Raw genomic sequence first — 72,089 nt, 5'->3', positions numbered from 1 at the left:
TGCAATGATCTTCTATCTTTAACTCATGTACAGTGCTGCCCAGATAACTGAACTATCTTTTTCATGTTGCTTTCAGTCAGCTTTACTAAATCTAGAATCTTAATAGGTTTTTTTATGTTCTTCTCTTTGAACATGATCTTGAACTCAGTTATATATGGTTGCTATTAGATAAATGCTCACACATCATTAGGCAGTTAATTGTATTTGATTCTTTAAGTCATTACTAAATCTAATTTGGTGTGCACTTTTTAGTTTCAAGGATAGTTTTGCAAAAAAGTTATTTTGGACATACCGAAGAAATTCATTATCTTTCTGAAATGCTTTTCCCAATAAAAATGAAAGTTAAAATCTGCCATTAAATGTGGTATCTTTCCTACAATTTTGTCTATGTTCTACATTTGTACAATCTTTCACTTCATAGCTATTACAGGGGCCCTTTACAAAACTCTTGCTATAGGTATTTTCTAAACGACCTCTTCAGAGATATTATTATGTACCACTGGAACAGATGGGAATTCAACTCAGGCCTCTAGGCTCATAGGTAAGGACACTACCACTGCATCACAAAGTCCTGCTTTATATCTAAATGGTTACCCCCTGAATCCAGGGTAAGGGATATCACAGAGTGCCAGCAAAACATTCTTCCTAGTACAGTATAGCCCTGGTCATGGTCCACACTGGAGTCAATAATTTAAATAAATGGGGGATATGATCCAGAAATTGGAATTCAGGGAGATAAGCAGAAAGTTATCAAATAGGATTTCAAATGTAGCCATCTCCAGATTACTCCAAGTACTACATATATGTGAATTCAGAAATAGAAGGATAAATCAGATAAACACATAGCTGGAAAGAAGGTTCAGAAAGAAGGGAGTGTGAGGAATGATGGCACATATACAAGCCAGATGGGTTGCACCTGAAAAGTTCTTCATAGCATGTTTTGTTAGTGTTGTTCTGACAACTTTAAATTTACTTGTGTGGGAACTAAGAGGGAACAGTAGAGGGATATACGTGGGTCCTCAAAATACTTGGAGATACAGTTGGTACTAGCATACAGAATAACAAGGTAATAGATGAAGTTAGAGTAAAGAAGAAATAAATGAAATCTAAATCAGTATCTGTGTGTGAAAGTGTGGACTATGGTAAGTAGATTGGGAGTTACACACGCAGATTGTCACGTGTAAATGTGATGTTGTGGTGATAACAGTAACCTAATTCATGGAAGGGTCAGACTGGGTGTTCAATATTCCTGGATACAAGGTGTTGAGAAAAGAAAGAATAGGAGGAAAGGGGGAGGGTTAGCAGTATGGGTTAAGGAGGGCATTGCAGTGCTGGAGAAACAGGACATCACAGAGGATTCAACGGAAGAATTAATTTGGCTGGAGCTAAAGAACAAAAGGGTACAATTGTATTACATGGTGTAATCTATGGACATGCAACTAGAAGAAAGTCAAGGAACCAATCTGCATGAAAATTACAGAGAAATACTAACATTATAGGCCAGTTATAATGGGGGGCTTTAATTATCCCTGTATACACAGGAATACTTATTTTCAAAAGGAAGCGAGGGGCATGTGCTCCTAGACTATGTGCAAAAGCATTTCTGAGTATAGTATCAGTCTGACCAACACAAGGAGGGATGCATTGTTGAACCTTTTTACTGGAAATGAAGAAGGCTAAGTGGACCAAGTGTCAGAGGGGGGACGTTAGGGGGCAGTGATCACTTTATCATCAGGTTTAGGATACTGGTGAGGAATGACAAGCATCAATCCAGAGTAAAAAAAGTCAGAGAGGTAACTTCAATGTGGCAAGGAGCTTTGGCAGGATTAACTGGAATGAGAAGTAGATGAAGAAAAATGTAATTAATAGCAGACTAGTTATAAATAGGAGATGGGTTTGGGTCCAATCAAGATGTAGCATCTCAACTGAGAATAGTTTGACAAGTCCAGAACTATTGAATGACAAAGGAGATAGACTTAAAGAAAACGTGTGGTTTTGACAGTGGTCACATAGAAAATAAAATTGAGACCCAAGAGAATATGGAAGGTTTAGAGGGCAGGTGAGAAAACAGTTAAGTGAAGCAAAGGGGGAGTTATGACAAAGACTGGTAGACAACTTAAAGGGATAGTTCTCAATCTTGAGTTTTTCCTTTGTTCATTTGCAGGATGTAGGCATCACTGGCAAGGCCAATATTTATATCCATCCCTGAGTGCCCAGAGGGCTGTTCAGAATCAACCAAATTGCTGTGGCTCTGAAGTCCCATGTCGGTCAGACTGGGTATAGGCAGCAGATTTCCTTCTCTAAATGACATTATTGAACCAGGTCGGTATTTATAACAATCAACAATGATTTCATGGATGATACTAAGCCAACTCTTTTCGGCATATTTTATTGAACTCAAATTTCAGCTTCTGTCATAGTTGAATTCAAACTTGTATCCCCAGAACACCAGCCTGGGTTCAGGATTATAGTCGACTGACATTACCACTACACTAGTGGCTACCCAGTCCATAGGCATATAAATAATAAAGAATAGCAAAAGGAGGAGTAGGCCAACAAGAGACCAAAAAGGGATTTACAAGTGAAGGCAAGTATTAAAGAAATACTCTGCATTTGTCTTTACCGAAGTGGTAGATGTTATCCAGTCCGTTCTGATAGAGAAGGTGGAGAAAGTTCTGTCACTGGAAGTGTTTAAAATTACTAAGGAAGAAGTGTTGGGTAGAGTCTTGGTACTAAAGTTGACAAGGCACTGAGACAGGATGAGATGCATCCATGGATTTGGAAGTAAGGAACAGTAGTGTTACAAGTCACTGGGGCATCACACTGAAAATCAAGCCCTGCAATGCCTGAGGTCATCACAAAGGTTAAAGATTTTATAAAGTATACAAAGTTCCCCAATTTTTCCAAACAGAAAGAGTAAACTAAACTGGGTAAAATAGGCAATGGAAAGAAGGTCAATGTTGGAAAGACAGTTCAGTAGTCATTGTTCCCAGGTTCTGTTGTTGATATGATCCCTATGACTCTTCTGCTGGCCAGCACATTGCTTCAGACATTTTTCCCTGGATGTTTCCACTGGTTGGGAAAGACACAAGGCACCTTTTTAAAATGTCTGACTTATCAGTTAAAAATCTCAGCATACAACTGTTGAAATAGATTTTCTTCAAGTTTTTAATGAATTTGACTTCAGAGAATAGAGAGATCCCCTCCCAAGCTGGTCCCTTTTAAATCTTTCCCCTCTCACCCTAAACCTATGCCCTCTAGTTCTGGATTCCCCCACGCAGAGAATAGACCTTGTCTATTTACCCTATCCATGCCTATCATGATGTTATAAATGTCTCTAAGGTCATCCCTCAGTCTCCGATGCTCCAGGGAGCAATAGCTCAAACCTTCCGATCCTGGCAATATCCTTGTAACTCTTTTCTGAACACTTTTCAGTCTAGAGTCTTTAAAAAATACAAAATAAAAGGCCCTGGTGGTGATTGCTCGGCACTGGCCATCATTTTTCAGTCTCCCTTTGACTTGGGGGAGGTGACAAAGGACTAGAACATTGTAAACATTACGACCTTATTCATTTAATGAGCAAGGCTAATGGAATGTTGGCCTTTATTTCAGAGAATAAGAGCAGGGAATCCTTACTACATCTGCTGGTGAGACACATCAAGTATACTATGATCAGTTTTGGTTCCCTTATTTAAGGAAAGATATCATTTCATTGGAGGTAATTCAGAGAAGGTTCACTAGGATGATCCCCAATATGGATAGATTGTCATATCAGCAAAGGCTAAACAGACTGAGACTATACTCACTGAGGTTCAGAAGAATAATAGGTGATTTTACTGAAATATATTGGATTTTTTTATAGATTAGATTAGACTAAATTCCCTACAGTGTGGAAACAAGCCCTTCGGCCCAACAAGTCCACACCGACCCTCTGAAGAGTAACCCACCCAGACCAATTCCCCTCTGACTAATGCACCTAACACTATTTCACATGACAAATTCACCTGACCTGCACATCTTTGGACTGTGGGAAGAAACCGGAGCACCCGGAAAAAACCTACACAGACACGGGGAGAATGTTCAAACTCCACAAAGACAGTTGCCCGAGGCTGGCTTAATGGGTTTGACAGGGTAAATGCTAAAAGGATATCAGGAGAAGAGGCAATGTCTTAGAATAAAGGGGCATCAATTTTTGACTGAAATGAGGAAGAATTTCTTTTCTCAGAAGGTCATCAGTCTTAGGAAATCCTTGCCACAGAGGGCTGCAGCAGCAGAGTCCTTGTACATATTTAAGGCTGACAGAGACAGCTTCTTGATCAGTATGGGAATCAGGGGGTACAGGGATGTGAGGAATGTCAGATCAGTTATGAGGAACTGAATAGTCTACTCCTGTTCCTAATTGTTGTGGCTTTAAAGACATTCACAAATTGGTAGAGTGGGTATTTAGATAGCAAATGGTGTTCAATGCAGAAGAGTGAGGTGGTGCATTTTGGTAGGAAGAACATTGAAAGACAATACAAACTCGGAAGGTAAAATTCCAAACAGGGTCCAGGAACAGAGTGACCTGGGTGTTTTTATGCAAATATCATTGAAGGGGCAGGAAATGTTGGAAGAACAGTTTATAAAGCTCAGCTTATCCTCAGCTTTATTAATAGGGGTATAGAGTACAAAAGCATGATGGTGTCGTTGAATTTGTATAAAACACTTGTTATACCTTAGCTGGAGTATTGTTGTAAAGTTTCAGGTGCCACTTTATAAGAAGGAAATGAATTTTCTGGGAAGAGCTCAGAACCGATTTACAAAAATCATTCTTGGAATGAGAAATTGAGGATATAGAGTTGAGGTTAGGTTGAAGAAGTTTGGATTGTTCCCCTTGGAGAGAAAAAGGATAAAAAGAGATTTGATAGAGATTTTAAAACTCATGAGTGAGCTTGATAGAGAGGGAGAAACTTTTGCTATTTGTAAAAAAATCAAAAATAGAAAGGAAAAGTAATTTGCCAAAGAGCGATGCTTTGCAACATATAAACATTTTCATTCAGTGAGTAGTTAGGATTTGGAATGTACTTTCTAGAAGTGTGGTGGAGGTAGGTTCAATTGAGGTAGAGGGTATTGGATGATTACTTTGATAGAAATAATGTGCAATGATATGAGGAATAAGTGGGAAATTGGCAGGAGGAAATGATACTCATTTGAAGACATAGCACAGACATGATGCGCTGAATGGCTTCCTGCATGTTTTTGATTCTAGGATGTTCTATTGCTTACCTCTACCTATCAAGTCTCCACTGCTTGTTAATCATTCATTGTATCCTACCTTAACTTGGAAGTAATTTCAAGTCAGAGGGAAATGGGACTGGTGGGTTACTCTACGGAGTGTCGGTGTGGACTTGTTGGACCAAAGGCCTGTTTCCACATCGAAGGGAATCTAATCAAATCTAATCTAATCTAATCATAACACTAACACCACTCCTCTCCATCTATTGTGTCTATATTCTCCCTGCTGATTTTATAGCTTGGAATAATTAATCCTTTGCACTATTCATCTTACCATCATGTCTTAGTAATGGCTGCCAGGTCACATAATACCAGTTGAATGTAAACTGGAATTCATTCAATTCATTATTATCCATGCAATTCCATACTCAAGTCTTATTTAGAAGACACATTCATTCAGCTCTAATGCTTTATTCATGTGTTTATTATTTTTCTCTCCTGATTTAATTACTCTACATCATTTAGATTTCCATTCACCGACAGAGTTAAAACACAATATCTGACTTTATTGTACTCCTTTCTCTCTTGTTTTCTTCCAAATCATTATTTATACTACAATTTCCCCCTGAGCCCTGCCAAAAAACACCTGCCTGTGCACTTTGTATATGATCTCTGATAAGATTCTGGTCATTGCATGGCTCAGATGGATCTCATCCTAATGAAACTGTTCATTCCTGCTCCAGAACTGGTGCCATGAAATGTGATCCCTCTTTTCAATGCCACAGGTTCACCTCCATAATCTATGGATCCAACCATCACTTTGCACATAACTTGGGCAATGGACCAGTTTGCAATTCTATTCATTAACTTAATTCCTCGTATTCTCCTATTGCCTACATTCTCCTGTATGGTTGGCGTCAACATGGAGTACAATGTCTCAATCATTTTCTCCCTTTTCAAAAGTTTTTCAACTGATTCAAGATATCCCTAATTTTAGAGTCCAGTAGGCAATGTATTATGTGGAAATTTCAAATTTGCTCACAGAGTATATAATCTGCCCTTTTATTGCTGAGTCCTTACAATTACCACAGTGTATTTCTCCTTCTCCTCTTCCTTTCATCACCTTTTATTGTACTGCCTCCTGTGTCAAACATTCCCTGTCATCATCCTGGCTGTCCTTCTAACAGTCGGCATTCTTCTCCTCATAGCTGGCAAGTGTATTGTTCCACTTGAATGTGATCAGCTTGTCATCATTCTCCAGTTACCCCAGCGTCTCCCTTATTCTGTTCTTCCTGAGACATCAATGAAAGATGTACTTTTATAGATCAGTATCTCCTCCATAAATTCACACACATTGTATTCCACATATCCTTCCCTTTCATATCTTAGATTGAAATACTTATTTTTCTTATTTTTCTATTTTTTGGCTTGCCATAAATTTTTTTTTCAAACTATCTGCCATAGTAACTTGTGCTGTCCACCAAAACACTGGATGACACATGCTTACTACCTCAATTTTACCTGACTAACTACAAATAAGTAGGACTCCTTTCTCTCATACCTGAAACCCAGTTTCCTGCATTCTGTTTACCATGTACACCTGTACTTTAGTAATGTTCCACTCAGTTTGTCAGCAAATGCTGTTTACCTTTATAAAGCTTTTTTAACCAGCACTCACATTATGCGCTTAGTCCCTGCTCACAGTTATTCGTTTCACTTCAATCAGTTGTAACCAATTGACAGTTACTTTCAGCACAGAGGAAAGCCATTCTATTCATCATACCTATGTTGGCTATTTAAATAAAAAAGCCATTGTACTAAGTTCCCTGTTGTTATATTTTTGTCTCTAAACTTTAAGTAATTCATCCTCAAGATTCTGTTAAATTTCCTATTAAAACAATTCATGGAATCAATGGCCACAAAAATTTTTAGGTAGAGCAGTCCAGATTCGAACAAATTTCTGAACGAGTTTTGAATGAAATCTCATCTTTTTTCTAAATGTTTTGACAATTATATTAAATTGTCAAAATGACTTTTAGTTATTAATCTACCTCACAGAAAATAACATTTTTCTCTATCTACTCTATCAAAACCATTCAACAGCTTGAAATGCACTACTAAGCCTAGCATTTAATCTTTAATATTCCATGAAGAACATACCTAACTTTTGCAAACTTTCCTCATAAATGAATTCCTTTATGACTATCCTGGTAAACCTCTTCAACGCACTTTGTAAAGTTTTACTTCTTTCTTGAAATGCATTCTCCAAACTGTCCACAATACTCTAAGTGAAAATTAGTTGTCAATTTAGAAAACTCCTGTATGATTTTTTATTTCGCTCTTACATTCTATTCCACTTTTAATAAACACAAATAATGCATTTTTTCCTAACCACCTTATCAACTTGCCATTCTCCATAATGAATTATGAACAAAGGTGTCAAAGTGTTTCTACTCACTTACACTTTTCAAAGTTGCGCTATTTATAATGTGTCAAAGTTGTCAAAGAACATCACTTCCAGACTTCTCAACATTGAATTTCATTGAGCATTGTTCCATGCATTTCACTATTCTGTCTGTGTCATTCGGAAGCCTACAACTACCCTCAGCACCAATAACTACGTCTCAAAGTTTGGTATCATTTGCAAATTGCATGTGTAGCATTCTGCACCTGGGCTGACGTTGTTTAGAAAACGCTGAAAAAAGCAATAAGCATAAAACTGAACTTTGAGGGAGACCATTGCAAAACACCTGCTCATCAAGAAAAAAACATTCACCACCAACCTTTGCTTCGTGTTGGGTAGCTAATTATGTATTGAAACAGACATTTAAAAATCCATGGGCTTCCTTTTTTCAATTAATATCCCAGGTAGTATTTTCTCAGATGCCTGATAAAAACGCATTTCTACATAATACTCTGTATCCTACCAATTTCTGTGAATGCAAACTATCAAAGATTTCAGTTAAAGTGAGCAGACTGATTTTATTTTCTCTCATTAATACTGGCACTCTTTAGGTAACCCAAGTCTTTTCAGATGAAATTTAATTTTGTCCCTGACAATGATTTCCAATAATTTCCCACCAGCAATGTTAGACTGACTGACTTGTAGCTTCCTGGTTTAATCCTCTCCTTCTTTTCAATAGTGGTATAACATTACCAACCCTCCAGTCCTTTAGCACTTAGCTTGCATTGAATGTTTTTGGAAAATTCTGAGAAGTTTCTCTGCTATTTCTAACTTTTTTTTCCTCAACAACTCAGGGTGCATTTCCTCTGGATCAGGTGTTGAGCAACTTTGGTAACTTTACATTTTTCATTTTGTCGATCTGTTGTTATCCAATGCTTTACTTTCTATTTTCCTTTCACTGCAATTATACATAAAGTTATAGACTCATAGAGACAGACCCTTCAGTCTAACTTGTCCATGCCGACCAGATATCCTAACCTAATCTAGTCCCATTTGCCGGCATTTGGCCCAGATCTCTCTAAACACTTCATATTCATATACCCATGCAGATGTCTTTTGAATGTTGTAATTGTACCAGCCTCAAGCACTTCCTCTGGCAGCTCATTCCATACACGCACCACCCTCTGTGTGAAAAAGTTGCCCCTTAGGTCTCTTTTAAATCTTTCCCCTGTCACCCTAAACTTATGCCATCTAGTTCTGGACTCCCACACTCCAGGGAAAAGACCTTGGCTATTTACAATATCCATGCCCGTCATGATTTTATAAACCTCTATAAGGTCACCCCTCAACCTCTGACGCTCCAGGGAAAACAACCCTATCCTATTCAACCGCCCTCTGAGATAGCCAAGCAAGCCACTCTGTTGTATCAATCACTACAAAGTCTCTTGAAAATATATCACCATTCCTTCACTGTCTCTGGATCAAGATCCTGGAATTCCCTCCCTAATGGCATTGTGGGTCTATCTACAGTACATGGACTGCAGCAGTTCAAAAATACAGCTCACCACCCCCTTCTCAAGGGCAACTAGAGAAAGGTAAAAATGCTGATTAGCCAGTGATGCCACAACTCACAAGAAAATATAAAAAAAAGGTATTTGGTAATTTATTTAAATGGTAAAAATTCTGAATAGAATCATTACATTTTCCATTTCAATAACTTGTTTGTGGAAACTTTTAGCTTAATGATTGTTCATGATAACATACCCTATTTGCCCCAATAACTTTGTAAAATAACATGCCACCCCAACTCCAGTTTGGATCTCTCTCTTGTTCCAGCATTTCATCATTGTCTTCACAGAATGGGAACGTCATAGCAACTTCCTGGTAAGACCATTTATGTAAAATTATAGTCAAGCACCAATAACATCATTTCAACGAAGCACTTATAAAGAGGAGCTCTGTTAAGCATATACGTGCAACTTTCTGCACCACCTCTCAGTAGACAGGCTAAAACTTTAAACTCCAAATGTCTGGTAGATTTTCAGTGGGTCAGTAAGCTGAAGGATTTCAAATACCCAAATGACCATGTTCATCTGTGATGTGGAGTTGCCGGTGTTGGACTGAGGTGGATAAATTCAAAATCACATGACACCGGGCTATAGACCAACAAGTTTATTTGAAACCACAAGTTTTCGGAGCCCCACTCTTCCTTCAGGCAGCTACTGAGACAGAATACATTGGACACAGAATTTATAAGTAAAAGACCAAAGGGTCATACAACTGATGCGAATATACTGAACAAACCTAGGTGGCTATTAAGTCTTTAATTAGTTAGAATGATGATGCAGGTTTCATTGATTAGTATGCAAATCCCAGAATTTCTTTCAAGTCATTGCTCTGCGATAACTTAAGGTTTTATCAGTATAAAAGTAGTGACTTCTCAGGTCAGACAATGCATTTTAGGTGTGAGGTCTTGTTTAGAGTCTGTCTGTTGGAATTTGGAAGCTGCCACACTGACTGATTGTATGGAGACTGTGTGTTTTTTGAACAAAATAAAATGCATCTGTAAATGCAAATTCACCCCATAGATTTGTGTGTGTGTGTGTGTGTATGTGTGAAAGACAGAAATAGAGAGTGAGTGAGTCAGGGGGGGAGATAGACTGTGCGTGCATGCGTGTGAGTGTGTGTTTGTGCATGTATGTGTGCTTGAGAGAGAGTTTGCGCAGTGTGAGTGAGTATATGCCTGAGAGAGAGAGAGAGAGAGAGAGAGAGAGAAAGAGAGTGTGTGTGTGTGTGTGTGTGTGTAAGATGGTCTGTGTGATTTTGTATTAGAGAGTATGTGTGTGAGTGTGCATAGTCTGGAGGGGTCACCTGTAGTTTGACACAAACCCAAGGTGCTGGTTGAGGCCATCCTCATGGGTACCGAACTTGGCTATCAGCGTCTGCTCAGTGACTCTGCGTTATTGCATATCCCACAGTTCACCTAAGAGGACGTTTACCCTTTGACCACTGAAGTGTTCCCCCACTGAGAAGGAACATCCCTGTTTGGTGATTCATCCATTGTCGTAGCGTCTGCATGGTCTCGCCAATATACCAAGCATTGAGGCATCCTTGCTTGCAGCATGTAAGATAGACATGTTGGCAAGTCACATGAGTATCTACTGTACATGTGGTGGGTGATGTTCCCACATGTAATTGTAATATCCGTCTCAATGATCTGACATGTCTGACAAAGGTTGCCATGACAAGATTGTGTGGTGTTGTGGTCGATGTAGTCCTGAAGGCTAGGAGGTTTGCTGTGAACAATGGTCTGTTTAAGGTTTGGCGGTTGTTTGAAGGTGAGAAGTGGGGCGTAGGGACTACCTTGGTGAGATGCTCATTGTCATCAATAATATGTTACAAGCTGCAATGAACATGGCGTAGTATCTCTGCTCCCGGGAAGTACTGGACAACAAAGAGTACCCTATTGGTCATATCCCATGTCTGTCTCTTGGGGAGGTAATTACGATTTCTCGCTGTGGCACATCGGAACTGGTGATCAATGAGTCGAGCATCATATCCTGTTCTTACGAGCGCATCATTCAGAGCCTTCAGGTGTCTCGTCGCATTCCTTCCCATCTGAAGATCCAGTGTATGTGTATGGCTTGTCCATAGGGGATGGCTTTCTTAATATGTTTAGGATGGAAGTGAGAAAGTGCAGCACGGGCTTGTGGTAGAGTGAGGTACTGAGGTGTCCGTCATTGATGGAGGTGTGCGTGTCCATGAGTGAGACTGATCCTACAGAGTAGCACAAGGTAAGTTCGATGTTTGGATGAAACTTGTTGATATCACAATTTCACAAGTTTCAGTGATTCCTCGTCATGAGTCTAAAGGAAAAGAAATGTCGTAAATGTATCTATTATAAGCATTGGTTGGTGGTCCTGTTCAGCAAAGAAGTCTTGTTCAAACTTGTGCATGAAAATGTTGTCATAATGGGGTGCAAATTTGCTCCTCATGTTTGTTCAGTTGTGTCTGGTTCATCTGGATAGCTACATCTAAAATTATCTCTATTATTTTCTATTAATTAAGGCCATTATTAGGAGAGAAGGAAAATAGTAAATTGATAGTCATCAGTTAATTCCAAATGCTGGCTGTCTGGTGGCATAATGCATGTTCCATTTAACAAGTTCCACACATGATAAAATAATGTGGCTTTTAAGTATATCCATATTTATGGCTAAATCCATAATTAACATGAACATAAATCAACAGGATAAATTCATTGATTTGCTTTATGTTTACATGATGTATTCCAGGTTGCAGTTTGACAATGGAGTTATGAGACCAAGTATTTCATCACAATTCTGTGGGAGAGGCTAGACAGGCCACTGGGCATTTTCAAGCCTATCGTTGTGTATTCATATTGATATAGCAGCTTGCTTACAGAAATAAGTGCCAATGTGATTCATTGAGTCACAGAATCATGGACATTATTTCAAAGCTTCATTTAAGTTTGAAACTGCAACTTTAGAATAGTTCAAGAGTTCTCCAGTTAAACATTCAACTCAAAGATTAGGAACAAGAGTAAGTCCTTCACATAATAACACAAGAAATAGCAGCAGGAATAGACTGTACGGTCTGACAAGCTTTTCCTGTTAAGTAATACAATCATGGCTCATCTTGAACTTCACACTCCGGGCCAGTCCTTCCTACAGTGTTAGATCCTATAAGTCATAGAATCACTAGAGTGGAAACAGTCCATTTGACTCACCTAGTCCACACCAGCACTCCAAAGATTATCCCTCCCAGATCCACCAAATACCCTATCCTGTAACCTTGCATTTCCCATGGCCAAACCACTTAGCCTGCACACCGAGGGCAATTTAGAATGGCCTGTTCACTTAACCTGCACATCGTTGGACTGTGGGAGGAAACCAGAGCACCTGAAGGAAACCCACACAGACACAGGAGGAACGTGCAAACCCCCCACAGACCCCACCTGAGAATGGAATCGAACCCGGGTCCCTGGTGCTGTGAGGTTGCAGTGTTAACCACTAAACCACCATGCTACCCATATACCTTGATTCCCCGGAACTCAAAATCCACCTGTTTCAACCTTACATATATTCAATGGTGAAGTATTCACCACTCACAAGGGTAGATAATTTCAAAAGTTCCAAATTTTTTGTGTGAAGACATTTTTCTTCATCTCAGTCCCTAAATGTTACACTATCCTGAAACTGTAGCTCTTTATTATAGATTGCTTAACCTTTCAATCCTTTTCCTCCAATGAGATTATCGCTAATCTATATTTTTGCTTCATGCATTTAAGATCTAATGCTCCCACATTTGACTGGGAGAGTTCTACATTTTCACTACTTGTTCCATGAACCAGTATCTCCAAACTTATCTGTTGAATGGTCTGGTTCTGGTTAAAATTTTGAACCCTTCATCTTGACTTCTCCAGCAGCAGAAGAATGTTTTTTTTTCTCAACATATCCTTTTAATTCTTGTCAGAATCCTAAAGGTTTTGCTTTTTAATAATTTAACCCTTGGTGCCTTTATAACATTGTGAATCTAATTTTCTACAACCATCTGCTTTTCAGCTACAGCCATAACCAACAATGAGCAGACAACAGCTTCCAAAATACATGACACATTTGTTCTCAAAACATCTGGAATACTGACTCACAAAGACAACCAATCAGGAAAATGTTGCTGAATTGTGGAATTTGTGAAAAGCTGCCCCTCCAATCTCAAACTACTTCTGTCAAACATTTGCTGTGAATAGTCTTGTAGTGAGCCTATCAGCAGCAAATGTCAGAGAGAACTAGCATGTGATTGGAGCAGCAGCAATAAGATTAGTGAGCAAAGTGACCAAGATTTGAGAAAGTGGAGTCTTTGGGGCCAGAGGTGCTGAGGGCAGAAGCAACAGGAAGGCAAGATGGGAAGCAAACAAAAACAGAAATTGCTTGAGAAACCCAGCAGGTCTGGCAGCATCTGTAGAGAGAAAGCAGAATTAATGTTTGAGTGAAGTGACCCTTCGCCATAACTGTTTTGTTTTAATTTATTTTAGGATGGAGAGGCTAGAGCCCAGGTGGCAAGATTGCCATTCTAGGATTGAACTAAACTGTGAGCCGAGGGTAAGTGCGGTTGCAAAAGGAGATTAGCTGCAAAGGGAAGGGTGCAGTGCATGGAGGGAGAGGCTTTTGGAGAGGAGACAAGGGGCTGCAGAGGGCTGGGAGCAGTAATAAACCAATCAACAAAAGAATAGTTGATGCTACTGTAACAAACACTACCAATTGGATAATTTGTTACTGAACAGTTTTATTTTATAAAGATTTGCATTTATATGAATCATATCTCCAAGCAGCTCACATTCTGTGAATTGCTTCAGGTGCATTGACCTTGCTCTGGCTTCACCAGTCCATGAAAAGTATGTTTATGATGATGATGCCTTTTTGTTTATATATATATGTGTCAGTTATTTAAAGAAAAACTGTTGATAACTTCTGTTATCTTGTGCTAATTCTGCTTCTGCGTGAATCCAAATACCCCATATTTCAACACAAATACAGAAGGTAATGTTACTACGTGTGAGGCATTAGGGAGTTTTAAAAAGGACCTCTGAAAACCAAAAGGTACCTTCCAAAGGTTAAGATAATCCTCAAAACAAAATCATGATAGGAAACTTGAAAGAAAAAAGTCTTTGATCCCTGATGAATAACTACAAAAATAATTTCAAAGTAAGTTGATGTAATGTTGCATTTTTCTGCTTAGAACTGGAATACAAAGGGGTTGGAATTACATTAGAACAATAAAGAGCTTTAGTTGGACCACAGCACTGGAAATTCAGTTCTGGAAACAGTATCTCCAGGAACACTGGCTTTGGAATTGCTCAGATTCACCAGAAATATTTCAGGACTAATATGGTTTGATCAAGAGATCTCGGTGCCCAGGTACACAGATCCTTGAAAGTTGCCACCCAGGTTGACAGGGTTGTTAAAAAGACATACAGTGTTTTAGCTTTTATTAATAGAGGGATCGAGTTCTGGAACCATGAGGTTATGCTACAGCTGTACAAAACTCTGGTGCAGCCGCACTAGAAGTATTGTGTACAGTCCTGGTCACCGCATTATAAGAAGGATGTGGGACCTTTGGGAAAGGTGCAGAGGAGATTTACTAGGATGTTGCCTGGTATGGAGGGAAGGTCTTACGAGGAAAGGCTGAGGGACTTCAGGCTGTTTTCGTGAGAGAGAAGAAGGTTGAGAGGTGACTTAATAGAGACATATAAGATAATCAGAGGGTTAGATAGGGTGCTGCAAATGTGTTGCTGGTCAAAGCACAGCAGGCCAGGCAGCATCTCAGGAATAGAGAATTCGACGTTTCGAGCATAAGCCCTTCATCAGGAATAGGATTCCTGATGAAGGGCTTATGCTCGAAACATCGAATTCTCTATTCCTGAGATGCTGCCTGGCCTGCTGTGCTTTGACCAGCAACACATTTGCAACTGGTTAGATAGGGTGGACAGGGAGAGCCATTTTCCAAGTATGGTGACGAGGGACATAGCTTTAAATTGAGGGGTGATAGATATAGGACAGATGTCAGAGGTAGTTTCTTTACTCAGAGAGTAGTAAGGGTATGGAATGCTTTGCCTGCAACGGTAGTAGATTTGCCAACTTTAAGTACATTTAAGTCGTCATTGAACAAACATATGGATGTACATGGAATAGTGTAGGTTAGATGGGCTTCAGATTGGTATGACAGGTCGGCGCAACATCGAAGGCCGAAGGGCCTGTACTGTGCTGTAATGTTCTATGTTCTGTGTTGAAGCTATATCAATTGAAAACTTCAAAACAAAAACTGATAGCTATATATTAATCGTTACTTAGCCAAGGCAGATATTCTCACAAGGTGAGAGCCAGATCAGCTATACATTAATGGCAGTGCATGCTTCAGGGGCTGAATGGCTCTTCAAAGGTTCCTTCCTGTATTATCAAATAAATCACAATCAAATTTGTAAACAAAATCGACTGGAAAAAAGATTACTTTGATTGTAAAGATCCAATAATGTCGCAGTGTTTCCTTCGTATGAATACAGAGTATGATTATGTATTAGTTTTGCACAGATGGTTTGTAACTTGAATAATTTTTATTGACTTTTTTTTTACAATAATCTTTCTTCCTGCAATACTTTCTAACTCTGCCATTATCTCTGACCCTTTCTGTATGCTTCTGAAAACTCCTACATTGTTGTATCAGTATCAATGGAAGCTCACATGCAGTGCAGGTATGTTGTAGAACTGTTCTGTTACGTACTTCCCCTGTGCATTTCATCCATAATAAGGACACAAATTGGGAGGCAGGGAAGAGAAACTCTTTCCTGCTTTTCAGTTTCCACAGTAAAATGGCAAGTTAATTGGTGGACGGTCTGCCAACGATCGTCAGCAGCAACAGAAAGCCAAACCCATCCACGACTTTCAATGCAATTATCGTCATCAAATCCTTGCATCAACATTCTGGGGAATAGCACTGACTAGAAATTTAGTTAGACTGGCCATATAAATACAACAACTACAAAGTCAGGTCAAAGGCTGGGTTTTGTGTAGAGATTGACTGCCCCAATCATAGAACATTAAACAAAGAACATTGCAGCACAGTACAGGCCCTTCGGCCATTGATGTTGAACAGATCTGTGGAACCAATCTGAAGCCTATTGATCCTTCCCCGTTCAATTTTCATCCATATGTTTATCCAATGACCCATTTAAGTTCCCTTAAAGTTGGTGAGTCTACTACTGTTGCAGCAGCGCTTTCCATGCCCCTACTACTCAGAATAAAGAAACTACTTCTGACATCTGTCCTATGTCTATCACCCCTCAATTTAAAGCTATGTCCCCTCGTGCTAGCCATCACCATCCAAAGAAAAAGGATCTCACTGTGCACCCTATCTAACCCTCTGATTATCTTATATTTCTCAATTAAGTCACATCTCTACCTTTTACTCTCTAACGAAAATAGCCTCAACTCCCTCAGCCTTTCCTCATAAGACCTTCCTTCCATATCTGACAACACCCTAATAAACTTCCTCTGAATCCTTTCCAAAGCTTCCACATTCTTCCTATAATTCAGTGACCAGAACTGCATGTAATCCTCCAAGTGTGGCTGCACCAGAGTTTTGTACAGCTGCAGCATGACCTCGTGGCTCCAAAACTCAATCCTTCCACCAATAAAAGCACAGTGTATGCCTTCTTAACAACTCTGTCAACCTGGGTGGCAACTTTCAGGAATCTATGCACATGGACACTGAGATCTCTCTGCTCTTCTACACTACCAAGAATCTTAGTATTAGCTTAGTACTCTGTATCTTTGTTACTGTTTCCAAAGTGAATCACCTCACACTTTTTCACATTAAACTTCATTTGCCACCTCTCAGCCCAGCACTGCAGCTTATCTTTATTGTTCCATAACCTACACCATCCTTCAGCACTATCCACAACTCCACCAGCCTTAGTGTCATCCACAAATTTACTAACCCACCCTTCTACACCCTCATCCAGGTCATTTATAAAAATGACAAACAGCAGAGGCCCAAAAACAAATCCTTGTGGTACACCATAGAAACTGAGCTCCAGAGTGAACATTTCCCATCAGCCACCCCCCTCTGTCTTCCTTCAGCTAGCCAATTTCCGATCCAAGCCACTAAATCACTCTCAATCCCATAGCTCCGTATTTTGTGCAATAGTCTACCGTGGGGAACCTTATCAAACACCTTACTGAAATCCATATACACCACATCAACCACTTTACCCTCATCCACCTGTTTGGTCAAAATCTCAGTGAACTCAATAAGATTTGTGAGGCACGATCTACCCTTCACAAAACCGTGTTGACTATCCCTAATCAATATATTCCTCTCCAGATGATTATAAATCCTTTCTTTTAGAACCTTTTTCAACACTTTATCCTTTCTAACAACCATGAGACACAATTCAGGAATGCGATGGGTTAATCTCCACTTGTCTGGATGATGCAACTCAAACACATACAAACTTTGACAATGCCAAGGACAAAGCAACTTGTTTGATTGGCACCTACTCCATCTTATTAAATGTTCACTTTCTGGAGCAATACCACAGCACGATTATAGTGTGTACCCATTTTTAAATCATGGGCCATGGTGCAGCTTCTGTTTCTGGGCCCTATAATCTCAGCCCCTTTCAAACTACAGCATTCTGTTGAATGCCTTCGGAATGCATTTTGGGTTCTGTTGAATAGAATAAGAGGGGTCTGTTCAGTACAGTGACCCTGTGTCTATTCTTTTAAAAGAATCCAGTCCGTCGTACCACTGAACCACCCACCCCACCCCATTATTACCTTTTCATTTCATATGATGATTTTTTATCCAAGTAGTTATTGAATTTCCTTTAGAACACAAATTTGTATTGATAGACCCGTAATATCATGAACGGAGAATATTCCAAATCCTATCAGTCTTTATCTAATGATTTTTCTTCATATTGCCCTTGGTCCTATAGCTGATTGACTAAAATTAAGTTAAAAACTGCTGAAAATGTGTTGCTGGTTAAAGCACAGCAGGTCAGGCAGCATCCAAGGAACAGGAAATTCGACGTTTCGGGCCAGAGCTCTTCATCAGGAATGAGGAGAGTGTGCCAGGCAGGCTAAGATAAAAGGTAGGGAGGAGGGACTTGGGGGAGGGGCAATGGAGATGTGATAGGTGGAAGGAGGTCAAGGTGAGGGTGATAGGCCGGAGTGGGGTGGGAGCGGAGAGGTCAGGAAGAGGATTGCAGGTTAGGAGGGCGGTGCTGAGTTGAGGGAACCGACTGAGACAAGGTGGGGGGAGGGGAAATGAGGAAGCTGGAGAAATCTGAGTTCATTCCTTGTGGTTGGAGGGTTCCCAGGCGGAAGATGAGGCGCTCTTCCTCCAACCGTCGTGTTGTTATGTTCTGCCGATGGAGGAGTCCAAGGACCTGCATGCCCTCGGTGGAGTGGGAGGGAGAGTTAAAGTGTTGAGCCACGGGGTGGTTGGGTTGGTTGGTCCGGGCGTCCCAGAGGTGTTCCCTGAAGCGTTCCGCAAGTAGGCAGCCCGTCTCCCCGCTCGGTGGAGTGGGAGGGAGAGTTAAAGTGTTGAGCCATGGGGTGGTTGGGTTGGTTGGTCCAGACGTCCCAGAGGTGTTCCCTGAAGCGTTCCGCAAGTAGGCGGCCTGTCTCCCCAATATAGAGGAGGCCACATCGGGTGCAGCGGATGCAATAGATGATGTGTGTGGAGGTGCAGGTGAATTTGTGGTGGATATGGAAGGATCCCTTGGGGCCTTGGAGAGAAGTAAGGGAGGAGGTGTGGGCGCAAGTTTTACATTTCCTGCGGTTGCAGGGGAAGGTGCCGGGAGTGGAGGTTGGGTTGGTGGGGGTGTGGACCTGACGAGGGAGTCACGAAGGGAGTGGTCTTTGCGGAACGCTGATAGGGGAGGGGAGGGAAATATATCCCTGGTGGTGGGGTCCGTTTGGAGGTGGCGGAAATGACGGCGGATGATCCGCTGTATACGGAGGTTGGTGGGGTGGTAGGTGAGAACCAGTGGGGATCTGTCCTGGTGGCGGTTGGAGGGGCGGGGCTCAAGGGCGGAGGAGCGGGAAGTGGAGGAGATGCGGTGGAGGGCATCGTCGATCACGTCTGGGGGAAATCTGCGGTCCTTGAAGAAGGAGGCCATCTGGGCTGTGCGGTGTTGGAACTGGTCCTCTTGGGAGCAGATGCAGCGGAGACGAAGGAATTGGGAATATGGGATGGTGATTTTACAGGGGGCAGGGTGGGAGGAGGTGTAGTCCAGGTAGCTGTGGGAGTCAGTCGGTTTATAGTAGATGTCTGTGTTGAGTCGGTCACCCGAGATAGAAATGGAAAGGTCTAGGAAGAGGAGGGAGGAGTCTGAGACAGTCCAGGTGAATTTGAGGTCGGGATGGAAGGTGTTGGTAAAGCTGATGAATTGTTCAACCTCCTCGTGGGAGCACGAGGCAGCGCCGATACAGTCATCGATGTAGCGGAGGAAAATGTGGGGGGTGGTGCCAGTGTAGTTGCGGAAGATGGACTGTGCCACATATCCTACGAAGAGACAGGCATAGCTGGGGCCCATGCGGGTGCCCATGGCAACTCCTTTAGTTTGGAGGAAGTGGGAGGATTGGAAAGAGAAGTTATTTAGGGTGAGGACCAGTTCAGTCAGTCGAAGGAGGGTGTCAGTGAAAGGGTACTGGTTGGTGCGGCAGGAAAGGAAGAAGCGGAGGGCTTTGAGTCCTTCGTGATGGGGGATGGAGGTGTACAGGGACTGGATGTCCATCGTGAAGATAAGGCGTTGGGGATCGGGGAAGCGAAAATCATGGAGGAGGTGGAGGGCGTGGGTGGTGTCCCGAACGTAGGTGGGGAGTTCTTGGACTAAAGGGGACAGAACCGTGTCGAGGTACGCGGAGATGAGTTCGGTGGGGCAGGAGCAGGCTGAGACAATGGGTCGGCCGGGGCAGTCAGGTTTGTGGATTTTGGACTGGAGGTAGAAACGGGCGGTGCGGGGTTGTGGGACTATGAGGTTGGAGGCGGTGGATGGGAGATTCCCTGAGGTGATGAGGTTATGGATGGTCTGGGAGATGATGGTTTGGTGGTGGGAGGTGGGGTCATGGTCAAGGGGGCAATAAGAGGAGGCGTCCGCGAGCTGGCGTTTGGCCTCAGCGGTATAAAGGTCGGTGCGCGAAACTACTACCGCACCTCCCTTGTCTGCCGGTTTGATGGTGAGGTTGGGGTTGGAGTGGAGGGAGTGGAGGGCTGCACGTTCTGAGGGTGAGAGGTTGGAGTGGGTGAGAGGGGTGGACAGGTTGAGGCGGTTAATGTCGCGGCGGCAGTTGGCTATAAATAGATCGAGGGCGGGTAAGAGGCCAGCACGGGGTGTCCAGGTGGATGGGGTGTGTTGGAACCGGGAGAAGGGGTCGTCAGAGGGTGGGCGGGAGCCTTGGTTGTAAAAGTAGGCATGGAGGCGAAGGCGGCGGAAGAATTGTTCAATATCTGGCCGCGTGTTGAACTCATTAATCCGAGGGCGTAGGGGAATGAAGGTGAGGCCTCTGCGGAGGACTGATCTTTCATCCTCAGAGAGGGGGGAGGTCTGGAGGGATGGTGAAGATCCCGCAAGGCTGGGAGCTAGGACCTGGTGTGGGACTGGAGCTGGGGGTGGGGGCGGGGACAGAGATCGACATAGGGGCGGGGTTAGACGTGGTGACGAAGCCCGGTGTGGGGGCGTGGCTAAGTGTGGGGGCGGGGTCAAGCGTGGTGACGGAAGTAAGCGTGGGGGCGGGGTTACGCGTGGTGGCCAAAGTCAGCATGAGGGCGGGGTTACGTGTGGTGACGAAAGACGGCGTGGGGGCGGAGACACCTGAGGCTTTGTGGTCGTGCAGGTTAGTGATGTCAGTGGGGGCGGAAGTGGCTGCGGCGACGGCAACCGAAGGGGCAGAAATGGTTGTGGCGACGAAAGAACCGTTGTCATTCCTGGTAGCCGCGGGGGTCGCGAGTCCGTCGGCGATCTTCCTGGCGATTGTGGAAGCGGTTGTCTGTGCGGCGATCGCCAGGGCGGTTGTTTGGGCGGTATTCGCGGAGGCTGCGAGGTCGGTGGGGGCGAAAGTGACGTCACGGTCGGCAGTGGCCGTTGGTGCCTCGGGCGCTGTAGCGGCCGCGTGTGTAATGGCGTCCGACATATTGTGGAGGCCGATAGAAGATTCTGGAAACGTTGAGGAACCACGAATGTGGGGGTAAGTACATGAAAGTTTTCGGTACTTACTGTCTTTAATTTCTGATATGGCTAGGAAGAACTGTTTGTTTAGCGTATGGATTCTTCTGTAGATGAAGAACAGTAGAGGTCCTTTGCAGGTCTGTGAGAGTGTTGTCCTGAGCTGGGGTAGGGCTGATTGCAGAGAGTGTAGGTAGCGGCGCATGGCTGCAAGGGTGGAGCGGAGGATCTGGAGGGAGGTCTGTTGCTGGAGGCTTCGGATTTGTTGCAGGTACAGGTTGTCCTGGTTGGGTCCAAATTTTGTTGGTTGGAATGTAGTCCGGAGTCCGTGCGGGATCAGTCAAATTAAGTTAAGTCAGGGCTATCTGAATAGTGATAATTGAGCCATTGGAAACAGTTTCTGTTCAGTCTATCTAACTCTTCTCGACGTGGTATTCCCTCAGGTTTCCTGGCTTTATTGAGAACAAGTAAAGTTGAGACTGAGATGAGATCAGCTGTGATTGTGTCAAATAGTGGACCAGGCTCAAGAGACCAACTCTTGTTTCTAGTTCTCGTGTTAACTGCAGCTTTTCTGTGATCCTTCATCTCTGAATCTGCTCGAGCTAATCTCTTCTGAACTCCCGACAGAGCACTCACACGCATCTTTTGGCCAAAATTGGAAACTACAGTCACGCCGAGGCTAAGCCTTTTTATATACATTCAGAAAAACCTCATTGCGTTTGTATCTCAGTCCTCTCTCTATAAAGCCTGTCAAAACCTTAGGTTTCAGTATGATATAGTTTACACTCAAGGTCAGACAGTAATTCACAACTTGATCATGTACATTACGCAATCTGCTCTGCTTCTTTCAGGGGTCAGTTGATCCATTGGTTCCCAGGGATTTTGAACACTGCAAGGCACGCATTCACTATTAGGGGCATGAGCCAACAACTTGAGAGAGGGAAATAGGCTGATTGAGCACAGGCTCTGTGTATGCCATCCATTAGATGCAGCCAAGGGGATGCATTACAAGATGGCAGTGGAGTTGGAGCTGGACTCCCTCCAGTCCTTCTGTTTCTTTCTCTTTTTTCCCCTGTTTTTTTTCTCTTCTTTCACCTCTTTGGTCTCTCAGCAGCTCTCAGCTTGGTCCTCTTGGCAGTATGTCGGCTGGTCTCTTGGTGGCTTATGGCAGTCTCTCGGCTCGGCATGCTAGGGGCTCCTGCCTAGGCATGTTCCCGAAGCACCTGGGAAATCTGAGAGGGGTGGTTTCAACAGCAGTGACAGTATCTGCGGCAGTGGCATTGAGAACAGACATCTGGTTTAAACTATAAAAGACTTTAATGTATATTATAACCTATTCCTTTATTTTTCTACCATTCTATGAAATAATGCTTAACTTTTTAACACTTGTTTCTCTTACTACCTTGTACCTAGGTACCTAAAATGGTACCATGTATAGCAACACTATACACTTTTCACCGTACTCCTATACCTCTGTACTTGACTACATGTGACAATAAAAGCTAAAAATGAAAAAGTCTGAGGCTGTTTCAACTCCATCATTCAAATTCACAACTGTTTAGCACTGTAGGAAAACCAGCCAACAGGTTGCATGCATCTGCAAGTTCTCCTCTCATTCACACACTGTTCTAACATAGAACTGTGGTAGAATCTTCTCAGAGTCTGCACCTTATGGTATGCTCCATGAGCATTGGCCACAAGCACCTCACATCCATTGACATCCAACCTCAAAGAACCCTCATATCCCATCTCTGAGCCACTATCAAGATTCTTCTGCACTTCAAAACTGTACTGGCTACTATCATTGTAATACTGTAGCAAGAACACTGTGCATTCAGGGAGTGCACTGGATCAAGCTGCATCTCTGGGCTCTTCATTCATTGTCATACCACTCACTCTCCCTTAGTCTACCTGGATTCTCACAGCATCCCTGCCTTACATTGCCTTGTTCTGCTTTACCTTTTTGCAATATGTCCCATCAGCAAGAGACACAAGACTCATATTCCTTTTATACAAGAGTTCTGAACAAGAATCACTGGGCACGAATCATGAACTCTACTTTCTCTCTACAGATGCTGACCGACCTGCTGAGTTATTCCAGCAATCTGTCTTTGTTTCTGTTTTTTCAGTATCTGCAGTTGTTTTTTTTTCACAATACTTTAATAGTGCCTTGCCATTTAGTGCAAACATAAAGGAAGGAAGTTTGTCATGATTTTCAGCAGACCTCAGTGCAAGCAAGAGAGATAGCCTTCATTCAAAGGATCCTAGCACTGTAAGTCAAAACCAACTTCAACACCTTGTCCAGGGGCTTGGAAAGAGACAGTCAGCTGTATGGGGCAAACAGAGTCAGATGATTTCCACATGAGAGGAGAAGAACTGAATTTTGAGAAGTCCATCACCCAACTTAATTCTTTCTGCTCTTTGGGGTTGCTTTCATAATGAAATGTGTAAGTGTAAGAGAGACAGAGACAGAGATAGAGACAGAGGCAGTAATTTCTAGTGACAAAAGTTGGTGGTACAGCTATAAATTTCATAGGAGCTGGGGAGGTGTCCTAAGCAACAGAGTATGATACAGGACAGACGGCATGTTGGGTGAATGCTGTCAGGGATTGGAGTGGGTGACAGTGAGCAAGAGAAGATATTGGAGGCAAAATTGAGAGTGATACAGCATGGGTCTTAGAGGGAGGTGAACATAGTCATGGAGAGAGAGTAAATGTAAGGTATTGGAGAGAAGATGGTGGTACTTACCCTGGCGGAGGGGAGAAGGTCATTGACATTCAGCCCACAGTGCTGGGCTTTTCTCCAGAAGGTTGTGACTATTTTTACTTAGGTGGCAAACTCTGGTTGGATAGGCCTGGTCTTCGGAGGGTTGGTGTGGACTTTTTGGGCCGAAGGGCCTGTTTCCACACTGTAGGGAATCTAAATCTAAATCATAAATCCCTTGATTCCCCCTACCAAGCAGGAGCCTATCTATCTCTGTCTTAAATACATTCAAGGACTGAGTCTCCGCAGCTCTCTGCAGCAATGACTTCCATGATTATCCACACTCTGGATAAAGAAATTCCTACTTATCTCAGTTCTACAGGGTCATCTCTTCACAATGAGGCTATGCTCTCAAGTCCTAATCTCTTCTACTAATGGAAACATCTTCACCACATCGACTCTATCCAAGTCTCTCAGAATTCTGTAAGTTTCAATCCTCACTCATCCTTCCAAAGTTGTTTGAGTACAGAAACAGAGTCCTCAATCCCTCCTCATTTGATAAGCCCTGAATCCCAGGATTATTCCTGTTAGTCTCCTCTGGATCCCTTCTAAAGTCAGTACAGTCTTCCTTAAATACACAGCCCCATACTGCTCACAATATTCTAAAATGCAGTCTGACCAGAGCCTTATATGGTCTTGACACTTCACCTCTTCTCTTTTATTCTAGCCCTCATGATATCAAAGCTAACACTGCCAGCTGAACTTGTATGTTGATCTTAAGAGAGTCCTGAATTAGGACTGAAGCCTTTCTCCATTTAGAAACTAGTCTATACCCCTATGCTTCCTACCCAAGTGCATAATCTAACACTTTTCATGTTTTATTCCATATGGCACATCTTTTCCCACTTCCTTAGCCTTTTTAAGTCCTTCTGCAACCTCTCCACTTCCTCCACACAACCTGTCCCTCCAACTATCTTTGTGTCATTTGAAAACTTAGCAATAATCCTCTCAGTTCCTTTTTTCCAGATTGTTAATGCATCATGTGAATAGTTGTGATTCCAACACAGAACCCTTTGGGATACAACTAGTCACCAGCTGCCACTCCAAAAAGTATCTCCTTTATCCCCACTCTCAGTTTTCTGTTAGTCAGCAAAAACTCTACACATGCCAGTACCTTGCCACTAACATCAAGAGCTCTTATTTCATTTAGCAGCCTCCTGTGCAGCACCTTGTCAAAAGCCTTTTGGAAATTCAAATAGATTATGTCTGATGGCTCTCCTTTGTCTAACTATTCATTACTTCCTTAATGAATTCTAATAGGTTCTTTAAGCTTGACCTCCTCTTTCTAAAGCCATGCTGATTCAGCCCTATTTTACCTTGTACTTCCAAGTACTCCGCAATCTCATCCTTACCACTGTATACTCTAAAATCATATCAAAGTCGAAAGTCAGGCCAATGCGCTTGTAGTTTCCTAGCGTCTGCCTCCCTCCCTTCTTTAACAGGCGTGTTACATTGGCCATTTTTCAGTCCTCTTGGATCTTCCCTGCCTCCAGTGATTCCTAAAGATCATCTCCATGCCTCCACAATCTCTTCAGCTGTCTTCTTCAGAACACTGGGATCTAGTCCAGGTAATTTATTCACTTCTTCCTTAGGGACAATCACTACGCTCACCTCTTCCCTCTGACTCTCTTGAAGTTCTGTTATGCTACCAGTGCCTTTTACTCTGAAAATAGATACAAAGACCCTATTCAATTCCTCTGCTATTTCTTTGCTCCCTATTAATAATTCACTAGCCTTATTTTCCAGTCCAATGTCCACTCTTGCCTCTCTCCTACCTTTCAGATATCTACAAAACCTCTAGCAATCTTCTTTTATATTACTAGCTAGTTTACTCTCATTTTTCAACATCTCTCCACTTATTGATTTTTAGTTTTCTGCATGTTTAAAGTTGGCCCAATCCTTTGGCTTTTCACTAGTCTTTGTCACATTGAAAGTTTTTTTCTTTTACTTTTACTTCCCTTGTCGGCCATGTTTGCCCGATTCTCCCTTTAGTGTGTTTCTTCTTCCTTGGGATGAATTTTTGCTGTGCCTCCTGAATTACCCCCAGAAAATCTTCCCATTGCTGCTCCACCATATTCCCTGCTAGGCTCCCCTTCCAACCAACTCTGGTTAACTCCTCCCTCATGTCTGTGCAGTTATCTTTACTCAATTGTAATGCTATTACATCTGAAAATGCTATTACATCAGCTTCTCCCTCTGAAAATATCGGGTGAATTCTGTCATGTTATGGTCACTGCCCATGAGGGGTTCCTTCACCTTCAAACCCCTAAACAAGCCTGCCCCATTACACGTCACCAAGTCCAGAATTGCATGTTTCCTGGTGGGCTCTCACACAAGCTGCTCTAATAAAACCATCTTGCTGACTTTAACAACTTCCTTCTCTTGAGATTTGCTATGAACCTGATTTTCCTAGTCCACCTGCATATAGAAGTCCACCCATGATTATTGCAATATTGCCTTTTTTTAGTTGCCTTTTCTATCTCCTGATTTATTTTCTGCCCAAATTGTTACTGTTAGGAGGACTGGATATAACTCCCAGCAGGGTCCTTTTCCCTTTGCAGTTCCTCAATTCTATTCACACAGATTTTATGCTTTCCAACTTTATATCACATCTTGCTATCAATTTAACCTTCATTTCTTACGAATAAGGTAACCCTGCCCCCTTGCCCATCTCTTCCCTATCTTGTTTCGTATACTGTGTGCATTTAAGTATAACACCCTCAGCCTGCATTGACTTCCCTCCTTCTTACAGTTCTCCCTTATCTGTTGTGCTTGAAGTTAGGTTTCTGAGCCTTTCCACACTTGTCATCATATTTTTTTTGGAAACTTTAATAAACTCTACTTAACTCTCTCCCCACTTTAATTTTTTTCCATAATTTTCCATGCAACTGCACCTCCCCACCGCGCCCCACCCCCCACCTCCCATTTTGACCCAGCAACAATGAAGGAACAATGATATCTTTCTAATAAGGATGGTCAATGGATTGGAAGGGAACTTGAAGGCAGTGGTGTTCCATGTACCTGTGGTACTTGTGCTTCAACATGGAAGAAATTGTAAGTTTGGAAGGTGCTGTCTGAGAATCTTTGGTGAATTTCTGCACTGCATCTTATAGATAGTACATAGTACTGCTCCTGAACATTGATGATGGAGGCAGTGGATGTTTGTGGACGTGTTTACACCAACCAAGCAGGCTGCTTTGTTCTGGATGGTGAGAAGCTTATTGAGTGTTATTGGATGCACTCATCCAATCAAGTGGGGAGTATTCCATCATACTTCTGACCTGTGTCTTGGGGAATCAGGAGGCGTGTGCTTCACCACAGTATTCCAAGCCTCCCACCTGCTCTTGTAGCCACTGTATTTATATGCCAAGTGCACTTGAGTTTCTGGTCAATAATAACCCTCAGTCTGTTGATAGTGGGGGACTCATTAATATTCATACCATTGAATGTCAAGTGGTGGTGGTTACATTGTTTCTTGATGGTGATGGTCATGGCCTGGCATTTGTGTGGTGTGAATGTTATTTGCCACTTGTCAGCCCAAGCCTGGATATTGTCCAGATCTAGTTGCATTTCAACATGAACTGCTTCAGTATCTGAGGAGTCATGAACAATGCTGTACATTGTGCAATCATCGGCAAACATCCCCACATCTAACTTTATGACAGATGGAAGGTCATTGATGAAGCAGCTGAATATGGTTTGGCGTAGGACCCTCCACTGTGGAACTCCTCAGTGATGTCCTGGAGCTGAGATGACTGATGTACGACAACCACAAATATCTTCCCATGTGCTGGGTATGACTCCAACCACTAGAGAGTTTGCCCTCTGATACCCACTGATTCCAGTTTTATTGGGGATCCTTGATACCACACTCAGTTGAATGCAGCCTTGATGTCAAGGGCTATCACTCTCACCTCACTCTGGAATTCAGCTCTTTTGTCCATGTCTGAACTAAGGCTGTACTGAGGTCAGGAGCTGAGTTGCCATGGTGGAAACTAAACTGGTGACACTGAGCTGGTTATTGCTGAGCAGGTGCTGCTGCTGATGCCTTCGATCACTTTATTGATGATCAAGAATAGACTGATCAGGTGGTAATTGACTGGGTTGTATCTGCCCTGCACTTTATGCACAGGACATCCCTGTGCAATTTTGCACATTGTCAGGTAGATGTAACTGTATTGGAAGAGCTTGGAAATGTCAAGTGATGCATTTTCTTAGGGCATATCAGACAGGACTTATACACTTTCTGGTAGGATTCTGGGGTGTATTGCAAACAAAGAGACCTTGGGGTACAGGTTCTTGAAGATGGAGTCACAGGTAGACAGTGTAGTGAAGAAAGTGTTAAATACATTTGCCTTTATTGGTCAATGCACTGAGTATAAAAGCTGGGGTGTTATAACTATACACAATATTGGTTAGGCCACATTTGAAATACTGCGTTCATTTCTTGTGATAGGAAAGATTTTGTTAAACTTGAAAGGGTGCGGAAAAGATTACATTGCCAGCGTTCAAGGTTTTGAGCGTTGGGAGGAGCTGAATAGGCTGGGGCTGTTTCTCATCAGCATCGGTGGTGAGGGGTGACCTTATAGAGGTTTATAAAATCATGAGGGGTGTGGATTGGGAGAATAGAAAAGGTCTTTTTCCAAGGATAGAGGAGTCCAAAATTAGAGGACATAGGTTTAAAGTGAGAGGGGAAAGATATAAATGAGACCTAAGGGGCAACTTTTTCATGCAGGTGTTGGTGTGTCTATGGAATAAGCTGCCAGGGAAGTGATGGAGGCTAGCATAATTACAACATTTAAAAGTCATCTGAATGGGTACATGAATAAGAACAGTTTAGAGAGACATGGGACACATGCTAGCAAATGGGCCTAGATTAATTCAGCATATCTGGTCAGCATGAGTTGAACTTAAGGGTCTGTTTCCATCCTGTAGAATGCTATGAATCTATGGCTGAGGAAATGGAAAGTTCTGGAGCACCAGCCTTCAGTACTATTGCCGGGATGTTGTCAGGACCCTTAGCCATGGCAGTATCTAGTGTCTTGAGCTGTTTCATGATATCAAGTTGAATTGGTTGAAGACAGTATCTGTAATGCTGGGCACCACTGGAGGAGGCCGAGATGGGTCATCCACTTGGTACTACTGTCTAAAGATTGCTGTAAAAGCTTCAACTTATCTTTTGCACTGATGTTCTGGGTTCTTCCATCTTTGAGGATGGGGATATTTGTGGAGCCTCCTCCTCCAGTGAGTTGCTTAATTGTCCACCACCATTCACGATTGGATGTGGCAAAACTGCAGAGCTTAGATCTGGTCCGTTGCTTGAGTGATCATTTAGCACTGTCTTTCACTTGCTGCTTATGCTGTTCAGTATGCAAGTAGGCCCGTTTGGTAGCTTTACCAGGTTGGCATTTCTGGAGCTGCTCCTGGCCTCTCCATTGAAGCAGGCTTGATAGTAATGGGTAAGTGGAGGATATGCCGGGCCATGAGGTTACAGACAGTACTGGAGTACAGTTCTGCTGCTATTGGTGGCCCACAGTGCCTCATGGATGCCTAGTTTTGAGTTGTTAGATCAGTTCGAAGTCTGTCCCATTAAGCACAGTGATGGTGCCACACAACACAATGGAGGTCATTCTGAATGCGAAGGTGGAACTTCGTCCACACAAGAACTGTGTGGTAGTCTCTCTAACCGATACTGTCATGGACAGACACATCTGTAGCCAACAGATTGGTAAGGATGAGGTCAAATATATTTCTCCTTCTTGTTAGTTCCATCACCACCTTCTGCAGACCCAGTCTAGCAGCTATGTCCTTTAGGACCCGATCAACTTGACATTGTAGTACTGACATTGAAATCTCCCACCCTGAGTACATTTTGTGTCCTTACCATCCTCAATACTTCCTCTAAGTATTGTTTAACATGGAGAAGTTCTGATTCATCAGCTGAAGGAGGATGGTAAATGGTAATCAGCAGGAGGTTTCTTTGCCCATGTTTGATGTGAAGCCATGAGACTTTGTGAGGTCCAGAGATAATGTTGAGGACTCCCAGGGCAACTGCCTCCTGACTGTATATCACTGTGCCACCACCCCTGCTGTGTCTGTCCTGTCAATGAGATAAGACATAACCAGAGGTGCTAATGGTGATGGTAGTTGTGCAATTCGCCTGGTCTCAGGTCCCATGATAATTCAATTGGAGACTGTCCGATTGGAACAGCTCCCTACTTCCCCAGTGCCACCACGTGACTAGCAGCGATTTATGAAAGAGACTTACCACCACCTTCTCAATAGTAATTCAGGATAGACAACGAATGTTAGCAATGCTAATGATGTCTGCATCCTGTGAATAAACAAAATAAATAAACATGTGGAAAACTCATAAAACCCAGACTGTACATTCTGGACAACCAATGCAATTCAAAGAGCTGACGAAGTGCAAAGATTACATGAAGCCCTTTGATGAATATTTCAAGATATCAGGGATTTAATTAAGTCAAATCATAAAGTGCGAAAGATAGCAGTTATGATGAATATTAGAAAGTCAAGGTACATGTCTATGAAAGAAACTGTCAGGAAAAGCTACCCCATGGTGGTAGCATTTTAAACAATGCAAATTTATTCTTTGAGTGACGCATAGTCTCCTGTTGTGTGTATATGTTTGATATTCAGCATTCAGTTTCAGCCTGAAAACATATTGTTTGAAAACCATATACTCTCAATTACCATGTCATTTTGAAGATATGCCCCTGGATCTCTGACTGTTTTACAATCTGACCCGGTGCAGTTCTATACAGCAGTAAATGGCAAAACATTACATGGCAGTAGCTCCAAAGTTATGATGACGTGGCAATATCAGATGCAGCCAGCTTTGTGGATAAATTAAGTACAGAAGGACCATTGGTGTTACCTTTACACAGATTGTCTATTCCTGGTACAATACATTCATGTAGTGCTAAAGTGCCCTCGAAAACCAGCTCACACTAAATTTGAAATTGCAATATGGTCAAAACACATAAATTCCACCACAGACTCCTGCTTGCACACAGGATAGCAACTTGAAATTTGTAAAAGTTTCCCATTTTGACACCTAATTTTCTGGAGTCCCTGAAATATATCAGGAAATAGGAAAAAAATTCTAAATGTTAAGGTAACTCCTGTTACCTTAATGTTAAGGTAACTCCTGAATATTAACTGGCAACTATAATTGGCTCCCATGCTCAGATTTCAAGTTCAGTCATTTATGAAGTTGCCATTTTCAAGTCTATGTCAGCATTTAATTCATAAATTCTATATGTCATGTTTATTCCACATTGAACTTCACATTGTAAAGAAAAGATGGTGCTTTAAATTACATTTGCTTTACTAATTAAAATAAATATTTTATATTTCCTCTATCATACTTGGTTTCTTGGTCAACATTGCACTGAGCATATATCAACATTCTGTATAAGCTGTTAGGAGATAAATGAGATTACCTGCATGACCTGCTCTTGAATATTTCTTTCCCTTCCTCTGTCAAAGTGAATAGATTCTCTTAATTTGCCAGCAGCTGAGAAATCTGATTGTGAATTCTTGACATAACATCAAAGTAGAAAATGTGTTGCTGAAAAAGTGCAGCAGGTCAGGCAGCATCATCATAACATCAAAGTACTATATATAACTGGATGAATTAAAGTTCAAAATTTAATACACTCAGGAAGCATACCAAATTTTCCTAAACTTGAAAAATTGAGGTATACATAGAGTCATAGAGTCATAGAAATGTACAGCATGGAAACAGACCCTTCGGTCCAACCCGTCCATGTCGACCAGATATCCCAACCCAATCTAGTCCCACCTGCCAGCACCTGGCCCATATCCCTCCAAACCTTTCTTATTCATATAACCATCCAAATGCCTCTTAAATGTTGAGATTGTACCAGCCTCCACCTCTTCCTCTGGCATGTCCTTCCATACACTTACCACCCTCTGTGTGAAAACGTTGCCCCTTAGGTCTCTTTTATGTCTTTCCCCTCACACCCTAAACCTATGCTCTCGAGTTCTGACTCCCCAACTCCAGGGAAAAGACTTTGTCAATTTATCCTATTCATGCCCCTCATGATTTTGTAAATCTTCACAAGGTCACCCCTCAGCCTCCAACATTCCAGGGAAAACAGCCCCAGCCTGTTCAGCCTCTCCCTATAGCACAAATCCTCCAACCCTGGCAACATCCTTGTCAATCTTTTCTGAGCCTTTTCAAGTTTCACAACATCTTTCCATTAGGAATGAGACCAGAATTGCACACAATATTCCAATAGTGGCCTAACCAATGTCCTGTACAACACTCCCGACTCCTGTACTCAATACTCTGACCAATAAAGGAAAGCATACCAAAAGCCTTCTTCACTATCCTATCTACCTGCGACTCCACCTTCAAAGAGCTATGAACCTGCACTCCAAGGCCTCTTTGTTCAGCAACACTCCCTAGGATCTTACCATTAAGTGTATAAGTCCTGCTAAGATTTGTTTTCCCAAAATGCAGCACCTCGCATTTATCTGAATTAAAATCCATCTGCCACTTCTTGGCCCATTGGCCCATCTGGTCAAGATTCTGTTGTAATCTGAGGTAACCCTATTCGCTGTCCACTACACCTCCAATTTTGGTGTCATCTGCAAACTTACTAACTGTACCTCTTATGCTCACATCCAAATCATTTATGTAAATGACAAAAAGTAGAGGACCCAGCACCGATCCTTGCGGTACTCCACTGGTCACAGGCCTCCAGTCTAAAAAACAATCCTCCACCACCACCCCCTGTCTTCTATCTTTGAACTATCCAAATGGCTAGTTCTCCCTGTATTCCATGAGATCAGTGTCCCTTGGGGAACCTTGTTGAACACCTTACATGGTTGTCATTTATGTACTATAAACATTATAACATAAGCTCTTTAACTTAGTTTAAGAGCATATTTCTCAAATTCCAGTATGCATAAAGAAAAATTAACTAGTTTGCAGTGCTTTAGAACTTATTCATGCTAGCAAGCGCATCAATTATTAAACATTGGGAGTGTAGAGAATTTTATTGGAACACTTAAGATACAAATAGTAATTCATTTCAGCTCATTATTATTATGTAGTGCATTCATTAAACAATTTTCATTCCACTTTCCAATTTCTAAAATCATTGAGAAAGTAGGATTAAAATGGGCAAGAATATCACTACTTGCTAAACAGGAGCTTTCTCTATCATGATAAGAATAGCCACCATAAAACTGCAAATGTCTTTTAAGTTGGAGAGATCAAACGTTTGAAACTTGTCTATCTAAATATTGATATAATGCAACATTTTTAAACAATGATTTGCTTGTTTAAATCACAGGAAGACTCTGTGATTTATCAAGTTGAGTGAGTGGGCAAATGCATGGCAGATGGATAAATGTGAGGTCCTCTACTTTGGTAGCAAAAACAGGGAGGTATATGAATGGTTGTAAATTCAGAGAAGTGAATGTGCACAGGGATTTGGGTGTCTTCATACACCAATTGCTGAAGATGGAGCAGATGTTAAAGAAGGCAATTGGTATGTTGGCCTTCACAGTGAGGGGATCAAGTATGGGAGCAGGAATGCCTTGCTGCAAATATCCAGAGTCTTGATGAGAGCCCAATCAGAATATTGTGTGCTACTTTGGTCTCATTATTTGAGGAAGAATATTCCTATTATTCTTGAGAGAGCACAGCAAAGATCTACCAGAATATCTCCTGGGATAGCAGCACTGAAGTATTAAGAGAGGTTGAATCAGCTTGGATTAGTTTTGCTCGAGTTCAGAAGAATATGGGTAATCACATAGAAACCCAAAAAATTAAGCCAGAAGTAGACACGATAGATTCAGGAAGGATGATCCTGATGGGCAGGGGAGTCCAGAACCAGAGGTTACAGTTTAAGGATTTGTGGTAGACCATTTAGAACTGAGATGAGGAGAAATTTCTTCACCCAAAAAGAGGTTAGCCTGTGGAATTTGCTAAGACAGAAAGCAGTCAAGACCTAAACATTATATGAATCCTATAAGGAGCTGGATATAGCAACTGGGGCTAAAGAGATGAATGGATAAAGCACAAAAAACAGGGAGCAGCTACTGAGTAGCAATGACTATGAGACTACCTGGATGTTCTCAGCTTCTGTGTCTTTTTCTATTGCCTTTTAGCACACTTCCCCCTCAGCCAGAGATACCAAGTTCATACAGCTTTTGTCTTGCCTTCACATTTAGAGCATGTGTAAAGCCAGGAAGCTTCTCATGGTTGTCAGCTGGCCTCAGTTAAGTCAAAAGGGATCCTAGCAAAGCAAGTCAAGGGCAACTTCCAATACCAGACTTTGATATACTCAGGGTGGTCAGATTTGAGCAGCATACCATCCATCTTGATTCTTTTACACAATTATGGGCTGTTTTCCTCATGACATGGAAGACAGATGGATACTGTGGGAAATGAAAGTAGGTGGCACAGCTATTGTTGGCGGTTCAGGTGTCCTGAACGAGTGAGTACACAGCACTGAGGCCACGGAGGGATGGTGCTTTCAGGCATTGGAGTGGGTGAGAGCAAGTGAAGATTTTGCAAGCAGTAGTGAGAGTAGTAGAGCATGAGTTTTGATGGGAACTGGGTAGAGTAACAGAGAAAAAGAGGGTGAAGGGTATTGGGGAGAAAATGGTGGCACAAATCAGTTGGAATAGATAACAAAAGCCATCTTCCCACAGTGCAGGGCATTTCATCAGAAAGCTGAGACTGTCTCTTATTTGCCATGTTAGGAACTCTGCAGTGTAGCTGCAGTTATACTCCCACTTACTTTATGCCATCAGCAAACTTGGAAAAACTACGTTTGACTCCCTCAATCAAATCATTGATATGTATGTTCAAACTCTACAACCATGGCAACCAAAACATTGTAATCAAGAGTCAGCTTTAGAACAAGCTGAGTCACTAGTGCAAAAGCTGATCCTCTGCAACTTCTTAAATGGAGTTATTTTAGTTACAAAGTTTATAATAAAAAGAAATTGTTACATTCCAAGAAGATACAGTGGACTGAAGTCTTTAACAGCAGGAAGTTTATTCAGGAGGTGTCACTTGGCAGGCAGCAAGGTTTGACTAAATTGTTACCCTCCACAATAACCGATAATATCATCATGGTATTATATGATTAGATTCTTAAAGTGGCAGTCTACCATACTTATGAAGTACACAACAGAAATGATAGATCAATAGACTTAGTTGTTCTACTTTCCTTTTTGGGCCTTCAAAGATAGGCCATTATGTTTTCATCAGGTTACTGGCAATACCAATTATGCTATAAGAACCGAGACAAAGCTGCATTGAATTCCTTGGGAATATACATAGGTATATCCTGGAATTGTCCTCAGGCAGCAGATGAACAGTGAATATTGAATGATTCTTTTTACCACTTAAACTCTTCATGCGTTCCATATATCACAACCTGAATGTGAACAGAAGAACAACAGATTCCCAAAGTGAACATGAAGAAATGTTATGTTGATGAATATCAAAATGTTTAGAGAGTCTATTATTTGGCCTGAACCACGACTACTGATGATTATAATAAATTCCTGTTTCTAATTGGAAATGTAGCAGGAAGAGTTTTTATTCACTGCAGTACAGTGAATAGTCCTACACAGCAAACTGTAGTTGCAGGCAGCATATCCCCAACTAGGTAATCTATTACACTGTAACTTCTTCAATCGTTCAGAAATACCACTTATCTGGAAATATTTTTAGTGGACACAAGAATCAATTGAATTCAGTACTTTGAGACTAAAAACATGAAAGATGCAGTATTTGAATCAGTCAAACAATTTTTATTACCACTTTGTAATGTTTTACCAATGTTTTATGGTTCAGTTAAATATTTATATCTACAGTGTATTCTAATTCACACACTGGTGGTTAGGCATTTTAACAACATTCAATGATTCGGAAAATTCAGACAGCCCAAGCATTCTGGACTGGAAATGTTACAATGCATTTTTTGTTGCAGAAAATACATGAAGCTAAATTCTGATATAAATTCAAACCTCTTAGTTTGCCAAATTGATGTTATTTGCCATTTGACCATCACTGAGTAGGAAGGGAAATCAATCTTCAGCAGTTTCAAACTCAGGGGAACAAGTAGAAACTAGCTTAGGCCTGAAGCTGTCTCAAAATTGATACTTGGTGTCATCTGCCCTTATGCTGCCCTTACTTGTCAAAATTCCAAAGACATTGCAACTGATGAGAAAAAGTAATGTCGAGCCATGAGTAGCCTTTAGGGAAGTTGCAATAAGGTGTTTGCATTGTGCAAAAGGGAAAGGGAAAGGAAATGGAATAGATGATGTGAGTGATACAACTGGCATTCTGGTGTCCAGGAGAACATTGTTGAACTGGCCACACACAACATCCATTCACAGACATTGTCATTGGACATGTTCCAGCCTCTAAGAATTCCCATGACACACTTCTGATCCATTAATGGTATGTTTCTGGACTTAACATTCCACCTCAGGCAGCAATAAGCAACTATTATTATAATGTAGCTGTAAGGACACCATGTGCTCAGAAAGAGCATCTTTCCCCCACTCACTCTCATTCATCCCAAACCATGATAGTACTAACCATGCAGGCCCTCTGCACTGCCTACTCACTCACCCACTCACTCACTCACCAACTCACTCATTCACTCATTCAGGACAGCTCATGGATTAGATCAGGCTGTCTCAGTCAAGAAAGACATCATGGTGGTGGGATAGGTAGGCAGGTTAATGAGGCAGGTTTTGTAAGATTCAGTGAGGAAATCTGCTCTGCACTGTGATAAAAAGCACTAAAAAAAACTCAAAATAATTGGCACTTAGCCCAAAAAAACCTGTAAGGTTCAGGCAGAGTGTTTATTTTGGGAGCTCATGACTGCGTGGGCAATCTGATGAGTTTAGGCCTTAACAACTTTTAATTCAGTCTTAAAGTGTAAAAGGTTTGTGGAAACATTGAGCTGAATCTTACATTTCTGTTGGCTATGGGCCAACTTTATTGAGTTTTGTGGAAGGGTTTTCACCATGAAGCCGAGTGAGCTTCCTTGGTGTTTCTTATCAAACTCACTTCATTACTTACACTGTCCCTATGGCAACCCTCTTGCCTGATTCTGGATCCTTCTTACCATTCACCATTAAAGGAATAACTCACATTTCTGAGAGATCCCAGAATATTTCAGCATTCAGACAAACACTGCACAGAGCTCACTGCATGGTTCCTAGCATTTGCCACAGATAAGGCAGACAAGGTAAACTGGTGCCCATTTTGTGCACAGATCTCTGGAGGTCCTGCCGGATCATGTATTTTAGATTTAGGAGCTCCTATTTCCCTAGCTTCAGCAGAAGACCTCACGACACCATCCACACCAGTTGGACTAAGGTTACCCCATGGTCTTAACTGTCTGGAGAAATGTACAGCAATGTAGGGAAAAGATTGATAACCTCCATTCTGTCTGGATAAGATTCACCATCTTCTCTCCAATACTTCATGCTCACACTATCTCTGTTATCTTACTAACCTCTCAAAAATACATATGCTATACCACTCTCACTATTGCCTGCAACATCTTTCCCCCACTCACTCTCATTCATCCCAAACCATGACAGTACTAACCATGCATGCCCTCTGCACTGCCTACTCACTCACCCACTCACTCACTCACCAACTCACTCATTCACTCATTCAGGACAGCTCCCACCTGCACCAAAAGCAACATCTCTGCCACCTACTTTCATCTCACTTAATACCTGCCTCTCTCTCATTCCAGTGGAAAACATCCCAAAATAGGGCAGAACAAGCTGAGATGAGTAGTGGGCTGCCAGACGTTTGGCTCCTCATCCTTTATGTGGTGAGAGTTCTGACTCTGACTGAGTGGCTGAGACCTTGACTTACTGAAGGCTACCTCCTTTCACCTGACTAAGGACAGCTGGCAACTGTGACAAGCTTCAAGCCTTTGTCCCTGCATTAAACAGCGTGACAATACAGCAGTATTTTGAGCCTCATGTCTCTGGCTGTTGGGAAAGATGCAAAAGGCAAGGCAATGAAAGGCAGGGAGGATATGAGCATCCATGAGCTGGGTATGCACGCTTGAGTGCAGTGTTCTTCCTGCACCATTACAATGCAGTTTTGCCCTAAAGTGCAGCATTGAAGTGCATAAGTATACAGTAAGTCAATTAGAAATGTGTTACGAAGCTTCTTAGAGAATGGATGCTGATGTTCATAGATATGTAGTGTGTGTGTCTGTAGACTGTGCCCTGAGATATTGGTGACTTATGATCAATATAGTAATTCTTTAGAGCAAGCTGTGAGATGAAAACATCAGATTCTTGCTCTGATTTTCACATTGAGAATTCTCAGTACATAGCTTGCTTGTCGTGGGTGCTGGGATGGAAAGCTGCACATTGATAAGGCAAGATCAGCTCATAAGATCTTTCACTAGTAATAAACCCCTTAATAGGTGACTCACCTCTGCCTAGCAAGAATCCATTGCCTGAACTTTGGTAAAGATGCAGAAGTTGATCACAATGTCAGGATAGGCATTGTTGAACTTTTTGCATGATTCTGTTATATTGTCCACCACAGTCCAGGATGTGCAACCTCATATAAGATGCTGCCTATTTGGTAAATTACAATGTCTAGGTGATGTTACAAGCTGGAGAAGCAGCAGATACAATTTTAAGGTTGTGATTATTGTGGTTACTTTAAGAATAAATCTCACTTATGAGGACAGCTATCTCTGGTCCTCAATGTCCCAGCCACCATCATCAACATTGTTTCATTTTTAGTTCTTTCCGGGAACGTGGGCTTTACTGGCTGGGCCACTGAGCTGCCCTTGAGAAGATGGTAGAGAGCTGCCAGCTTGAATCACTCCAGTCTATTTTTTTGTAGATCACTGCAATGATTTTAGGGAAGAGGTTGCAGGATTTTGGCTTGGTGACATGAAGGAACAGTGATATATTTCCAAGTCAGGATGATGAGTACAGGTGCCCATGTCCTTTTAGATTGAAGTGGTCATGGAAGGTGCTGTCTAAGGAGCTCAGGTGAACTTCTGCAGTGCATCTTGTGGATAGTTAACACTGCTATGACTTAGCATCAATGGTGAAGGGCGTGAGTGTTTGTGGATGTGATGCCAATCAAGTGAGTTGCTTCATCCTTAATGTTGTCAAGCTTCTTGAGTGTTGTTGGAGCCAACCCAGGCAAGTGTGGAGTATTCTATTACACTTTTAACTTATACTTCAGGCTTAAGGAGTCAGGAGGTGAGTTACTCACCACAGTATTCATAGCCCCTGATTTGTTCTTTCAGCGATCTTTAAATGGCTAGTCCAGTTCAGGTTCTAGGTGGTAACCTCAAGGCTGAGGAAAGTGGGGGCTCTGTGATGATAATGTCATAGGGCAATGGTTAGACTTTCTTACTGGAGATGGTTACTGTCTTGCACCTGTGTGGGTCCAATTATTACTTGACACTTGTCAGCCCCAGACTGGATGTCATCTCGGCCTTGCTATCTTTGTACATGATCTGGTTTTGTGTATGAGGAATTGCAAATTGTGCTGACCATTTGTGCAATCATCAGTGAACATCCTGACACCTGACCTTATGAGGGAAGGAGAGTTATTGATGAAGCAGTTAATGTTGGTTAGACTGAGAACACTACCATGACATATGGAGCTGTGAAGGCAAACCTCCAATGACCACAACTATCTTCCTTTTGCCAGGTATGCCTTTAACCAGTGGTGAGTTTTTTTTCCCCCTGCTTCTCAATACAACTTATTTTCTGGAGCTCTTTGATGCCACATGATCAAATGCAGTCTTAATTCAAGGGCAGTCACTCTCACCTCACCCCAGTGGAGCTCAGCTCTTCTGTCCATTTTTACCTAAGGCTACAATGAAGTCAGGAACTGTGTGTCCCTGGCTAAACCTTAAATCAGCTTTAGGGACCAAGTTATTGCTGAGCAGATGCAGCTTAACAGCACTGTTGATGACACGTTCCATCACTTTATCTGACTGAAATAGACTGATAGGGTGTTAATTGGCTGGTTGGATTATCCTGTTTTTGCTGTACAAGGAATATCTGAGGATTTTTCCATATTGTTGGTTAAATGCTTGTGTTATATTTGCACTGGAACAGCTTTTTACCTATCTACCCATACCTATGGTATTTCTCTTCTAACCCCATCTCATCCTCTGCTGTTTATGGATCAATTTGCCATTCAACAACATCTTTGAAAGACTGTTGTACAACCAGACAAGAGTTGGCAATCTAGCTATTATCCGCACTAGTAATGTAATGGCACAGTGGCCACCGAACCACACTATTTACAGCATATAGTTGTCATGGCTGACATTCCCTCGCACATACAACCCAATTCTTTCCCCTAAGTCACCATTTCACCACCAAGCCACACAGTTAACCTGTCCTAAGCTACATCCAATCTAAACACTCTCTCTAGGTCACCACCGCTCTCACTAATGCCTCCTGGAGGTCTGCAGAACATCACACATAGGTAAGGAATCAGACTTTTCTGCAAGTCAGCTTTTATTTACAGCCACTGAAAGCTGACAAACACACAAAACATATCAACATTGCAAATCACCATTACAATGCATACCAAATGCTCAGTGATTATTTAACAATGTGATGGTCTGCTGTCATCAACTGCAATGAGGTATCAGTCAGGGCCTGTCTGGTCTGTAGCACCTGACACAGCTGAGCTGTCACACACAAGTGAGGCTCCTCCTTCTCAATGTCCTCCTCCTCATCCTTGGAAGACTGCTCCTATTCCCCTAGTTCTTCAGTATCCAGTACATCACCTCGCTGCCTGCTCCAATTATGCAGAGTACAGTATTCTGGGATGGTACTATTCATGATGTCTGAACTATAGTGAACGGACTCCCAGACCAGTCCCAGCAGTGGAACCACACCTTCAGTAACCCTATCACCTGTTCACTGATGCTCTAATTACAAAATGTGCACCAACCTGATGAAAGTGCCATATCTGCTGAGTGAATACACGCTGATCACAAAGGGAATGTCTACTGTGCTTTGTCCCCCATCCCATCCCAGACCCACATCTATCATTCAAGTTTTCATTGCATTCATTAAAGTTCAGTGTAACATCGACAAGGCAGCCTTAACTGCTGAGTCGATGAGTAAAAAATGAGGTCTGCAGATGCTGGAGATCACAGTTGAAAATGCGTTGCTGGTTAAAGCACAGCAGGTCAGGCGGCATCCAAGGAATAGGAAATTTGACGTTTCGGGCATAAGCCCTTCATCAGGAATGAGGAGAGGGTGGCAGGCAGGTTAAGATAAAAGGTAGGGAGGAGGGATTTGGAGATGTGATAGGTGGAAGGAGGTCAAGGTGAGGGTGATAGGCCGGAGTGGGGTGGGGGCGGAGAGGTTAGGAAGAAGATTGCAGGTTAGGAAGGCGGTGCTGAGTTGAGGGAACCGACTGAGACAAGGTGGGGGGAGGGGAAATGAGGAAACTGGAGAAATCCGAGTTCATCCCTTGTGGTTGGAGGGTTCCCAGGCGGAAGATGAGGCGTTCTTCCTCCAACCGTCGTGTTGTTATGTTTTGCCGGTGGAGGAGTCCAAGGACCTGCATGTCCTCGGTGGAGTGGGAGGGAGAGTTAAAGTGTTGAGCCACGGGGTGGTTGGGTTGTTGGTCCGGGCATCCCTGAGGTGTTCTCTGAAGCGTTCCGCAAGTAAGCGGCCCGTCTCCCCAATGTAGAGAAGGCCACATCGGGTACAGGGGGCAGGGTGGGAGGAGGTGTAGTCCAGGTAGCTGTGGGAGTCAGTCGGTTTATAGTAGATGTCTGTGTTGAGTCGGTCGCCCGAGATAGAAATGGAAAGGTCTAGGAAGGGGAGGGAGGAGTCTGAGACAGTCCAGGTGAATTTGAGGTCGGGATGGAAGGTGTTAGTAAAGTTGATGAACTGTTCAACCTCCTCGTGGGAGCATGAGGCAGCGCCGATACAGTCATCGATGTAGCGGAGGAAAAGGTGGGGGGTGGTGCAAGTGTAGTTGCGGAGATGGACTGTTCCACATATCCTACGAAGAGACAGGCATAGCTGGGGCCCATGTGGGTGCCCATGGCAACTCCTTTAGTTTGGAGGAAGTGGGAGGATTGGGAGGAAGTGAGAGAATGCCTCATCTTCCGCCTGGGAACCCTCCAACCATAAGGGATGAACTCAGATTTCTCCAGTTTCCTCATTTCCCCTCCCCCCACCTTGTCTCAGTCGGTTCCCTCAACTCAGCACCGCCTTCCTAACCTGCAATCTTCTTCCTGACCTCTCCGCCCCCACCCCACTCCGGCCTATCACCCTCACCTTGACCTCCTTCCACCTATCACATCTCCAAGTCCCTCCTCCCTACCTTTTATCTTAACCTGCCTGCCACCCTCTCCTCATTCCTGATGAAGGGCTTATGCCCGAAACGTCAAATTTCCTATTCCTTGGATGCTGCCTGACCTGCTGTGCTTTAACCAGCAACACATTTTCAACTGCTGAGTCTATGACCCCATGTTAGAAATTCTGCAAGCCATGGGAAATAATGTCTCAGTGTCTACCCTCTTCAGTCAAGCCTCTACAGCAACTTGTACATTTCAAAGTGATCTCCTCTCATTTAAATGTCAGAAAGTATAGGGTCAACATACTCAACCTCTCAGCATAGGACAACCTTATCTTCCCAGGCAGCAGTCCTGTGGGGCTTTGTGTACCATCTCCAACGTAACTGCATTCTTCTTTAAGTACACTTCTGGTTTGCTCTCGCTTAAACATTTTTAGTGAGAGTTCCTTTGTACATTATTTGAATCCTTACACAATAAACTTCAACTTGCCATTTGCCTTCCTGATTGCCTGTCATAGTAGCATGTTAATTTTCTGTGTTCCTTACACAAATTCAGCCAAGTCTCTCTGAACACCAGTCTCTAAAACTTAATGCCTTTAATAAAGTTCTATTTTCTATTCTGATTCGGAGATAGTGAGGACTGCAGATACTACAGAGTCAGAGTAAATAAAGTGTGGTGCTGGAAAAGGCACAGCAGGTCAGGCAGTATCTGAGGAGCAAGAGAGTCACCGTTTTGGACATTACCCTACATCAGGGCAAGTGACAAATTTCACACTTGTACACCGTATTCATTTCTGCGACATAGTTGCTCACTCACTTGTCTATATCCTTTTGAAGCTTTGTGTTCTTATCACAGCTTATACAGTATTCTGATCCAGCATCAAATCATCAGCAAACTTAACTATTTTATCAATTTATCTACCCCAGTAGTTTCATCCTCAAATAATCTTATAAATTTGCCACCTCATCAGTCAGTTCACCAACATACACAATCAAAGGACATGTAAGGCATTTTCATGGAGCTAATTTTGCACAAGATTGAGACTTTGTAATGCACCTTTTGCACGACTGGACAGCTCTAACATCAGAACTGCACGTCACAATAGTCATCAATGTTCAATTCCATCCATCCACTCACCAGTTCAGTGAACGTCACTTGTTTTAGTTTTGGGGAGAATAATGAGAATGTTCACAATACATTGATGAGCAAGATCAAGGATAATCATAGCAGAGATGGAAGCGAAAGAGGAATTAGCTGAGGATCTGAAAAATGGCCATCTTAGATCACTTTCTTAAACAAAATGATGATTTCTGTTAATAAAGACAGAATCCAGTCTTTGGAACCTGCAGCCATCAACTTTAATTAACTGAAATTCACTACAAAAACACTCCACAATTTAATTCTCTGTCATTATTAAGGAGACCTTTAACATATTGCGGCATATTATGTTTTGCATTCTTTTCGATTACCCTGATGTAATTATGTAAGGTACAATTTGACTGGTTAGCACATAAAACAATACTTTTCACAGTATCCCGGTGCATGACAATAACAATAAATCAAATCAAATCAAGCTCTGTAAAGTAAACAACATACCTGGAAACAAAGAGGGAAACAGAGTTTTCAGATCTGGCAATGTTCATTGAATGGGGATTAGTTAATGATGTCATAGCAGAGGGTACTCCAGACAAGAATAATCATAGCATGATCGACTCATCTTCAGTCTGAGCATGCGATACATGGGTCTGAAATTTTAAAACTTAAACAAAAGCAATTGCAAAGTTATGAAGCCAGATTTGACTACAGTGAACTGGGAAAACAGGTTTAAGAGTAATATAGAAAAGGAGCAGTGATAAACTTTTATGAACGGATTTCATAGCTCAATAAAGACGTGATTCATGAGAAAGAAATACTCCAAAAGAAGGATGCATCATCTGTGCTAAGGAAGTTAAGGATGGTATCAAATTAGAAGGAACGGTGAATAATTCTACAAAGATTAATGGTGGGCCAGAGATTGGAAAAATACTCAAAATTATTCAAGTTTTACTAATGCAAATAATAAAAAAGGAGAAATCAGAATGAGAGTAAACTAGTAAGAAATAAAGCAACAAACAATATGGCCAGGATTTTTATTCTCAAATTCAGAGCAGGAGTTGGGAAAATTCCCAACTTCACATGTCTGCCAGAAAATAATAGTTCTGGAGCCAGCTGAGACTGGAAAACATTCAGATGTAACCATCTGGGTTGTTAACTGCAGAGACACAATGTTTAACAGGTACATCTTGATGCAGTAGAACTATTTCCCAGCTGCAATGAAAAACACACTGGCCCTGCTGCCTTCACCCCCATATAACTACCACGCTCCATCTATGTCACTTCATGCCCCAACAAAATTTATCTCCTAAACAGCCCTCATGTCGCTCACCCACTCCAATGTCAAGGTGTGGCACTTTCAAGCTTCCACACACTATATGGAAGTGATGAACACCACGATGGTGACTGAATGGTTAAGAGAAAAAATATAATGTTTTCATTAATTTTCATTATGTTACAAAGGAACTCCTTTTCAATACAGGACAATAAAATTGTCAAACACCTACCGCCTTGTAAATTTTAAATTACAAGTTTCTTGAAAGTACTTAAGCTTGTGTAAAAGAAGTTGTGAAATTGGAAATGATCAGACTGCCTGAGCTGAGGTGTAACTGTTTCAATAATCTAATGGTTATCTGCTCTCTCTCTCAAGATTGGCAATGGGATTCAATACATGAAATTGGAGTTACAGCCACTATCAGATTATGTATGGTCCTATTGAATGGTGGAGAAAACTTGAGCAGCTAATTGGCTACTCTTTATGTGATTTCTTATTTTATTCTGTGTGTGGCAAACACAGGAACATATGCAGTGAAACCTTCAATTCATGACTTGGAATTCCTCTGTCTTCCAAATGCAGATCGTATTGAGCAAAGCACCAAGGGCTTCACATTGATATCAGAAAGTTAGCTGGTATTCAAATAGAACCTGATGGTTGCATTATAGCTAGATTGAAGAAAAGGAAGAGGTCTCACCTTTCAAAGTAAATTTTCATCCAGACACTTATCATTATCCCTTCTACAGGATTCGTAAGGGGCATGACAGGATAAATGCTAGGAGGATATTACCCCTCATGGGTGAGTTTAGGACCAGACAGCATCATCTCAGAATGAAGGGGCACTAATTTAAGACTAAGATGATGAAGAAATGTTTCTCTCAGAGGAGTCTTTGGGACTTTGATGACAGAAGCTTAAGCTTGTAAGTACTTGGATATACTAGGAATAGCATGCACTTCACATGTTCTGTCCACTTCTCAATGCAAGTTACAATCAGCATCCTATAACTGCCATAAAACACCAACTTGAATCATTAAACAGCCTGCCAGAGTGCTGGGCATCCAATTACAGGCTTGCCTGAAAATTAACTCATTATGTGACAAATGAGGTTCCAAAATCTCCAGCACATTTGTCTCTGCCAATAATAGCTTTTCAGGCAATTTTGATCTTACACTGTCATACATACTTCACTGGACAGCAGCTTCCTGAGGCGTTACTTAGATAAATTGATATGTACTTTTCTGAGTTGTGAGATGCAGCTTGGCGGGTAGTTGCGAGCAGATAAATGTGCCTGAGGTGTAACCTGAGCAAGCGAACATCCTTCCTTCACTCATATTCTCTCGACAGGAAGCATAAATATACTTGCATGAGAATCTTCAAATGTTTTAAACATCAATGGAAAATAACAATACATTTTCCCCAATGAACTCTCTAAAGGACAGGTGAAAAGTGAACTCAAATTCTTTCAAAATTGTGTAATTTTCTACTGACCCATAAGAAAGTTTGAGGGAAGCTTTAGATGTAACAAAATGTTGGATATTCATTGTCAATGAATATCTCTTGCATTAAATGCATTTCTAATGCAAAGTACGGAAGTACACACATTGCCGTCAGCAGTTCATTATGCTATTCATTACAATATCTAAATCAATATTATAGTGCATTCATGTCACTTTGAAAATGATTATGCTGTGCCACCTTGCACAGAACATCAGTACATGGAGCCAATCAAGCTTCTGACCACTCACCTTGACTTGTTGCCAAAGTCACTGGGAAGTACAAAAGATTTTCCTTGTGGACTCAGAAAGTGGGACAAACAGTCTTGAAAATGAATAAATTATTACAATGCCTCATTCTACACAGCAAATAACCCAAAACCATTCTGTACTATTTGGAAGACAAAATGCTGACAAATATCAACATGGCTAAAACACTTCAAGTAGAGAGCACACACACTCATCAAATTCAAGATAAGACCAAGATCAAAAATGTAGTTGGCAGCACGTAATACCAAATTGTAGCACAGATTTGTGCTGTGGATATATGTCTGCTGAGACTGGACTGACAGAATCTAAATTTTATGCCTATTTCCGTCATTTTACTCAGATCAGTTTTTTGGGGGGGACCAATCCTCATTTTACATCATTGGGAATTGTTAAAAATATGTAAGAGGAATGTAATTGCCACTGAAATATCATTAATGTCATAGGAGCAGTAAGGTCAACTTGGAGGTATAAAGAAAGAGTTGTCTACAGGTAACTGGGAAATAGATTAAGACAAAGCACAGTCAATGAAGAGTGGTGGATGTTTAAACAGATATTTCAACATGCGCAGCAACATTTCTCCTGGTCAAAAAGAAATATTCGATGAGAATGATGAGCAGCTGTAGTTTAAAAAGGTAGCCAAGAAGAATATCCAAAAACTGAGACATATAAAGTGGCCGTGTGGGCCAGTGAACAGGGATTTATTTTAAGAACAAACTGCAGATGAGCATAAAGCTAATAAAAGTGAGAAAACTTATGATGGAAGTAAATTGGCGAGAAATTTAGAAGTTAAAAGCAAGAGCTTCTATGGGTGTGTTAATGCGAGAGCACATTACCAAGAAAGAAGTAGCAAGGCATTTAGAAATCAATTAATACAATCAAAAACAGTTAACATGGTTTTGTGAAAGGGAAAGTATATTTGACATATTTACCAGTACTCTTTGAGGATATAACAATCAAAATAAATGTAGGAGAATTAGCAAAAAGTACTACGTATGGGTTTCGAGAAGGCATTTGACAAGATACCACATAAAAGGTTATTATACAAGATGAGAGCTAACAATATTGGCGGTAATGTGTTTGCATGGATTGAGGAGTGGTTAACACAGAGAGTCAGGATAAATAGGTCTTTTTCAGGTAAGAAATATACAACTAGCGGAGTGTTACAAAAATCAAATATTTTAGATTAGATTAGATTACTTACAGTGTGGAAACAGGCCCTTCGGCCCAACAAGTCCACACCGACCCGCCAAAGCGCACCCACCCAGACCCATTCCCCTACATTTACCCCTCCACCTAATACTACGGGCAATTTAGCATGGCCAATTCACCTAACCTGCACATTTTTGGACTGTGGGAGGAAACTGGAGCACCCGGAGGAAACCCACACAGACACGGGAGAATATACAAACTCCACACAGTCAGTCGCTTGAACCCGGGTCTCTGGTGCTGTGAGGCAGCAGTGCTAACCACTGTGCCACCGTGCTGCCCACATTTCTCTCTATATTGATTAGCAAAGGTGGCAGAGTGTAATGTACTCATATTTTCTGATAATTCAAAGATAGGTGGGATGTGGTGATGAGGACAGAAAGAATTTGTAAGGGAATACACTTAGTTTGACTGAGTGGACAAACACTGAAAAGATGGAGCTTAATGTAGGAAAATGTGAGGATGTACAGTCAGCACGGTTTTGTGAAGGATAGGTCATGCCTAACGAATCTTATTGAGTTTTTTGACAAAGTGACCAAACAGGTAGATGAGAGTAAACCGGTTAATGTGGTGTATATGGATTTCAGCAAGGTGTTCGATAAGGTTCCCCACAGTAGGCTATTATACAAAATGCAGAGGAATGGGATTGTGGGAGACATAGCAGTTTGGATCAGTAATTGGCTTGCTGAAAGAAAACAGAGGGTTGAAGCTGATGGAACATGTTCATCTTGGTGTCCAGTTACTAGCGGCGTACCGCAAGGGTCAGTGTTGGGTCCACTGCTGTTCATCATTTTTATAAATAACCTGGATGAGGGCTTAGAAGGGTGGGTTAGTAAATTTGCGGACAACACTAAGGTCGATGGAGTTGTGGATAGTGACGAAGGATGTAGTAGGTTGCAGAGAGACAAAGATAGGATGCTGAGCTGGGCTGAGAGGTGGCAAATGGAGTTCAATGCGAACAAGTGTGAAGTGATACACTTTGGACGGAGTAATCGGAATGCAACGTACTGGGCTAATGGTAAGATTCTTGGGAGTGCAGATGAGCAGAGAGATCTCGGTGTCCATGTACACAGATCCCTGAAAGTTGCCACCTAGATTTACAGGGTTGTTAAGAAGGCACACAGTGTTTTGGTCTTTATTAATAGAGAAGAGTTCCAGAACCAGGTGGTTATGCTGCAGCTGTACAAAGCTCTGGTACAGCCACACTTGGTGTAATGTGTACAGTTCTGGTCACCGCATTCTAAGAAGGATGTGAAAGCTTTGGAAAGGGTGCAGAGGAGATTTACTAGGATGTTGCCTGGTATGGAAGGAATGTCTTACGAGGAAAGGCTGAAGGCCTTGATGCTGTTCTCGTTAGAGAGAAGAAGGTTGAGAGGTGACTTAATAGAGACATACAAGATAATCAGAGGGTTAGATAGGGTGAACAGGGAGAGTCTTTTTCCAAGTATGGGGACGGCAAACACAAGGGGACACAACTTTAAAGTGAGGGGAGAGAGGTATAAGACAGATGTCAGAGGTAGTTCCTTTACTCAGAGAGTAAGGGTATGGAATGCTTTGCCTGCAATGGTAGTAGATTCACCAAGTTTAAGTGCATTTAAGTCGTCATTGGACACGCATATGGATGTACATGGAATAGTGTAGGTGGGATGGGCTTCAGATTAGTATGACAGGGCGGCGCAACATCGAGGGCCGAAGGGCCTGTACTGCGCTGTAATGTTCTATGTGTATAGAAGAAGAATTAAATGCAGACTATTATTTAAATAGGCTATATAAAGTCCAGCACAGAGAGACTTGAGTGTTCTTATGCTTGAAACACAAAATGCTAGCAGGCAGATGGTTATAATTAGGAAGACAAATGAAATTTTAGCCTTCATTGCTTGGAATTTGGAGTTTATAAATAGGGAAATGCAGGGTGTTGGTGTGGCAGCACTTGGAGTACTGTGTGAAATTTTGGTCTCTACATGTAAAAATGGATATCTTTGAAAGCTGTTGAAAAGAGATTCATTAGGCAGGTTCCTGGGATGGATGGGGTGGTTTTGGAATAATGTTTAAACAGGTTAGGACTTCATTCATTTGGGTTTAGAAGAATGAGGAGTAATCTTATTGAATCGATTCTAAGAGGGCTAGACAAGGTAGATGTTCAGAAGATATTTTCGTTAGTGAGGAATCTTGAACGAGGGACCACAGTTACAGAACGGGGGGGGACATACATTTAAAACTGAGGTGTCAGGAATTTCTTTCTCTCAAAAAGCAGTGAATGTCTGGAACTCTCTACCCCAGAGAGCCATAGAGGCAGGATCACTGCAAGTTTTTAAAGAGGAGGTAAATAGAATTCTGAAATGTCAAGGGGTTGAGGGCTATGAGTCCAAGTGAGCAATTATGATAAGGTACTCTCAAGTCAGGACACAGACACACGGCCAATAGTGAGACTCCAGGATGATATGTTGCCTCCCTGGTGCCAGGGTCAAATACGTCTTGGAGCGTTTGCAGCAAATTCTCAAAGGAGAGCATGAGAAGCCAGAGGTCATTGTGCACATAGGTTAAAAAAAAGGAGGTGGTCTTGCAGAGTGATTAAGAAAAGGACCTCAAGGGTAGTAATCTCTGGACTACTCCCAGTGCCACACGCTAGTGAGAATAGGTAAAAGAGGATAGGGCAGATGAATGCATGGCTGAAAAGCTGGTGTGGGGGGCAGGGATTCAGATTTTTGGATCATTGTGATCTCTTCTGGGGCAGGGTGACCTGTACAACATTGACAGGTGGCACTTGAACTGCAGGGGGAGCCAATGCCCTGATAGGAGGATTTGCCAGAGCGACTCGGGAGGGTTTAAACTAGTCTGGTATGAGGATCGGTCTCTAAATAGTAGAGGGAAAAGGGAAGGTTGAGGCTTGTACGGAAGTTAAAGACATAAAGTTAAATAGACAAGACGAGCAAGAGCAAGGCAGGAAATGAGGGAAAGCTGATGAATTAAACTGCAATTATTTCAATACAAGAGGCCTGACAGGTAAGGCTGAAGAACTCAGTGCAGGGATGGGAACATGGCACTGGGATATCATAGTTGAAAATGTGTTGCTGGTTAAAGCACAGCAGGTTAGGCAGCATCCAAGGAATAGGAAATTCGACGTTTCGGGCATAAGCCCTTCATCAGGAATGAGGAGAGGGTGCCAGGCAGGCTAAGATAAAAGGTAGGGAGGAGGGACTGGGGGGAGGGGTGATGGAGATGTGATAGGTGGAAGGAGGTCAAGGTGAGGGTGATAGGCCGGAGTGGGGTGGGGGCGGAGAGGTTAGGAAGAAGATTGCAGGTTAGGAGGGCGGTGCTGAGTTGAGGGAACCGACTGAGACAAGGTGGGGGGAGGGGAAACGAGGAAACTGGAGAAATCTGTAACCATCCTCTGCTATTGTTCAATGTCACCTCGAACTGATTTCCTTTGGATCGGTGCTCTCTTCTTGAACTCAGATTTCTCCAGTTTCCTCATTTCCCCTCCCCCCCACCTTGTCTCAGTCGGTTCCCTCAACTCAGCACCGCCCTCTTAACCTGCAATCTTCTTCCTAACCTCTCCGCCCCCACCCCACTCCGGCCTATCACCCTCACCTTGACCTCCTTCCACCGATCACATCTCCATCGCCCCTCCCCCCCAGTCCCTCCTCCCTACCTTTTATCTTAGCCTGCCTGGCACCCTCTCCTCATTCTTGATGAAGGGCTTATGCCCGAAACGTCGAATTTCCTATTCCTTGGATGCTGCCTAACCTGCTGTGCTTTAACCAGCAACACATTTTCAACTGTGATCTCCAGCATCTGCAGACCTCATTTTTTACCACTGGGATATCATAGTTATTACAAAAACATGTTTAATGGAGGGACAAGATTAGCAGCTCAATGTTCTGGGTAAAGATACTAAAGGAATATAATTATGGAATCCCTACAGTGTGAAAGCAGTGCATTCGAGTCCACACTGACCCTCCAGAAAGTATCCCATGCAGACACATCCCCCTACCGTATCCCAGTTTCCCATGGTTAACTCACCTTGCCTTCATATCCATGTACACAATGGAGAATCTAGCATGGCCAGTACACCTAAATTGCACTTCTTTGGACTGTGGGAGGAAACCGGAACACCCAGAGGAAACCCAAGCAGACACAGGGAGAATGTGTAAACTCCACACAGTTACCCGGGTCCCTGGCACTGTAAGGCAGCAGTGCTAACTGCTGATCCACTGTGTCTCCCTAGAAAGAGATTAAAAAAAGGAGATGGGGTGGTGTTTTTGATTAGAGAAAACATCATGGCAGTAGTGAGGTGGAAGGGTAAATCAGGGCAGGACTTATGCACTTAATGGTAACCTTCGAGTGCAGGTTCATAGCTCCTTGAAAGTGGAGTCACAGGTTGATAGGATAGTGAAGAAGGCGTTTGGTATGCTTTCCTTTACTGGTCAGAACATTGAATATAAAATTTTGGAAGTCATATTGCAGCTGTGCAGGACATTGGTTAGGCCACTTTTGGAATATTGTGTGCAATTCAGGTCTCCCTCCTATAGAAAGGATGTTGTAAAACTTGAAAGGGTTCAGAAAAGATTTACAAGGATCTTACCAGGGTTGGAGGATTTGAGCCATAGGGAGAGGCGGAATAGGTTGGGGCTGTTTTCCCTGGAGCATCGGAGGCTGAGAGATGACCATATATACATTTATAAAGTCATGAAGGGCATGGATAGGGTAAATAGGCAAAGTCTTTTCCTGGGGGTGGGGAGTCCAAAACTAGAGGGCAGAGGTTTAGGATGAGAGAGGGAAGATTTAAAGGGGAGATCTTTTTCACGCAGAGGTACTGTGAATATGGAATGAGCTGCCAGAGGAAGTGATGGAGGCTGGTACAATTACAACATTTAAAAGGCATCTGGATGGGTATATGAATAGGAAGGGTTTAGAGGGATATAGGCCAAATGCTGGCAAATGGGACTGGATTAGTTTAGGATATCTGGTCAGCATGGACAAGTTGGACTGATGGCTCTGTTTCCATGCTGTACATCTCTATGACTCTGTGAGTCTATTTAGAGAGGTTTTCCTGAGGGATCATCAGTGAAGCTATATGGGTGGAACTGAGAAATAAAAAGAAAACTTTCTCAATTAATTTTTAGATGGCCCTCCTTGAGTAGAGACATAAGTCAACCTCCTCTTGGGAAATAATGCAGGGCATGTGATTGAGGCATTAGTAAGAGAGCACTTTGAGATCAGTGACCACTATTGTATTAATTTTAAAATAGTTATGGAAAAGGATAGGTCTGGTCCACAAGTTAAAGTTCTACAGTGAGTCAAGACCAATTTTGAGGGTATTAGACCGGAATTTTCAAACGTTGATTAGGGAGGTTGTTCACAGGTAAAAGGATGATTGGCAATGGGAGACTCACAAATGAGATAACAAGAGTTTGTTTGAGCATGTTTCTGTTTGTGTGAAGGGGAAAGCTGGCAGGGGTAGGCAACACTAGTGATATTGAGGCTCTGATCAGGAAAAAGGAAGCAGACAGCTGGGATCAAGAGAATTTCTTGAGGAGTAAAGGGAGTTAAGAGTACACTTTAGAGGGAAATCAGGAGGACAGAAAGAGCACATAAGAAAGCTTTTGCAGGTCAAGCAAAGGAGAATCTAAAGAGATTTTACAGCTGTATTAAGGAAAAAAGAGTAACTTGGGCAGAATAGGGCCTGTTAAAGAAGTAAAAGGCTCCTTTGTGTGGAACCACAGAGATGAGTGAGATCCTAAATAAATATTTCTTGTCAGTATTCACAGTGGAAAAAAAACTTGGAAGATGTGGAACTTTTGGGAATAAACAGTGATGTCTTCAGAAGATTCCGCATTACAAAAGAGAAGGTGCTGAAGGTTTTAAAATGCATAAAGGTAGGTAATTCCCCAGGACCTGACCAAGTGTATCTGAGGACATTTTGGGAAGCTACAGAAAAGATTGTTGGACCACTATCAGAGATATTTGTATCATCTACAGCCATGGGTGAGGTGCCAGAAGACTGGAAAGTGGCTAATGTTGTGCCATTATTTAAGAAAGATTGCAAGGAAAACCCAGGGGACTCAGAATGATGAGCCTAACATCAGTGGTGGGCAAATTGTTGGAGTGGGTTCTTAAAGGGGATTTTGAGAGACAGGATCTGCACGCAAATTGGGAAGGCAAAAACTGATTAGGGATAGTCAACATGGCTTTGTGCATTGGAAATAGTGTCCAACAAATTTGATTGAGTTTTTTGAAGAGCTGATCAAGAAGACAGATGATGACAGAGAAGTAGACATTGTCTACATGTACTTTAGAAGACTTTTGCCAAGGTTACACATGTAGGCTGGTTAGCAGGGTTAGATTGCATGAGATCCAGGAAGAGCTAGCCAACTGGATACAAAATTGGCTTGATGGTAGGAGACAGAGGATGGTGGTGGAGAGTTGTTGATCAGACTGGAGGCCTATGACCAGTGATGTGCTACAAGGATTAGTGTTGGATCCACCGGGACATTTTATACAAATGATTTTGATGATAACACAATGATTATTAAGTTTGCGGATGGGACCGAAATTGACAGTACAGTAGACAGTGAAGAAGGTTATCTAAGAGCACAATGGGATCTTAATCAACTGGGCCAGTGGGGCAAGGAATGGCAGTTGGATTTTATTTTAGTTTAATTCAAGGTATTGAATTTTAAAACTTACACAGTTAATGGTAGACCCATGGTGAGTGTTGTCGAACAGAGAGAGAGAGAGAGAGAGAGAGAGAGAGAGAGAGACGTAGGTACACAATTCCTTGAAAGTTGTGTCAAAGATAGACAGGGTGGTGAAGAACGTGTTTGGCACGCTTGCTTTCATCAGTCAGAGCACTGAGTACAGTAGTTGGGACGTTATGTTACAGCTGAACCAGACATTGGTCAGACCATATTTAGAGTGCTACTTACAATTCTGGTCATCCCGCTATAGGAAGGGTGGCATTAAATTGGAAAGAGTGAAAAAACAATTTACAAGGACGTTACCAAGATTGAAGGTTTAAATTATAAGGATAGGCTGAATAGGCTGAGACATTTTTCCTTGGAGTGTAGGAGATTGATTGTCATAAAAACCCATCTGTTCCACTAAAGTCTAATTTGGGAAGGAAATTTATAAAATTTAGGGTTTATAAAATCATGAGGGGTATAGACAAGGTGAATGGCCAAGATCTTTCCCCAGGGCACGGGAGTCCAAAACTACAGGGCTTAGTTTCAAAGTGAGAGGGAAAGATTTAAAAAGGACCTGAGGGGCAACATTTTCATACAGAGGATGCATATATGGAAGGAGCTGCCAGAGGAGGTGATAGAGATGGGTACAATTAAACATATAACGTTCATTTGGACAATTACATGGATAGGAAAGGTTTAGAATGATATTGGCCAAATGCAAGCAAATAGGACAGTTTCAGTTCAGGATGCTTAGTCATCATGGAAAGGTTGGGCCAAAAGGCCTGTTTCCTCGCTTATGAATCTAGGACTGTAAGAGTTGACATGAAAGAGAGTTTTGGCGTGTGTAGATTGGACATGACCTTAAAGAATGTTCTGCAGGCTTGATGGGGGAAATGTCCTCATCATACTCCTTTTTTTATGATGTTCTCATCTGGTGATATTCTTATATGCTCATAACTTGCAGAATGTTAAACATGTGATGCAAATTAAATACTTAATTAATTCGGAAAATAATTTCCAGACTACTGTATATGAATATTTAATGTTAATGAGACTAGATTTTCAAAACCTTTTGGAATGGAAATAAAAATGACAATTCCTAATTATCTAAAAGAAAACCACTTGAGCTTGTGACCTCCTCTTAAAAGCATGAACATTTTTATTTAATGCTTGCACAGCAGAATCTTTTGCGTTGCAATCTATCAATGGCAACACATTTTAAAATGGAATTAACTGAGAGAATATTGAGAGCACGCCTAGTAAAAATGATGCATGTCATTTTTCAATTGCCACTCTGTCCCACACTTCCACTTTTACTGTTCTTTCATAATATAGAACCTTTAAGGGAAGGTGAATATTTTTTATAGTCTGAAATTTAAAGCTCCAGTTAGCCAGTTTGGCAGCTGCTGTCAAATGCTCTGTATACGATCTAAGTATGAAGCTAGGGTGGAATGAGATTAGTGTGTCAAGTGTGTAGGGAACAGGGTACAGGTAAGTAGATGGGATAAGGTGCCAGATGAATAGAAACGCAAGTGGGCAGGGTGAAGGGTGGCAGGGATTGTGATGCCACTATTTCCAGTGTTTGGGGATTCTAGAAATAAGGTCAAGGGCTGAGAATTAGAGCCAGACTGTTCAGGAGAGATGTTGGGAAGCACTTCTACACAGAAAGGGTGGTAAATGTTTGGAATTCTCTTCCACAAATGGCAGCAGATCTATGATTAGGTTTTAATTTTAAATCTGAGATAGACAAACTTTTGTTAAACAAGGTATTAAGGGCTATGGGCCAAATGAAGGTATATAGAGTTAGGCCACAGTTCAGCCATGAACTCTCTGAATGGGGATCAGGATGCAAGGAGGACAAGTAAGTGATGCAGCATTTAGGGTAGGTTGGAGTAGTTAGGAGAGATCTCATTCATCAGCGCATCAGGAGAGAATGGCAGGGAGGGGGAGGTGGAGGTGGAGGTGGGGGTGGGGCTCAGCTCTTGGGCTAGGTTGGGTCTGGAGCAGGGAAATTGGATGTGGGATGTGAAAAGTGGCAGTTCTGGAGCAGTGCAAGAGACGATGGTGGATCCTGAGTGGTGGAAGGGGTCAAGAGGAAGAAGGATCTGGTCCCAACTGGGATGGGGGCGGATGCAGACAGGATCCAGAACAGGGGGGCGAATGGCCTGTGTCTTTGGTTTGGGTGGTGGTAGAGGCAGATCAAGTCCAGAGCGGGCAGACGGCTAGATTCTAGGTCCCAGTGGGATGAGATAAAGAATGCAAATATGAAATACTTCCTCCATTTAAGCATGTGTGAAAATAACTTGACCACGGTGTTGTTGTAGGCAGTCCATACCCAGTCATAGACTACAGAGAGAGCGAATTAAATACACCTCCACTTTCTAAAAATGGGAGAAAAACTAAATTACAAACTGTTTAAGAATAAGCGGTGAGAAGAGTGGAGAGAGATTTGTTTTAAAATTCATAATCTGTCCATATTATGGAGTCTAAAATGAGATTTAATAGAGCAAATTAAATTTACAGAAGAGTTTATCAGAGTGAACGAGGAAAATGTACATCTTGTGGTTGTACAGCTATTTAACAAGGGATCATCACTTTAAAGTTATCACTCCATTCCTCTGCATCTAGCATCTTATGTATACTTTCTCTCTGCATTCATGATAGTGCTTTTAATACTAAGGTGCTAAGTTCATGAATCCTTTCACTGAATTTCTTGGTATCTGATGCCCTTTCTCCTCTTTTAAGTCCATCTTGTTTGACTCTGCTTTTGGTTACTGATGATAACATCTTCTCTTTGACCCATTATCCATTTATTTTCTTTGCAATGTCTTTTCTATATCACAAATTGGGCATCATCTCCAATAAAAAGTATTAAGCTGTGAGCACAAAGTAAGCGCAGATAAATCTAGAGTGGCCAACATACACAAAGAATGGCAGAGTTGGGCTAGTGAACATACATATGCAGTGGCTGGAATTTTAGCTCTGGAGGCAAGAAGAATACTTCTGAACTCACTTGGGCTCTGTCGGTTCTGGTGGACAATCTCTACATGCAGCAACAGATTCTCCCTTACCATCCCCCACCACTGGTAATATGCCAGCCGGGATGGGAAGCAACCATCAATTGTCCACTTAAGTGACTTCACTGGGCTCCTGTCAGGCAATACATTAGTTATTTTTCTGCCATTAGCAAAAATGGCAGAAAGATGTCAGAGTTACCACTTAATTTTCATCCTGTTTTACCAGCCTAGCTTTCTCTCAGCCTTTTCCAAAAAGCTGATAAAATTCAGCCCTGATTATTTACTTTCTGATGTTGTGAGGTAATTATTTTCTGTTTGATAATGACAGGAAATCACTGCCCCATTTTGCATCTCATAATTATTTTTCCACTGAAGCTAACAGAAATCATGCTTTAGTCACTAACATCAGTGTTATATTGTCGATGATAGCCAAAAGGTCACCAATGAGTTGACGAATTTCTCTTTTCTCATTTACCTTGATGTGTGATCAAATTCCCCAATCCAACTGTTTTTCAAACACAGGTTGACAGAAAGCATGGATCAGGCTACAGTACTTGAAAAGAATTACCATTTATTACAAATAAGTAGACTAGCTACAGATAAACAATTATGAATTATTGTCATATCGCCTCACTAATTAAAACCATGCCCTTTATGAACTACCCTTGCACACACATACAGGCACACACATACAGGAAAAATAAATGGGTGTTATAGATGGAAGGAAAGACTGTGAAGGTATTTCAATGATTCCCATTCAACAATGATCATCTTCGCTTGTCAGGACTTACAATTCCTTGATTTTTCCTCTTCAGATACTTTCACTTGCTTGCAGTAGGCTTTGGTTCATGTCCATAAATTCTCTGGCTTACTGGTTAAGCCACAGCTTACAGCAAATGATAAAGGAAATATAAACTGCTTTCTTCAGGCTTGAGATAGTTTAGAAATGATGCAACTCCTGCCATTGTGGACAGCTAATGTCATCTATCTATCTCATGTACAACCCCAAACTGTTCAGCCACCTGGCAGTCAATCACATTGTAGTTGGTAGGTTGAAGGCCTTTCTTATCAATACCTGGTTACTAGTCCACAGACCTGTCAAGCTATTTATTTCTAGTCAAAGCTCATGCATACATACCATTTGCCTAAAGTAACCTCTGTCCACTGCTTGAACACACAGCAGTGTAAACAGCACTTACAATGAGTGTCAAGTTGCTTGATTTATTTAAGCAGTGTGCAATGGTCCATCAGCAATCCTTGTACTAAAAAAAAACTCTTTTAGTCCATAATCAACACAACACAGAAAAACAAAAAGATATGGCCTTTACCTTTACCCCTCCTTTGCATCATTTCTAATTATCTGTACTTGATTAACAGGAATATGAATGGTATTGCCACTTATCAGCCCAATCCTGAATGCTGAAAGTTACCAAAGTTTTGTTCAATGGTTACAGATTATTGAAGAAACCATTTATGGCATTCTTTGAGAAATGTCTCTCAAATGTTATCATGACATAATCCCATAGGGCTACAGGCAAATGCAACTCACTATCCTTATTAGTTACTCCACAGGTACACTAAAGTACATAGACCTTGACAGCATTTTTGCTATTTAACTCAATCTAATTCCTGCAATTTTTGGATTGATTCTGTTTTGATTGCAGTGTATACCTCTTTGTTCCCTAACCTTATTTCTTCTCCTTTCTGATATTTTTTAGTTTATTTCCCACTGTCAAATTAGTCCAACTTTCCCAGCAATACCACTTAAACTCTCAGTGAGAGAAATATTTCTGGCTTTGTTCAGGTGAAATCCATTCATTGTGTTGAGTCTTTCAGGCAACTCTCAGCAATATAAATGGTTCTGAATTTGTTCAGGTGAAATCCATTCATTGTGTAAAGTCAGTCAGTCAAGCAGATGGACTCTGTGGTGGTATTTTGCAGATATGTATAATATATATGTGGCTGTGGTCCAAGCACTGATTGCTACCAGTAGTCATTGTCCTCCACTTGGAAAAAGTGAGATTACATTAGGTACCCTCCAATCTACAGGAACTATGGAATCTTGAAAGTTGACCACCAATGCATCCACCTTTCCTTGTATGCTTTTAAGTGCTCTGGAATCTAAGTCATCAGGCTGTGCAGATTTATCAGCCTCTAATCCCACAATTTCTTCAACCAGCCTCTAATCCCACCAATTTTCCTACCAAGCCTGATTTATTTCACCAGACCCTGTTTCCCAATATTTTTCGACAAAGTCAGAAGTCACGCGCCACCAGGTTACAGTGAAACAGATTTATTTGAACTCACAAACTTTTGGAGCCCTGCTCCTTCGTCACATCACCTGACAAAGGGGGACCATTCCAAAAGTTTGTGATTCCAAATAAATTGTTGGACTATAACCCTGGTGTCATGCGACTTCTGACTTTGTCCATCCTTGTGCAACACTGGTATCTCCATATTGACATTTTTGGAACATTTGTGTTCTCTTTTGTAAAGGTAGAACCAAAATATGGATGTAATTAGTCTGCCATCTCTTTGATTCCCGCTATAACTTAACTTGTTCCCTTGAATGAGGGGTTGAACTCTTCACTGGTAAGAGTTATATTTAGGAATTAGAATGTGATTATGGTCATTAGAGGTTAATTATCTCAGTCCCAGGACTGCTGACATTCTTCAGGGTGATGTCCTCAACTCAGTTATTGTCAATGACCTGCCTTCATCATAAGGTTGGATATGGGTTGTTCACTGATTGATTACACAATGTTCAGCACAATTTACAACTGCTCAAATAGTGAAGCAGTGTGTAACCATTTGAACAAAACTTTGGCAACATTTAACATTCAGGTTTGGGCTGATAAGTGGCAATAATATTCACGCTACATAACAGCTGGCTATCTCCAAAAAGACGGAATCAAACCATTATTCCTTGATGTACACTTTTTTTTTGATTAGATTACTTACAGTGTGGAAACAGGCCCTTCGGCCCAACAAGTCCACACCGACCCACTGAAGCACAACCCACCCATACCCCTACATTTACCCCTTACCTAACACTACGGGCAATTTAGCATGGCCAATTCACCTGACCCGCACATCTTTGGACTGTGGGAGGAAACCGGAGCACCCGAAGGAAACCCACGCAGACACGGGGAGAACGTGCAAACTCCACACGGTCAGTCGCCTGAGTCGGGAATTGAACCGGGGTCTCAGACGCTGTGAGGCAGCAGTGCTAACCACTGTGCCACCGTGTCACTATCAATGACACCATCAACATTCTGAGTATTACCATTGAACAGAAACTAAACTGGAGCAGCCATATGCAAACTGTGACTACAACAGCAGGTCAGAGTCTGGAAATCCTGTGGAGAGTAATCTTCTGACTTCCTAAATGCCTTCTCAAAGGCTTAACATGTGGAATTCTTTTCCCCAGAAGGGTGCTGGATAATTTCATTGTTCAAGAATCAGGTCTTTTGTTGATAATGGAGTCAAGGATAATAAGGATTAGACAAGAAAGTGGAGCTGAGACCATAATTTTACTCAATAACACAGATGATTCATTGGGCCTTATGACCTACCCCTGCTCCTAAGACCTATGTGCCAAAATATAGCTCCAATAATACTCCAGAAACCTGGTACTATCTTGGTCAAAGCAATCCACTTGATAGCACCCCTTCCACCAGCTTCAACATTCATTCTCTCCATTCTGATAGATAGGGACAGCATTGTGTAATATTTGCAAGATGCTCTTCAGCATCTTGCAACTCACTAAGGCTCCTTTTGCCAGCGCTTTCCAAACCTACAACTTCTACTTCTAGAAAGACAGAGTGGTAGATTAGATTAGACTTACAGTGTGGAAACAGGCCCTTCGGCCCAACAAGTCCACACCGACCCGCCGAAGCGAAACCCACCCATACCCCTACATTTACCCCTTACCTAACACTACGGGCAATTTAGCATGGCCAATTCACCTGACCCGCACATCTTTGGACTGTGGGAGGAAACCGGAGCACCCGGAGGAAACCCACGCTGACACGGGGAGAACGTGCAAACTCCACACAGTCAGTCGCCTGAGTCAGGAATTGAACCCGGGTCTCTGGCGCTGTGAAGCAGCAGTGCTAACCACTGTGCCACCGTGCCGCCCACTAAGATGTTTGAGAAGTGGTAAGTTTTCCTTCAAGGCACACAGTATCCTGACTTCAAACAGTACCACTGTTCCTTCATAGTCATTTGGTCAAAATCATGGATTTCCCTTCCAGACAGCACTGTATCTCTTGACCCTGTGGACTATGATGGTTTAAGCAGATGCTTCATCCACACTTTCTCAAGGGCAATTAGGAATTGGCAGTAAATGCTAGGTTTGCCAGTGACATCTCCACCCCAAAAAAGTAACAGAAATGCTCTGTATTTGTGCAATAATCATCAAATTGGTTCAGCACTCAATATACGTATTAAAAAAATCATTTCTGAGTTGTGGGCATCACTGGCTGGCCAGTATTTATTGTCGATCCCTAGTTTTCCTTGAGAAGGTGGTGATTAGCTGCTTCCTTGAACTAGGTGCAGTCCATGTGTTGCAGTTCATGTGCTGTAGGCTGACTCCAAAATGTCAGGATACTATTTATCATCAGCTTTGTGTGCTACTCTGTTTAAATGTGAAAGTGAATTAGAAAATAGGTAGAGCTGTTGTATGTATAATGTTGTTATAGAAGTGGAGCTGCAATCTCCAGCACTGCCAATTGACTTACTGAAGTTACCCATTGCTAGACAAATTAAATAAGATGGACGATATTTTACAAACCAGGATGAAACATGTTTTCTCATATTTTTTCTGACTACTTGCTCTTTTTATTTCATTAAATGCCTTTACTTAGAAAATATCACCTATTTTAAAATCCATTACTGCTAACTGCAATGCATTATGTATTTTATCATCCATTTAGCCCTGAAGAATATTGAATAGATTCCTCAGAACATTCAAGAAAACAACCTCGGATGTTGAACGTGTGTTTACATTATCTTTAACCTTGCAGGATACTTCTTATTTTCCATCTGAAGGCCTTCACCTTTGAAAAACAACATCATAAACTTCCAAGACTTATCACGCAGGGTGGCTTAACTTGAATTGTACTTAATATAAAGATACAGCATTCTGTATCCAGCATGTCTAATTAGGAAACAGGGAATTAGGGTGAAGTGGCCTCAATAAATACAGACACATTTCTGTCATCACAGCGCCAAAATATTATTTATTGCCTCCATCAGTCATATTATCCACTTATCCTCAAAATATTCCATTGTTTTTACCATTATTCATTCATGGGATGTGGTATAACTGATTAGGCCAGCATGTACTGCCCATTCCTAATTACCCTTGAGAAGACAATGGGTGCGCTGTTTTCTTGTACTGCTATGATCTTTGGAATGTAGATACACTCAGATAATGAAGAAATGGTGATATACTTTGAAGTCAAGGTAATATGTGACAGGAAGGGGAGCTTGCTAGTGATAGCACTCAATGTATCTGCTGTCTGTGTGATGATCGATGGTCAAGGTCATGGATTTGGAAGGTGATGTCAGAGGACACTTATTACGATCACAATAAAAATGAACTATCAATGTTCAATTCCTATTGTCTGTTTTAATACCTGGGATATTCATGGACTTATCTGACAACAAATTGAAGTAAGCTTAGTGAAAATAGGGTGAGATATACAAAACCTATCAGCATTGGAGTTACTATTTTGTCCAAAGAAAGTGAAATCTGGCAACTGGGATGAGCATGAATAAATTTATATTCTGCTTAGCTCACATGTGTTTGATTATTGTACATATTGGGGATTGAAACTCTTACTTGGAAAAACAATGGATCTATATTCTGGAATACAGACTGAACTATATTTCAATTGCTGCTCCTGAGCAGGAGAGACAATGCAAAATGGATTTATAAGCAAGAACTGGAAAACACACTCTCTCTCATACAATCTTAGAGTCATAGAGATATATAGCATGGAAACAGACACTTTGGTCCAACTCATCCATGCTGACCAAATATCCTAAACTAATCTAGTCCCATTTGAAGCACTTCGTCCATATCCCTCTAAACCTTCTTATTGATATACCCATCCAGATGCCTTTTAAATGTTTTAATTAGACCAGCCTCCACCACTTTCTCTGGCAGCTCATTCCATGCATGTAGCATTCACTGCATAAAAAAGTTGCCCCTTAAGTCCCTTTTAAATCTTTCCCCTCTCACCCTAAACCTATCCCCTCTAGTTCTGGACTCCTTTAGCCCACAGAAAAAGACTGTGCCTATTTACCCTATCCATTTCTCTCATGATTTTGTAAACCTCTATAAGATCACCCCACGGACTCGAATGCTCCAGGGAAAATAGCCCCAATCTATTCAGCCTCTTCCAATAGTTCAAGCCCTCCAACCCCTGTAACATACTTGTAAATCTTTTCTGAACCCTTTCAACTATCACAACATCCTTCCTATAATAGGGAGATCAGAATTGCACTCAATACTCCAAAAGTGGCCGAATCAATGTTCTGTACAGCTGCAACATGACCTCCTAACTCCCATCTCAAAGCTAAGAACAATAAAGGCAGGCGTATTGAATGCTTTCTTCACTATCCTATCTACCTGCAAGGAACCTGCACTCCAAGGTCTCTTTGTTCAGCAACACTCCTCAGGACCTTACCATTAAGTGCATAAGTCCTGCTCTGATTTGCCTTTCCAAAATGCAGCACCTCGCATTTATCTAAATTAAACTCCATCTGCCACTCCTCAGCACTTTGGTCCGCTGATCAAGATTCTGTTATACTCGGGAGTAACCTTCTTTGCTGTCCACTACACCTCCAATTTTAGTGTCATCTGCAAACTTATGAACCATACCTATGTTCACATCCAAATCATTTATATAAATGACAAAAAGCAGTGGACTCAGCACCAATCCTTGTGGTACACTGTTCATTTTGCATGTCTCTCTTATCAACCTCAAGAGTGAACGGCTACTGGAAAAACAACGGAGAAATCATTCACTGATAACTCAAAATCTATAAATTTTCTCACTGCCACAGAATACAAATCAACAACATATCACTGTTAATTTCCATTTATGATCCCAAGCCTGAGTGCCGTCCAGATGCACTGCATAAGGGCATGGACTGTTGTAGTGTCTGTTAAGTTGTAAATGGTACTGAACATTGTGCTATCATCAGTGAATATCTCCATCTCTGACCTTAGGATGAACTTCCATCACAAAGAAGGTGAAGATGGTGGCACCTTGGACACTAACCTAAGGAACTAGATGGTATTGTCATGTCTTCTGTCTCAGGAGGCCTGGACTCAAGTCCTACATGATCTAAAGGTGATTAGGAAAATATCTAAGAAACCTCTGAAGTGAGATGAATGACTAACAACAATAACTAATGTTCTTCATGATTGGTATGATTCCAACCAGTAGTTTTTCCCCCTTTTTCCACTGATTCTAGTTTTGCTAGCACCCCTTGTTGCCGTACTTAGTCAAATGTTGCATTAATATCAAAGTAGTCACTCTCACCTCACCCCTGGATTTCAGCTCTTTTGTCTATGTTTTGGCTGTTCAAAGTTAGATGCAGTGATGCCCTATTGGAACTCAAACTAAGCATCAAGAGGCAGGTTACTGCGAGCAACGGTGCTTGATTGTAGTTTGCTGATGAACAAAAGTTGACTGATAGGGCAATAATTAATCAGGTTGGATTTGTCCCTTGTTTGTGGACAGGATAGGCTTTAGAGTTTGTTAGTTTCTATACCATACTCACTAAAGTTATAGTTCTTCAATTTTATTATGCTCAGACAATTGTCACATTGCTTCATCAATAGATGTGAAGCTGGAAGATCACAGCAGGTCAGACAGCATCTGTCGAACAGGAAAAGCAATGTTTCAGGCTGAAACCCTTCTTCAGGACTGGGGTGGGGGAGGGGAACCCAAAAGTAAATAGGGATGGGGGATAGGGCTGGGGGAAGAGTAGTTGGGATAGCAATAGGTGGATGGGGGTAAGGATTTATTGTAATTATTCACTGGGAAGGGTGGACCAGATAGGTGAATAGGAAGATAGACAGGTTGGATCAGTTCAGGGAGGTGAGGAGGAGGGCTAGACATGGGATGAATGGTTGAAGAAGACATTTTGAAGTTAGTGAAGTCAATGTCGAAGCCATTGGGCTGTAAGCTCCCCAGGTGAAATATCAGATTTTGTTCCTCCAGTTTCCGTTTGACCTCACTTTGACAATAGGGGAGGCCAAGGGTGGACATGTAGCTGGAGGAGTGGGAGGGGGAATTAAAATGGATGGCAACTGGAAGATTAGGTTGCTTAGTGAGTGCAAAACGCAGATGCTCCATGAACTGGTCCCCGAATCTGCATTTGGTCTCCCCAGTATAGAGGAGAAGACATCAGCAGGAATGGATGCAACAGATGAGGTTAGATGACATGCAGGTGAACCTCTGTCAGATCTGGAAGGATTATTTAGGGCCTCGAATGGAGGTGAGAGGGGAGGTGATGGGGCAGGTATGGCATATCTTGCAGTTTCAAGAAAAGGTATTGAAGTGTGCTGGAGAAGTTGGTGGAGAGTTATTCACCTTTTTATTGTAAACTGATTCTTATGTGTGTGAACACCTGTAAGAATTACATCTTGTTTTCTCACAGTTATTTTGGTCTCAACAGTTTTCATTTCTTGTATTTCTCCTACTTTAATATTAGTGCTGTGATTTGGTGCCCTAATGAACTTCTTATTTTCCTAAGGTGTGTCAGTGTTGGAAATGAAACACTGGAAGACCACTTGGGTCCTTTTAAGGGTAAACAGAACATATCTAATAAAATAAAATAAAGAACTGCAAATTTTGGAAATCTTAAATAAAAATAGAAATTGCTGGAAAACTTCACCAGACATATATTACTCTCTCCCCGCTTGCCAGCATTTCTGGTCCACTCCTCAACTCCCAACACCCCTATGGCATCTTCACCAGCAATCATAGAAGGTATAACATCTGCCTGTTTACCACCTTCCTCCTCATTATCCAATTCTCCAAACACACGGGGTGAAGCAAACACTTCCAGGTGAAGCATCAATTACCTGCATGTTATTACCTGCATTGATTTACCTAGTCTACTGTATTCATTGCTCGCAATGTGATCTCCATTACATTAGGGAGGAGAAATGCAAATGGGGTGACCACCTAGTAGAACAACTATATTCTGTCTGTAAATATAATCCTGAGATTCCTACTGTCTGTCACTTCAACATACCACCATGTTCCCGCACCAATGTCTCTATCTCAGGCTTGCTACAGTGCTCCAGCGAAGCTCAACACAAGCTGGAAGAACAGTGGCTCATTTTCCACTTGGGGACTCTGCAGCCTTCAAGATACAATATCAAGTTTAATAATTTTAGAGTCTTCCATGTCTTTAACACACCCCACACCCCAGCCCCTAATACAATATAGTGTCATAGAGATGGACAGCATGGAAACAGATACATCAGTCCAATCTGTCCATGCCAACCAGATATCCTAACCTAATTTAGTCCCATTTGCCAACATTTGGCCCATATTCCTCGAACCTCATCTATTAATATACCTATCCAGATGCCTTTTAAATATTGTAATTGTACTAGCCTCCACCACTTCCTCTGGCTGCTTATTCCGTACACGTACCATCCTCTGCGTGAAAATATTGCCCCTTAGTTCCCTTTTACATTTTCCCCCTCTCACCCTAAACCTATGTCCTCTGGTTCTGAACTCCCCCAACCCAGGGAAACGACTTTGTCTATTTATAAAGTTAAAAATCACACAACACCATGTTATAATCCAACAGGTTTATTTGTAAGCGTTAGCTTTCGGAGCGCTGCTCCTTCATCAGATGGTTGAGGATTATAAGATGGCAAGACACAGAATTTAGAGCAGAAGATTACAGTGTGATGTAACTGAAATTATATACTGAAAAAGACCTGGATTATTTGTTAAGTGTCTCATCTTTTAACATGACCATGTTGGTTACAGATTTTTCATATGTTAAAACATATGTTTTTAAAAAGTTACATTTTGAAATTACATTCTTTTAAAAAAAAAACTACACCTCCAATTTTGGTAACATCTGCAAGCTTACTATTTCCGCACAGGCAACCCATTTTCACCAACTCATTGTCCCCAATATTAGTTTTTCTCCTTCTCTGGTTTACTATCAGCCTGACTTTAAATGCCTGACTTTGAATGCCTGACTTTCTCTCTCTCTCTCTCTGGGCTCCATATACCCCCTCACATTCCTTCTCCCCTCCCCATCCCACCCCATCCTGTCCTTTTTATAAATACCATCTTTTCCTATCTACTATCAGTTCTGAGGAAGAGTAACTGGACTTGAAACATTAACTCTGCTTCTCTCCACAGATCTGATTTGGAGGTGCCAGTGTTGGACTGGGGTGTACAAAGTTTAAAATCACACAACACCAGATTATAGTCCAATAGATTTATTTGGAAGCACTAGCTTTTGGAGTGCTGTTCCTTCATCAGGTAATTGTGGAGTATAAGATCATAAGACACAGAATTTATAGCAAATATTTACAGTGTTAGGCAACTGAAATGATATATTGAAAAAGACCTGGATCGTTCTAAAAGATGAGAGACATAACAAACAATCCAGGTCTTTTTCAATATATCATTTCAGTTGCATAACACTGTAAACTTCTGCTCTAAATTACCATTTTATACTCCACAACCACCTGATGAAGGAGCAGCGCTCCGAAAGCTAGTGCTTCCAAATAAACCTGTTGGACTATAACCTGGTGTGTGATTTTTACCTCTCTCCACAGATGTTGCCAGAACTAATCAAAGTTTCCAGCAATTTCTGCTTTTGTTTTAGAACATATTGATTTAGTTGATTTAGAACAAGTGATGCTCTTTGGAATTTGTATTCATATTTGTTTTTTTTTAACTATTTCATCACCATCATGCAGAGACAGACCTCACACTGGCCCAGGTTACTAAAGTTCTTGGAAAGACTGACTTGCTTGGATGGTATACTCAGGTCCAAGTGGAATTTACAGATAACAGTGACTGACCTGTCATTCAAAATGTGAAGGGGCCAATCATGAGGCAGATCTGCTCACACCTTTAGAAGCATTAAGCAAGGAGATTTTGAAAACAGATCATCCAAACTGACGCCAGCTAAGAACTGTAAAAGAATGTTTGTGGACATTTTCATAGTTTTTTGACAAAACGGCAATAAACACCTACAGGTGAGTAATTTTGAAAATAAAAAGGCAGGGTTCAGTGCACTCTTGTGGTGCAGTAGTCTCCCTACCTCAGAATCAGAAGTACCGGCTCAATGCTATCTGCTTCAAATGTATGTCATATCATTTCTGAACAGGCTGATCAGAAAAAAAAACAAAAGCCAAGAGGAGGGATCGTTGTACCTAGGTATCCTTGGAGAGAGAGCACGTGGTGTCATCAGCACTTTTCAATAAAGGTGTTCACCATGAGGGCCAGAGTGTATTATCCCACCCCTCCAACATTATTTTGACTTAGTTCCCTCTTTGTTTCCTCCCTTTTGGTTTTCTGCTGATGAGCAGTATGTGCTATTTGATAAATTGGCGAGTATTTGATAACTTGTCTAAGGGCTTTTCAAAAAAAGGAACTGGGATCTTTCACTAAATCTACTTCCACAAGCCCTGCACTTTAAGACAATACCTTAAGTTAATAATATTTGATTCTTATTTCTTACCCAGGTGAAAGCTGATGTTTTGTGCTTTGCTGGAGGTTTTGGAGAATTGAGCTTTTGATTTGAAAGTTGCTTGCTCATCCTGAATCTTTTGACTTCGAGCCAGGGTTGCAGGAATCCTCCTGGAGTGGCACTTTCCCATTATAATCTAATGATTTCTCTACTTCACAAAATTCACAGGACCCAATCCAACATTTTAGTCTTTATGATACATTTCTGCTTAGTAATTAATCCTTCTCACGTGTCTCTTCACCTAATGATTGTCAGTGTGCTTGAAAGCTTTTTCTTTTATTTCACTGGAGCCTTCTAGCTTAGTTGGCTCCACTACATTGATTTAAGTTATATTTTATTTAAAGCCTTCACAACTCACAATAGATCCCATGATACACTTGCTCTTTTCCTGATTGTATATTTTTGACAACTGTGTCTCTGATGTCTGCAGATATTTTTGTTTTAAAACACGCAGAACAGTTCAGATAACCTCAACTGGTGGCACTTCACCACTACCTTCCCAAGCGTAACTAAAGATGGACAATAAATATTGGCTGAGCTAGCAACACCCACATCCTATGAATGAGATATAATACAATCTGACAAATGCTGAGAGAAATAAAATTGTCCTAAATATCCCTAAGCTAGGGAGGGAAAAATAACTAAGCACCCTGTCTCTTATTGCCCTCAGCGCTCTTTAATGGATACTGTATCAGATATGTTTTTGTCTCCACCATTCTGGACAGTAATTCTCCGTTGTGTCACTGGAATTTGCTACTTAAGTCTCTAATGTGAGAGTTATACTCATAACATCTGACTAAGAGATAAAGCAGCGACCACAAAGCCACAAATGACGTGTGTAAAAGAGCTACCACAAATAATTCATACAAATAGTCATGTGTTCTTGCCTAACACACACAGTTTTTACACTTTTACTGCTGTATTTAATAGCTTTAACAATTCAAGCTTTAAATGTCATCAAAAATAAAATCTCTCTTTGAACCTAATAGAAGAAATAGACTCGGTAGCCAGTCTCCATGCAAAAGTGATGCAAAATCATCAAATGATCTTTTCTTCACAGTGTTTTGAATAGGGGTTATGAGAAAGCCAGGACTAGTCTTTTCCACTGTACTAATGGTACGGCTGTGTAGTTATAGGCCTGAGCAGCTCAACCTACTATTTTTGACATCCATTTACACTAATGTGGCAACGTTATTTTTCTGCAGTATAATGTATTTCACTGAAAACAATATAGAAAATTGAGTTACAAAAATAAAGCAAACTGCTATCAAACATTTTGCTGTCATTTCTAAATATGTATGCATTGTGGAAACAAATGATTAATTGCCATTCTTGCAGAAAAGCTATGTCTGCTCTTAATAACATTTTCAACACCTTCCATCTATTGGCATTTAGAAAGATGGTAAAGGTAACCTTTTAACATCCTTATTGCATCAAAATTTACATTAGATCTCCTTATTTATTGAGGGAGTTTGTGAATCTTGCACTAACATGAATGCATATGCAAGAGAAAATATTTATGGAAATATAAATTAGATATGAGCAGAAAGAAAATACTGTAACGTCATTGTGTGGCTAATTTTCAGCAGAGTTTATTTTCTCCATTTCCCCCACTGGCCCCCATCCTCCACCTCCTTTAGTTTATATTATTTCCAGAAGAAAATCTATCACAGTTATTACTTCCTTGTCAGACCAAGAGCTTCCTCAATGCGATTAATTACCGAATCACAATTGTATTAAGCATAGTAATGATTTGAGAATGAGAATTTTCAACTGTGTTTGCTAATTTACCGCAAGAGTTTCTTAATGGTGGACTCATTTTGATTCTATTATCATTCTGTAACACGCTCAGTTTTTATCTGCTTGCCCGACAGTACCTTCCTTCATGTTACAATATATGTCACACCATGTGGGCAGTGAAGATTGAACACAAATAAATAGAACTAAACCAGGAAAAGATTTGCAAAGAGTGCATCACCTTTTCATTTAAATAGGATTGAAACACATGCGAATAATGTGCTAGGAGCCTCATGAGGAATGTTATTAATTAAATGATGGAAATCTAACCAGGCAGCACCTCTTAAACCTCATGGTACTTGAAGAGGGAGAAACAAAATGGGATTAAGAATGGATGCGAGCTGAAGTATGGAATGAGTTGTCCTCTTTTCAGACAGCATCCTGAAGGATCCAGTAGCAGGAGTTATAAAAATATTATGGACGAAAAACACTAACCACTGCTTCTACGGCACCAACAGTATACAGTAAGATACCCAAGCAGTAGCTTCTACCTCAAAGACAAATTAAACTTGGAAACTAACAAGGAAGGTGCTTCCTGTATTGTAATTAGGGAATTTTGCTTTGAATTGTTTACTCTTTACCCCCTCCCCCACACTATTTTTTGCATAAAAACTAACATTTTCCAAGCTACCATCAGTTCTGAGGAAGGGTCACTGCACCTGAAATGTTGACTTTGATTTCTCTCCACAGATGCTGCTAGACCTACTAAGCTTTTGCAGCAACTTCTGGTTTTGTGTCATCAAAACCTACCACATTTTATTTTTCTAGTTGGAGGAGACTACAGGTTTTGGAGATGCTGCCATAGAAGATTGATGAGTGCTATCTGCATTTTATGCACACTACAAAATACAAAGACCATCAATGAAGTGATGAAGTGTTGAAGTTATTGGATAAGTTGCCAAATTAAGTAGACTATTTTGTCCTGGATGTTGTTTTGAGTATGCAGCTTCATCCTTGTCGTCAAGTGGGAAGTATTCTATCAT

The sequence above is a fragment of the Hemiscyllium ocellatum genome, chromosome 1 (genome assembly GCF_020745735.1).
Source record: "Hemiscyllium ocellatum isolate sHemOce1 chromosome 1, sHemOce1.pat.X.cur, whole genome shotgun sequence".
In the NCBI taxonomy this organism is placed as follows: Eukaryota; Metazoa; Chordata; class Chondrichthyes; order Orectolobiformes; family Hemiscylliidae; genus Hemiscyllium; species Hemiscyllium ocellatum.
The sequence above is the reverse complement of the archived record's forward strand: the minus strand, read 5'-3'. Positions refer to the sequence as shown.